Consider the following 72,089-nt stretch of genomic DNA (forward strand, 5'->3'; position numbering starts at 1 on the left):
CATCAGTCGGTGCTTGCTCAAGATCAAGCCTCCGCTTGATGGACTCCGCCTCAGGAGTTTTGGTGGTACCCAACTGGCCTACACAGCCATGGTTCCCTCTCATTTCGGACATAATAACTCAGCCTTTTATGGCAGTCCCAAAACGTAATGACCTATTGGTGCACCCTGTGACTGGGGATCAACACCCGTTGTATGATCGTATTAATCTGTTAATTTGCAGATTCTGAGGAGGCCATACCTGGGTCTGGGACTATCCAACCGTACCATGGATGTCATCACATCGTCCTGGAGGGATAGTACCAAAAAGCAGTACATCTCTCATGTCAGGAAATGGGAGGAGTTTTGATTACATGGGAACATTACATACCACACAGCATGCATCTCAGATGTGCTAGAATTTCTGTCCAAGCTATATTTTGATGAAGGGTTGAGCTGGAGTGCCATCAGTAGTGCCAGGCGTGCCCGGTCATCTTACTTATGGCTGGGTTCGGAACTACAGTCTGTAGGATCTCATCCGTTAATATCCCGGTTTATGAAGGGTGTTTTTAATTCCAATCCTGCCCAGGCCCAGATATTCTGAAATCTGTGATGTAAGCGTGGTACTCACACTGCTTCGTCAGTGGGGTCCAGCCACATCCTTGACTTTGGTCAAGATTACCCTGAAGTTGGTCATGCTCATGGCGCTGGTTTCAGCGCAAAGGGTTCAGACTTTGCAGAAGCTGCGACTGGACAGGATGGTGTCATCTGGGAATGACGTTATGTTTTACATCTATGATCTAATTAAACAGAGCAGACCAGGGGTGTCAGGATTCAAGCTTGTACTGTCAGCATATCCCACGGATTTACGACTGTGTGTTGTGGCGCACTTGCGATATTATACCGAAGTCACCAAGAGCCTCAGAGGTTTGGAAGCAGCATTGTTTATTAGCCACAAAAAGCCACATATGAAAGTGGCGGTTCAGACCATTTCAAGATGGTTGAAACAAGTATTGTTTTTTGCAGGAGTTAATACTGACAATTTTAAATCTCACTCCATCAGGCGGCATCAACGTCAGCAATGAGGGCAATGGACGTCCCTCTAGACCATATTCTCGTGGCCGCAGGATGGTCAAATGAACGGACTTTTCAGAGGTTTTATAATAAACCACTTATCGAACCTAGGGTGTTCGCCCATTCCATTTTAAGTTCTGTTTCATAGCTTCCCCCTTGGAGAGAGGGGTCGCTATTGTGTTTTCTTTCTATCTTTTTGTGAATTAAAGCATCAACATGTTCATCTGTACCATGTTTCAATGTATTGCTCATTATTCACTCCTCCTGAGTCAACTGATGCAGTGTGAGACGCCTGGATTCGTATCTACGGCATGAAATCACAGAGCTTTGAAATCTTCACGGAATCACTCATGTGACTCCGAAGTAAAATAGTAAGATTAAATGAGAACTTACCAGTTTGAAGTTTGTTCTTTATTTTATGAAGAGTTACGATGAGCGAATACGTGCCCACCGCCCCCGGTACTCATATCATAAAGGTCATCTGGTAGGTCTAGTTCTATAATCTTACTATGTTACTTCAATTACTGTTATCTGTGATTTCACACTGCTGCTTTGAAGATTGACGCACATGTGGACTGGCGGGGTTCTTCACGTAATCGCTCATCGTAACTCCTCATAAAATAACGATCAAACTTCAAACTGGTAAGTTCTCGTTTAATCTTACTATTCTTTATCGTTGTCACTACAAGGTTGTCGTCTGGTGGGACCAGAGCATACCAGTAGCATTGTTTATCGGTAAGGGATAGTTCCAGATAATCACAGTGTATGACAGAGGATCAGTTCCTAAAGGATGGATAAAGTTGTACATCTTATAGTTAATTTATTGCTCATTTCTATTTGCCCTGTAGCTTATGTGATCCATCTTCATTTTCAATTCTCTAGTATTTCCAGTGAAGCTTCGGAGCTATTGCATATGAATCAATGGATGGTAGAGATTAGGGTTTGGGAGATTCTGTCAATGTGGTGTTAATCAGTAACTGATTTGTAGGAAACCCCTCTGCAGCTGTGGTGCACCAGAGTGAGAAGCAGTAAATATTTATACAGCAGTCAGGAGGAATACTAATCAAGTAGCTGCTTTGTGCCAGATGGTTTTGAGCTTCTTCAGCATTCCTGGATCTGCACTTGTCCAGGGTGGAGAAGTATTCCATCATTCTCCTGGCTTGAGTTTTGTGGATGGTGGGGAGGATTTGGAGAGTAAAGAGGAAATAATTTACCGAAGCTTACTAAATTTCAATGCTTCTCTTGTGGCCTCAGTGTTTCTGTGGACGGGCTGTTAGGTTTGGGTCAATGGTGGCTATTTCCAAATTATTTTTCCTCCTCACTCCCACGCATTGATGATGTGGACTCAACACTAATTCCAAAATCTGACCCAAAAGAACCATTGAACTATACAGCAGGGAAACAGGTTATTTGGTCCAATTTATCCACGCCGAACAGTGGCCGCCCTTCCTTATTAACTCCGTCACCCAGCACTTGGTTCATAGTCTTCTATTTCTAAACAATTCAAATGTTTGTTTATCACATCTATATGCTGTCAGCGATCTCAGCTTCAACTACTCTCTTCGGCAGTGCATCCCTGGTATTTAGCACTGTCCAGGTGAAAGAGATTACCCTCATATCCCCTCTGAATGACTTACCCCTTAACCTTAATTTGTGTCCTCGAATTTTATGATATGGGAATAAAGTTCCTCAATTCTAGTCTACTCAACCTCTCATAATTTTATATACTTCAATCATGTCCCTTCTTAACCTCCTCCTTTCCAGGAAGAAAAGACCCAACTGAACTGCTCTCTCCCAGGCATCATTCTAGTGAATCTCTTGATGACCAGAACTGCCCTCAGTTCTCCAGTGGAGGTCCAACTAATGTTTTATAAGGTTAGCACATAACCTGCCAATATCTGCATTCAATGCAGTGAGTAATGAAGGCCAGAATTCTATATAGATACAAGGCGTTACAGATGCTGATTTACAAATTAACACACAAAGTTCTCGAGTAACTCAGCGGGTCAGGTGGAATGTTACCTATCCATGTTCTCCAGAGATGCCGCCTGACCCACTGAGTTACTCCAGAACTTTGTGAGTTAACTTGTAAATCAGCATCTGTAACGCCTTGTATCTTGCACTTTGTGTCTATTTTTACCAGTATTCCATATGCCTTTCTAACCAAGTTATCTACTTCATTGCCGCCTATAAGGATCCATAGATTTGAACCCCAGAGTCCCACTATTCCTCAATATTCACTTTCTACCATTTTTCAGCCCATTTCACCAAAACATCGATATCTTAACTTTGCAGCCTAATGCTACCATCCACATTATCCATAACTCCAACATTTTTTGTGTCATCTGTGAACTTATTTATTTTGCCATACCACATCCACAACCAAGTCATTTGTGTATATTACAAATAACAAGGGTCGCAGCACTGATCTTTGTGAAACACAACAAGTTCACCATCAACCTCTGTCTTCTGTTGCCAGCCAATTTTTGAACCCAGATTGCCAACTTGCCCTGGATCCCATTGACTTTAATCTTTTGAACCAACCTCCCATGTGGGATCTTCTTAAAGGTTTTAATCATCTATGTAAATCACATATACTGCCTGATACACCTTGATACACCTTGCTACCACTTCAATGAATTCAATCAAAAATTGGACAAACGAATTACGGAAAATTGCTATACCTGCATTTTGTAGGAATGTAATCCGCAACTCTCTCTATACCTCCCCTTCATGTATGAAGACTTACACTAAACGCTCACCAACCTCTTGACTGAATTCTGCAACTACAAGGTCTGTTTCCTTTTGGAATACTGATGAAAAGTATTTATTTTGGACCTGACATATACCTTCTGGCTCCATGCACAGATTGCCCTGTTGTCCCTAGTGGGTCATATTTTGCACGAGCCCACCAACAATTGTCTTAAAATGTACTTCAGCATTTAAACCACCCCTTTACATGAACTATTCTTTCTATTTGTTCATGGAAACGTTGTTGCCTCTTGCCTACCACATCTGGAGGCACGTATTTGCATACTTGACATGCTGTTTGCTCCGGCTCTTCTGGAATCAGGATTCAAATGGCAAGTGGGAATGTTCAGATTGATGGCCAGAAGTTTCCTTGGAGTCAGGACTGGCAGTGGGAAACAAACAGTAATGAGTGGAGCACAGTGAATTCCTTCTTGGATCTCTTGGACACAAATCAGCTGTTTCAATATGAGATTGTATTTCAACACCAGCTGGGACATAAATCATACTTGCACATGGGCTGCACCACAGTACAGAAATCAAACCACAAATAGTTGCATTTACCTGAATGACAAAGCATTGAGGAAGTGAATCCATGCATGAAACTTTTGTGGAAAGTGACTGAAGTACAATTTTACCGTTTAAAAAAAAAAGTTTTCTAAAATGGAAGCATTAAGTATTTTTTCCATCTGCTATGGCTTAGAACAAATGATTTAATTAGCAAAATATTAATTTTGCTTTCTAATATATTATTTAATGAGAATCTAAATTATTAAACAGTCATGAAAATACTTGCTGCCCTCACAAACCAACAATCTTGACCACATCAAAGGACATAGGGAGGAGGCAGATGGAAATGTCACATGCAGGTTCCTCCAAGTTCTCCACATATGGAGAAACAAAGAACTGCAGGTGATGGTTTACACAAAAGGACACAAAATGCTGGAGTAACTCAGTGGGTCAGGCAGCATCTCTGCAGAACATGGATATGTGACATTTCGGGTCGGGAACCTTCTTCGGACATGAAACAATATCTATCCATGTTCTCCAGAAATGCTGCCTAACTCCAGCACATGGGATCCACATATGGAACTTTATCACTACAGGTATTTCGTTTTCTCCACCCTGGAGCTCCCTGCCCAAGGTAGGAAGTGGGTCAATATCTTCTTCTCATAAACAAGCGGAATAGGTGATAAATGTTGGTTTTACCAGGACAAGTTGAAAACAAAATGTTGCTAATGCTAGAACATTGAAATATAAATACAAAGTAGTGGAAATGTTCTACAAGTAATTTCTCATCTAAGTCGGGAGAAACAAAGTTGATGTTTTCATTCCAACAAGTTCTTATCAGGCTAGAACAGAGAAATAATACTACTACATAGATTTCAACCATGTAGAAAGGTAGAGAAGGGGGTAAAGGTGGAAGAAATAAAGGGGAAGGTCCATGATGGATATTGCAAATGGCATGCAGAAGAGATTAAATTTCAAAATTATGATGTATAATGGATGACAAAATGGTTATCAGAAAATTAATTGAACAAATTATTTAAATAGTCATCAGTCAGAGTATTGAGTATAGAAGTTGGGAGGTCATGTTACAGTTGTATAAGACGTTGGTGAGGCCGCATTTAGAGTATTGTGTTCAGTTCTGGGCACCATGTTATAGGAAAGATGTTGTCAAGCTTTAAAAGGTACAGAGAAGATTTACGAGGATGTTGCCTGGACTATAGAGTCTGAGCTATAGGGAGAGGTTGAGTAGGCTGGGTCTCTATTCCATGGAGTGCAGGAGGATGAGGGGTGATCTTATAGAGGTGTATAAAATCATGAGAGAAATAGAACGGGTTGATGCACAGAGTCTCTTGCTCAGAGTAGGTGAATCGATGACCAGAGGACATAGGTTTAAGGTGAAGGGGAAAAGATTTAACAGGAATCTGAGGAGAATCTGGGTGTATGGAACTAGCTGCCAGAGGAGGTAGTTGAGTCGGGGACTATCCCAACGTTTAAGAATTAGTTAAACAGGTACATGGATAGGATAGGTTTGGAGTGATATGGACCAAACATGGGCAAGTGGGACTAGTGTAGCTGGGACGTGTTGGCCGGTGTGGGCAAGTTGGGCCAGGGGGCCTGTTCCCACACTGTATCACTCTATGACTCTAAATAGGAATCCCTTTTTGTTACTTAATTGCTATTGACTTAATGGAAACATGCACATAAAAATCTCATGGTTCTTTTTAAGTGCATTTCACCTGACTTGATGTCAGATATAGGGGATCTTTGGAACCTAACAACATTACGTTTGCCAATCGTCCTGAATATCTGGAAGAAACAAATATTCCTGAAAACCACAAGAAGATGTGGAGCGTGGCTGAGTATATCCACACATTAAATGGAGTGATCTCGTATGATGTAGGAGGAGGTCATTCTGCCCATTAAATCTATGCTGCTTGTCAGAATATTCTCATCAGTCCCTATTCATCAATTCTCTCCTGATATTCCTGCCTATCACCTAGTCTTGGGCAAATTTACAGTGGCCATGTAGCTAAAATGTAGAACATCTTTGGGATGCAGGAGAAAACCAGAGCACCTAGGAGAATGTAAGAAGTTCATACAGGTAGCACTGGAAGTCAGGGATGACAACCAGGTCACTGGAGCTGTGCAGCAGCTGCACCAACTTCTGCATTACCATAACTTTGTGGTATCTTCATCCAGCTCACCCTGATGACCTGGAAGATACTGTAAAGGCTACGGCTGAGGTTTCTAACTAAGAACTCAATTCCTTTGCAATCTGTCCATTCCTAAACCCTGGCCGTTGTGGGATCTGGCTCACCTACGCACCAGATATGATTGGGTATCAAGGATCAACCTAGGCAGTGAAATTCAACCTGGGTTTGGGCACCAGGGATCAGTCAGGGCAGCAAATGCTGAACACCAGGGAGTTATCATGGCTTCAGCATCAGGACTAAGGGAGTGCAGGTCCAGCCTGCATATCAAGGAACAGCCTGGGCTCCAGAAACCAGGCAATTCCAACCAGCAAGTTCTGTAAAGTTCCTTTGCTGGTGCTAACTACAATTTTAAAGAATTCGGAACTGTCAAGATGAACTGTAAGATTCCTTGAGCAATCATCCCTGACCTGATCTCCTTCCTAGATTTTAATCTTTTTAGATGTTGTTAAGCTGGAAAGGGTGCAGAGAAGATTTAGGAGAATATTGCCATGACTCGAGAGCCTGAGCTATAGGGAGAGGTTGAGCAGACTAGAACGTTATTCCTTGGAGCACAGGAGGATGAGGGGTGATCTTATAGAGGTGTATAAGATCTTGAGGGGAATAGATAGGGTAAATGCATAGAGTCATTTAACCAGAGTAAGGTAATCAAGAACCAGAGGACATAGGTTTAAGGAAAGAGGAAAAAGATTTAAAAGAACCTGGGGGGGAATTTTTTCTCCACAAAGGGTGGTGAATATATGGAATGAGCTGCTAGAGGAGGTACTTGAGGCAAGTACTATCATGACATTTAAAATATATTTGGACAGGTACATGGATAGGATAGGTTGAGAGAAATTGGGGCCAAGCGAGGTAGGTGGGATTAGTGTGGATGGTGAATATATATTGGTTGGTGTTGGTAGGTTGAATAGAAGGGCCTGTTTCTGTGCTGGATGGATCGAAGACGAGATGCAAGCTTGAGGAGTTCTGAGAAAAATAGTCGATGCTGTAAGGAGGTCATTTTTGAGGATTGACAGGAGGAAATGTTTCCACCTTTTTGATTTATATGAGTGGCGAACATAATGCCATTTGAGTTTAATGAGCAAGTAGCTGGCTTTTGCAAAAAAAACACTAACTGTTCTGCATTTTTTTACGAAACTGCCTGGAGTGATGCCTGGAAGTTAATGGCACTAAGCAAAAGTGATAATTTAAAACAGGGCCAAGCAAGTTGAAGAATTTTGACAGCAAATGGAAACACTGTCTCTGTCTTTACCGGATATAAAACCAATTTTACTTCGGAGTCACGTGAGTGACTACGTGAAGAGCCCGCTCAGCACGCATGCGCGGCCTGAAATTTACCTGGATGGGGCAACTATGGCAGTTTAAAGCATTACCCAATGGGTTAACATCAGCCCCAAGATTATTCACCAAGATACTAAAACCAGCTTTGGCAATATTAAGAAGACAAAAACATATTGTCATGGCATATCTTGATGATATCTTCATAGTAGGCAAGACCATGGAATTGACTATGTCAGCTGTATCAGCTACCAAACAGTTGTTCGAAACCCTGGGATTTGTCTTACATCCAGATAAACCTAAGTTGAAGCCATCCACAACCATGGACTGCTTGGGCTTCACAATTAATTCAGTCCACATGACTGTAACTTTGCCAAGAGACAAAACAGTTGCATTGGCACAATCATGCAACAATATAATGGTCAACAAACGACCAACTATTCGACAAGGAACAAGAGTAATTGGGAAAATGGTAGCAGCATTTCCGGGTACACAATTCGGACCTTTGCACTATCAAAACTTACAAAGAGCAAAGGTACAGGCACTAAAACGACATGCAGGTCATTATGATCGTGTCATGAAGTTACCCACTGAAGCAATATCAGAACTACAGTGGTGGGCAAAAAACGTTTGGCATAGTTTCAGCCCTATTATCATCACTAACCCTATGTTAGTTATCCAAACAAATGCCAGTGCTCAAGGCTGGGGAGCAACTAACTCCATATCCAGCACAGGTGGTAGATGGACTAACCCAGAGTCATCATTACTACTTACACTAGGCATTAATTATCTAGAGATGTTGGGTGCCTTTTATGATTTAAAAGCATATGCATCAAATGTGCATCACTTGCATGTACGGTTACAAATAGATAATACTACGGTGGTGGCCTACATTAACCATATGGGCGGCATAAAATCGTTATCATGCGACAAGTTGGTCAACACAATTTGGCAATGGTGTGTCGAAAGACATATTTGGCTATCAGCAACTTACCTGCCAGGTAAGCTAAATACAGTGGCAGACACCAGGTCACGTAAATTTAATGACAACATCGAATGTATGTTAAACCCCAAAATATTTGGAAAAATTATCAAGCAATATGGCACGCCAGATATCGATTTATTCGCATCAAGACTAAATCACCAGGTGCCTATGTATGTCGCTTGGGAACCAGACCCTGAGGCAGCAGCGGTAGATGCGTTCATGCTGGATTGGGGAAATTTCTTCTTCTATGCATTTCCTCCCTTCTGCCTCATCAGTCGGGGACTACGCAAAATACAAATGGACTCTGCTTCAGGTATTTTGATAGTACCCGACTGGCCTACGCAGCCATGGTTCCCGATACTCCTTGACATGGTTGTTGAAACTCCGATGGTATTTCCCAGTGACCCAGAGTTATTAACACACCCAGTGTCAGGCATAAGCCACCCGTGCCATGAAAAAATCAAACTCCTGGGTTGCAGATTCTGAACAGACCACTTCTAGGACTGGGATTATCAGAACAAACCGTCGACATCATGTCAGCATCCCTCCGAACATCCACTAAAAAACAGTACTTTACCAGTGTTAAAAAATGGGAAAAGTACTGCCTGGATACAGGGACCACCTACACAACTGCATCAATCACCAACATACTGGAATTCCTGGCCAAACTGCCATCAACACAGCAAGAAGTGCCCTGTCTGCCTATTTAAAACTAGCACCAGGACAACAGGCCATGGGATCTCACCCGCTGGTGGTCGAATTAATGAAGGGCATTTACAATACCAACCCCCCTAGACCAAGGTACACCCATATATGGGATGTCAGTGTGGTCCTGACTTACCTCAGGGGATGGCCACCAGCCAGATCCCTCAGCCTGGAACAATCAACACTCAAAACGCTCATGTTAATGGCACTTGTATCCGCACAGAGGGTCCAGTCACTACATCGATTGCGACTGGACAACATGATTACAGCTCCAGACCAGATCTCTTTTATGATCCAGGGACTGATCAAACAGAGCAGGCCAGGAACACCAAATCCAGTCGTGGAATTCCGGGCTTACCCGCCAGAACCACGGTTATGTGTCATGACCCACCTACTGTCCTATATAGACACAACTAATAATATTCGAGGGAGTGAAAAAGCCTTGTGGGTCAGTCATAAAAAACCTCATGGTCGTGTGACGAGCCAAACCATTTTGAGATGGCTCAAGCAGGTAATAAAAGCTGCTGGGATTGATACTAACTTGTACAAATCTCACTCCACCAGGGCAGCATCCACATCAACGGCTGAAAGAATGAACGTGCCGATGGACCACATCCTGGCTACAGCAGGATGGGCGAGGGAAACCACGTTCAGAACTTTTTATAACAAGCCGTTGGCAAAACCTGTTTTATTTGCAGAAAAGATTTTACAGACTGCAAATATTTAATTTAAGCCTAGGGGAGCGATTTATTTTTGTTGTTATTGTTAATAAATACCGTTTTGTTTTCTACAAACAGATTCATTGGTTGATTACGATAACACACTTCCTTCCTAAAGGACTTCGGCAGTGAGTGAAGTAATAACTGTTACATGCTTTGAAATCACAGAGCTTTGAAATCTTCACGTAGTCACTCACATGACTCCGAAGTAAAATAGTAAGATTAAACGAGAACTTACCAGTTTGAAGTTTGATCTGCATTTTATGAGGAGTTACGATGAGGGATTACGTGCCCTCCGCTCCCACCCTCAATAATATGGGTCAAACTGATAAACTGATGTCTCCTTTTCTTTACTATGTTTACTTGAATAACTGTGTCTATCTGTGATTCCACACCGCTGCTTTGAAGTATGCCGCGCATGCGTGCTGAGCGGGCTCTTCACGTAATCCCTCATCGTAACTCCTCATAAAATACAGATCAAACTTCAAACTGGTAAGTTCTCGTTTAATCTTACTATTTATTATAGCAGTAACTGATGAAAGTTAGTATAAAAGTGACAAGGTAGAACGTTTATAGTTCCATGAATGTTCATTTTATGGTTAATACCACCACAGTTACTATTGCTTAAAGAGATAAAATACCTTATATAATTTTCTAACGATATGAGATTAGAAGGTGGGTCAAAGTAACACTGGGAAGATGGAACAAACCTAAATAAGGAACATAAGACATAAGATGCTGGTGTAATTCAAAGGGTGAGGCAGCATCACGGGAGAACATGGATAGCTGACGTTTCGGGTTGGGACCCTTCTTCAGACTGACTATAGGGGAAGAAAGAAAGGCGGGACATACAAAGACTGGTGGGTAGTGGATTTAAGTGAGATGGAAGTCTATTAAATTTCTCTGTTCAGCTCCACATTTATACTTCAGAAATTACTGTTAGATTACCTCCACTATTTGAGGACAAATAGCCTCAATGTTATTCTCATAGCAAATGTCATACTAAATTCCATGAATGCCTTGATTTTGTCCTTTATTTCTTGGAGGGAATCAGGGTTTTTAATGTCACCTTTCCCATAACATAATTTATAGCAATGGAATCCGCTGCAAATTGTCATGCTGTAGTTTCACCCTGCTACCACTGGTGGCACCAGGCCACTCGGTTTTACATCTTGCTGGACTCCAGCCTGCAATAAAGAAACATTCTCTATTCCGATCCTCTCTGCCACTCTGCTTTCAGGTTTTCAACTCCCTCTGTGGAACATCAAGCCTGTTTCTGAAAGTTCAATTCTAAAGTGTAAAGTTAACATCTGCCAGTAAGGAGAAAAAGAAAATCACGTGCAAAAGTAACCCAAATGTTCTTGGAAAATAGGAAGAGCAATTTGTTGATTTGACTCACCGAGTTCAACTCAGAGCAAGTTGTGCAATTCTGCAACTTAATTAGCTTACACAGTAACAAGGCAACTGAGGAGTCACAGAGTCACAGAGTCATGGAATCATGGAGCATGGGAACAGGCCATTTGGCCCAGCACATCCACACTGACCAGTGGGCACCATCCACATTAGTCCCTTCTTCCAGCCCTTGCCCTGTAGCTATCTATGCCAAAGTGATTTAAGTGCTCGTCTAGATTCTACTGAAAGGCTTCTACAGTGACAAATACAGATCAATTACTTTTTGCACTTTAATCAAAAAGACAAAACCTTTATTTTAGGCAACTGGAATATGAAATCCCATTGCTTTGAGCCTCAGTCAGATCTCAGTGAAATGCACTGCTATATGATTTCCTCAAGTTTGGGGAATGATAAAATTAGTTGATACATAACATTGTTTTCCTATTTTCTTGGTAATGAAATCAAGAGAAAAGCAACATATCAAAATGAAAGCTATGCCATTTGGGAGTGAAATTCAGAAGCAGTTTTCCCCACTCAAAATATGGTAAAGACATTGAACTCCTAAAAGAAAATGTTATGCACATTAGTCTAATTAGAAAAAAGATAAAAATGATGTTTATCATGATTTAATTTAATAGGGGAGCAAATAGGAGAGCTTGAATTGCTGACCTGTGCCCAATAATAATATTTGGTTATGCACAAGGCTCCCAAACATTTTAGTTATGCTGTGCCTTGGGCTGCAGTGCTTTTGGAAAGTTCCAAAGGCATCAATGAAGAGCGATGGGAAAACAACACTTGTCCTATTTGAGCTCCCATGTCTCATATGGTGTACGCACTGCAATGGAACTTAGTAGCTGTTAAGAACTGTTAAGGCATACTTCACACTCTCAAATGGGACAGGATGGTGAAGAATCACAGCCATTGAAAGTGACAGCCATTGATTACATGACTGCATTGGCAGGGTGGATGTCAAGAACTAACGACTTGTCATGACAAATCTCAGGCACAAAATAACGAAAGACAATGCCTGTCAAATGTGTTGCAGGTAAAAGGGAAGGCCCACTAACTATTCAGGTAGGAAACTGCATAAGATGACAGGACTAAAACACTTGTCAATTTGTTTGAAATATACTGGAATGACTGCTATGCTTTGTCTCTGCAAATGATATTTGCATTGTAATGAGGCTTGGACAGTAATGCCCAAGGCTTGGTACGATGGAAATATTGGTAGGAAAGACAACGCACAGCAGTCCTTCTGTTATATTCCAAACAAATTGACAAGTGTTAGTGCAAGTAACAGGGTCAAAGTAAAGGGCAGAACTGGAAGTACTTGGAATGAATCCATATGTGAACAAAAGAAGCCACTCCCATCGGTAGTAGTGCCTGATTCGAACATAATGCTGGCAGATTATCAATGTCCTATTGAACAATGTGATATGAAACCTGATTTTTAACCCTGAGATAGCAAAGTGATAGAGTAACACACATGGAAACAGACTCATTGGCCCGCTGAGTCTATAATGATCATTAACCACTAATTTTCATTAATTCTACACTGACTGCTTTAAAAAAAATCACACATATTCTCATTAATCACCCTGTACCCAAGACTCCATTTCTGGGGGCAATTCACAGCATCTGATTAACCACAGGGATCAACAGCATATGCAATCTCACTGGCTCTCCACTCTGCATTGGTCCACATGGAAGTCTAGCTTCGGGTCTGAAGAATGGTTTTGTCCCGAAACGTCACCCATGGCGATTCCTTCTCTCCAGAGATGCTGCCTGTCCCACTGAGTTACTCCAGATTTTCGTGTCTATCTTCAGTTTAAACCAGCATCTGCAGTTCATTTTCTTAAACACTTAAGTCTAGTTGTCAGCTTAGGAGTATCTCAGGACTGTGTGCTCAGTCCTCTGCTCTATTCTCTCTATACCCACGACTGTGTAGCTAGTAACAGCTCCAACGCCATCTTTAAATTTGTTGACAGTAACACCTTGGTATCAGGCAACTGAACGGCCCTTTTATCGGCTAGAGTGCGGTCCTGACCTCCTATCTACTTCATTGGAGACCTCTGAACTGTCATTAATCAGACATTAATCAGAAGGGTTTCGGCCCGAAACGTTGCCTATCTCCTTCGCTCCATAGATGCTGCGGCACCTGCTGAGTTTCTCCAACATTTTTGCGTACCTATTAATCAGACATTACTAGACTTCAATGTTATACCTTTGCACTAAATGTTGGAGCCTTTATCTGTTATCTGTGCACAGCTTCATTATATTCATATATAGTCTTTTTTTGACTGGATGGCATGCAAACAAAAGCTTTACACTGTACCTCGGTACACGTGACAATAATAAACTAAACTAAACGTTGATGAATAACGGGTAATGATGAGTCAGAGTAGTGGAAGGAGACTGATAATCTGATTGAATGATGACAAAACAACAACCTTACTCAGAACATTAGATTAAACAAAGAGCTGCTTGTTGACTTTGGGAAGGGAGCGTCGAGGAACCATGCATCTGTCTTCATCGACATAATGGGATGGGAAGGCAGTACAGAGTGTTGACAACTTTAGGTTCTTGGATGTGCATATCTCTAAGGATCTGTGCTAAGCCCAGCTGTGCCTCAGGGTTTGGTGCTGGGCCCGTTACTGCTTGTCATCTACATCAACGATTTGGATGAGAACATACAGGGTAAGATTAGCAAGTTTGCTGATGATACAAAAGTGAGTGGTTATGCAGATAGTGAAGATGGTTGTGAAAGATTGCAGCAGGATCTGGATCGATTGGTCAGGTGGGCAGAGGAATGGTTGATGGAATTTAGCACAGAGAAGTGTGAGGTGTTGCATTTTGGGACGTCGAATAAGGGCAGGCCATACACAATAAATGGTAGTGCCTCTGGGTAGTGTTGTAGAGCAGAGGGATCTAGGAGTATAGGTGCATGGTTCCTTGAAGGTCGAGTCACAGGTAGATAAGGTGGTCAAAAAGGCTTTTGGCACTTTGGCTTTCATCAGTCAGAGTATTGAGTATAGAAGTCGGGAGATCATGTTGCAGTTGTATAAGACATTGTGAGACTGCATTTAGAATATTGTGTTCAGTTCTGGGCACCATGTTATAGGAAAGATATTGTCAAGCTTGAAAGGGTTCAGGAAAGATTTACGAGGATGTTGCCAGGACGAGAGGGTGTGAGCTATAGGGAGAGGTTGAGTAGGCTGGGTCGCTATTCCATGGAGCACAGGAGGAAGAGGTGTACAAAATCATGAGAGGAGAGATCGCATAGATGCAGAGTCTCTTGCTCAGAGTAGGCGAATCAAGGACCAGAGGACATATGTTCAAGGTGAAGGGGAAAAGATTTAATAGGAATCCGATGTGTAATGTTTTCACACAAAGGGTGGTGGTGTATGGAACAAGCTGCCAGAAGAGATGGTTGAGGCTGGGACTATCCCATCATTTAAGAAACAGTTAGACAGGTACATGGATAGGACAGGTTTGGAGGGATTTGGACCAAGCACAGGCAAGTGGGACTAGTGTAGCCGATGTGGGCAAGTTGGGTCGAAGGGCCTGTTTCCACACTGTATCACTCTATGACTATGACTATGACATTGATGCAAACACAAAAAAATGTTCCAGTGCTTCTACTTCCTTCGAAAATTGAGGAGATTCAGTATATCGCCTGATATACTTCTTCAGGTAATGGGTAGAAAGCACACTGATTAGTTGCATCACAGCCAGGTTCGGTAACTCGAAGGCTGCAGATAGTGTTAGACACTGCCCAGTCCATTCTGTGTGCTGACCTCCCAACCCTTGAAGGGGTCTACAGGAGGTGCTGCCTCAAAATAATAGCTAATATCAAAGAGTGACACAAAATGCTGGAATAACTCAGCGGGTCAGGCAGCATTTCTGGAGTAAAGGAATAGGTGATGTTTTGTGTCGAGACCCTTCTTCAGACCCGCACCCTAATATCAAAGGCCTGCACCAACTTGGCCGCATTCTTATCTTGTTACCATCAGGAAGGAGGTACATGAGCCTGAGATCCCTGACCTCCAGGTTCAAGAACAGCTATTTCCCACAATCATTACACTCTTGAACCACAGTGCACAAGCCCAACCACAGCCCAACTTGATCATTGATCTACAAGGAACTATTTTGGTTGCACTACATAATTACATTTTGCAATATGATAGTCTGGTTACCAATTATTACCAGAACATAGAACAGTACAGCACAGGAACTGGCTCTTCGGCCCATAATGTTCATGCCGAACATGATGCCAAGTTAAACTACTGCTTGTATGTGATCCGAATCCCTCCATTCCCAGCATATCCATTTACCTATCTAAAAGCTCTTAGAAGTTCTTATTGTATCTGCCTCCACCACCGTCTCTGTAAACCAGCACCTGCAGTTCTTTCCTACACAAAGGTTGTCCAACCACTCCTTATAGGTAATACTCACTTATCCAGACAGCATTCTGCTAAACGTCCTCTGCACCCTCTCGTAAGCCTCCACATAATTCCTGCAATGGAGAAACCAGAACTGCACAAACTACTCAGAATGCGGCTGGCCCAAAGTCCTATAAAGCTTTCTGACTCTTACACTCAATGCTCCGACCAATGAAAGCAAGCATGCCATATGCCTTCTGTACCAATCAATCTACTTATGTTGCCACTTTCAGGGAGTTATGGACCTTTAACCGAAAATCCTCTGTAGATCAATGCTGTTATGGGTTCCTGTTTATTAATTTATTGTATTATTAATTATTACATATATATTTATAGACAATAGGCAATAGACAATAGGTTCAGGAATAGGTCATTCGGCACTTTCGAGCCAGCACCGCCATTCAATGTGATCATGGCTGATCATCCCCAATCAGTACCCTATTCCTGCCTTCTCCCCATATCCCCTGACTCCACTATCTTTAAGAGCCCTATCAAGCTCTCTCTTGAAAGTATCCAGAGAACCGGCCCCCACCGCCCTCTGAGGCAGAGAATTTCACAGACTCACAACTCTTTGTGTGAAAAAGTGTTTCCTCATCTCTGTTCTAAATGCCTTACCCCTTATTCTTAAACTGTGGCCCCTAGTTCTGGACTCCCCCAACATCGGGAACATGTTTCCTGCCTCTAGTGTGCCCACACCCTTAATAATCTTATATGTTTCAATAAGATCCCCTCTAATCCTTCTAAATTCCAGAGTATACAAGCCCAGCTGCTCCATTCCCTCAGCATATGACAGTCCTGCCATCCCAGGAATTAACCTTGTGAACCTACGCTGCTCTCCCTCAATAGCAAGAATGTGCTTCCTCAAATTATGGGACCAAAACTGCTCCCAATACACCAGTTGTGGTCTCACTAGGGCCCTACAACTGTACAACTGCAGAAGGACTTCTTTGCTCCTATACTCAACTCCTCTTGGTATGAAGGCCAACATGCCATTCGCTTTCTTCACTGCCTGCTGTACCTGCATGTTTACTTTCATTGACTGATGAACAAAGACCCCCAGATCCTGTTGTACTTCCCTTTTTCCCCAACTTGACACGATTTAGATAATAATCAGCCTTCGTTTTTGTTACCAAAGTGGAAAACCTCACATTCATCCACATTAAACTGCATCTGCCATGCATCTGCCCACTCACCCAACATGTAATAATAATAATAATAATAATAATATATTTTATTGTCATTGCACATAAGTGCAACGAGATTTGGTATGCAGCTTCCATCCGATGTCATAACATAAATAACTAATAAAATTTAGATTTAGATACCCCGAAAACATGGTTTGTAAAAAGAACATTAAAACAGTAAAACCGTCAAAACAGTTCAAACAATGCAGGATGTCCTAGTCATGCTGCATTCTCGCAGCATCCTCCTCACAGTTCACACTGCCACCCAGCTTTGTGTCATCTGCAAATTTGCTAATGTTACATAATCCCTTCATCTAAATCATTAATTTATATTGTAAATAGCAGTGGTCCCAGCACCGAGCGGTACCCCACTAGTCACTGCCTGCCATTCTGAAAGGGACCCATTAATCCCTACTCTTTGTTTCCTGTCTGCCACCCAATTTTCTATCCATTTCAGCACTCTACCCCCAATACCATGTGCCCTAATTTTGCCCACTAATCTCCTATGTGGGACCTTATCAAATGCTTTCTGAAAGTCCAGGTACACTACATCCACTGACACTCCCTTGTCCATTTTCCTAGTTACATCTTCAAAAAATTCCAGAAGATTAGTTAAGCATGATTTCCCCTTCGTAAATCCATGCTGACTCGGACCAATCCTGTTACTGCTATCCAAATGTGCCGCTATTTCATCTTATTTTATTACATTTTATTACATAGCCTGTAAAGCTGCAGCAAGCAATAATGTTTGTTGTTCTGTCCCTGATAGATATGACAATTAACCACTCTTGATTCTTGACCTACCAACCTGTATATCTTTAGGATTTGGGAGAAAACTGGAGCACCTGGAACAAACTCATGTAGTCACAGAGAGAATGGACAAATTCCACGCACTCAGCTGGGCTCAGAGTTGAACCTGCAGTTGAGAGACAGCAGCTCTATTAGTTGTGCCACTGTGCGGTATATTGGAGAGTTCTAAGTTTGCAATCCTAATCAAGTTAAACCATTAGCAAGTGTTGGTATAAAAAATATCCATTGCACCTTTGGTGTGTCTGTGAATGGCATGTTGTGAGATACATTTGTTTGTGGGCTAAATTGTGAACATATTCTGTCCAAGTTAACAAGTTTACTAGATCAAATATGTATGCAAAATAGCAATATATATGGAAATAACCTGTATAAGTGTAAGGAATCCCAGCTGTTGGTGTACATACAATGGCCATACTAACAGCAGAAGCAATGGGAAGAATTCCTGCTTTGAGCCAGAATCACATGAGTGTCGCAAAAGGCAGATCTGGCAGAAAAGCCTGTTATTGTTGTAGTATGAATCATTCAGCTGAAATGTGACCCTTTGGAGCAGCAGGATGTTATAGCTGTAGTCAGCAAGGGCACACAGCATCTGTATGCAGGACTAAACGTAATTATGGAACCCAAAGTAGTGGCGCTCAATGGATGGGATTGCAATTACAGTGGAAGACCATTGTATGTGGTTTAGATAACATTGAAAAAGATGAGCAATGTCAGGTGTTTCCAACTGGATACTGTTTTTCTGAAGAAGAAGAATGTTTCCAAAATTCTACCTGCTCTACCAGTTGTGCCACTGTGCTGCCCTAATGAATATGTACCCCTCCCAGACAACACAGTGACATAGAAACATAGAAATTAGGTGCAGGAGTAGGCCATTCGGCCCTTCGAGCCTGCACCGCCATTTAATATGATCATGGCTGATCATCCAACTCAGTATCCCGTACCTGCCTTTTCTCCATACCCCCTGATCCCCTTGGCCATAAGGGCCACATCTAACTCCCTCTTAAATATAGCCAATGAACTGGCCTCAACTACCCGCTGTGGCAGAGAGTTCCAGAGATTCACCACTCTCTGTGTGAAAAAAGTTCTCCTCATCTCGGTTTTAAAGGATTTCCCCCTTATCCTTAAGCTGTGATTCTTGTCCTGGACTTCCCCAACATCGGAAACAATCTTCCTGCATCTAGCCTGTCCAACCCCTTAAGAATTTTGTAAGTTTCTATAAAACAGACTATAGAAGCAGATTATGATAACAGGCTGATTCTGATAGGGATTCTTTTGGGCAGCAAATGGCAGCTCATGGAACTGCTGCCTCATGAGGCTAGTGGCCTGGATTTGACCCTGACCGCCAGTCCTGTCAGTGTCAAGTTCTCCGGTGACCTTGTGGTTTTCCCCAGGGTATTCCCACATCCCACATACCCGCGGGTTAAACAGCTAAGCTAAGTTGATCCTAGATTGTAGGTAGAATCTTAGGGGAGTGATGCATATGTGGGGAATTCTACATTACAGAGAAAATTAGTGATGGAATGCAATTACAGTGTGAGCCAGCACAGACCAAAGGGCCAAATGGCCTATGTCATCAGGAAATAAGGAAACAAGAAGAGTTTGCTGAGAGAGTTAAGTGTGGATTAGAAAAACACAATTAGCGTGACTCCAAATATGCTTCTAAAGCAAAATGGAGATAAACTTAAGGATTCATAAATGGAAATGAATATGCTGCAAAATCATAAATGTATCAAACTTCTGCAATACTGGTCCCATGCCGTATGCACTGAAAACTCGCGTAGAAGAAGAGTTAAACAAACTGGAGTGAAAGTGGTGACAGTACTGCTATTGGTATGGTATAATAGACTGACTCCTCTTCCCCCTCCCCAATCTTTGCACATCCCCAATCTTTTCCACTTGTCACTGTAATTTCATGTTTCATGTATCTTTGTGTTTTATGACTGTTGGCAGTTCAAATTCCCTCCGGAGATTAATAAAGTTCTATTGTATCATATTGTATTGTCCTGTGTTCCGGGGTGGGAGATTGCAGCCTTCACGTGGTCCGCCCTGTTTTGACGAATGCAATCGACCCGGCATGCACAATCAAATAAGATCAAATAGAACAAGTTGTCCTGCAACTTTAGGCTTGCACGCCATACGCAAGAAGAAGTCCTGTATAACTTTTTCAGGCATGGATTTCAATGAAAATACGATGTTGTTTCATTGCAGATGCTCTGAATTGTCCATCAACCAGATTTACAGATAGTGAGATTGTGGGTTTGTGCTGCCAAAATAACTGCAAGCAAAGACACAGAGTGCTGGAGTATCTCAGAAGGTCAGGCAGGATCTGGAGAACGTGAATAGGTGACGCTTCGTGTTAGGACCTTTCTTCACACTGATTGTAAAGGGGAAAGAAAGCTGGAAAAGAGGGACAGGACAATGGCTGACAGAAGGTTTTTGATAGGCGGATGGTGGATAAAGGCCGGAGATGAAAAGACTGCAAGGCTGCCAGAGTTATAGATGTAGCCCAGTCCTTCTACTATTGACTCCATCTACACTTCACGCTGCCTCAGAAAAGCAGCCAACAGAATCAAAGACTTGTCCCATCCCAGCCATTCGTTCTTCTCCCTGCTCCCATCGGGCAAAAATCTACATCTAAACCTGGAGAAAGCTCACACGGTTACAGGGAGAACATGCACCCTCCACAGAGGCAGAACCTGTGGTGGGGATTGAACTCGGGCTACTGGATCACTGTACTCAGTGAGGTGCTCAACTAAGGGACCATCTCTCTCCTCAGGGAGACGGGAACAATTGTGGAACACTATTTGAAAGAAGATCAGACGTTTTATGTCTGTTATTCTGGTCAATATTCCTTAATCACTGGCATAAAAATTGATTTTCCAGTCCGTAGCTCTTTGTCAGAGCTTGCTGTGGCAAATTGGCTCCCATATCTACTACAATTTTACAGCAACTCTTCAAAACACCACACTTTCTGCAAGGTGATTTGCAATGTCCTGAACAAGATTACTACAGTTAACTGTGCTACAGAAATCGTGGTAAGCAAGCATTATAGGTTGAATGAAATAAATTGTTTTTAAATTGTTTCTGAAATATGACCCATACAGTATTCAGGGTGTGCTGATAAAAATAATTTTATTTAAAATGGCATCATGTTCTAAAAGATTTGTTATCCATCACAAATATGAATTGATGTTTTCAAGAGTGAGTAAGATTTAGCTTTTAAGGCTAACGGAATCAAGGACTATAGGGGAAAAAGCAGGATACTGATTTTGGAAGATCAGCCATAATCATATTGAATGCCGATGTGGGCTTGAAGGGCCGAATGGACTACTCCTGCACTTACCTTCTATGTTTCTATGAAGTGAAATGGGGAAAAATCATACCATGATTGTGTTAACACAGAAACATAGTTCATGACAATAGTTAAAAGTAGAGCATTCTTTTAAACACCAAGTATTCAGAACACAATGAACCCACGTTGCATGCTGAATCATGCGTCCCCCGCCCTTGCCTGAGTTAAGATTTTTTTTCTTGTTTTGATATTCTGAACGTTGACAGAGTGCCCAGAGTTGAATTGCTGCCACGCTGTGGAGTTCACATGGGGACAGCGTTGCTCCAGCGCAAGTTGAATGCTGATGAATGTGGTATTTATTACACAGAGAAAAAAAATCTTGGAATTGGTTTTAATGACTGCATTCCTGACAGCATATTGACGAAAATCATTTTAATTATGTCTCTCTCTCACACACACATACACAAAATCACTGGTACTTAAATATTTGGAATTTACCGCAATCCTGATCTGAAATGCATCTGTTGTACTATTCAACAACAGTGAATAAAATGTGTTAAAATGGGGAACTGTTACAAATGGGTACTATATTGAAACAGACATAATAAAAACACACCATGCATGGAACACGTACAAACTTTTTTCGAAACTAAAAAAAACCTCAGTTGTTTAAACTCATATTTGTTTTTTAATATGATCACCCAACCAAAAGCTCTTTAATGTCATCATCTATAAGTAAACGGAATAAGTAAATGCCATTTAAACCAATGTGTGTGCCATTAACCGTTAAACTTTCACCGATTTCTCTGTCAGACGTCCATCTGACCAGCATGGAAACTCCAGCAGAAGAAAGTGAATCTTTCTTACCAAGCAAAGCTCTGAGAATTCCAGTCGGAATCTCTGCCGCCGCCGAGATACTTGCCCGTCCCTTCACTTCAGACTTCACTTCACACGAAAGTCATTCATCTGAAGGTTACCTGAGGCCATGTGGTACTTATTCCGGCGAATTCCCTCTCATTCGAAGAGCTTTGATGTGTTTCTTAAAACCCGACACAAACTTCCAATACACGCAGCGAGAATCAGAGTGCCTGGAGGCGAAGAAATGTAAAGCTTCCCAAACACAGGAAGTAAGTGCATTTACTCCGCTTTACTTTCTGGGCACAAAGTAACAACATAGATGTGCAACGTGTCGGGAAATAATGTCAATCTAAAGCGCTTCGGATATTATAGAGCGTATACCGCCAAGTTAACATAACACTTTGCGTTGAATTTTTCACTAGAGGGACCGACTGCCATTATTGGGGTGACAAGAATGCGGGTGCTCTTGAGGTAAGCATCTTCCCTTTGTGGACAACGGATTGATGACACTTGAACAAGAGGGCTGTTATCATATTCCACCCGGTGAGCTTGAACTATCTCAAGAAGCCGTTTCCAGGTCGATTTCAGTTTTCATTGCACTGAAATGCATTTGTTTAGTCGGGCTTATGTTGGCAGATTCAGATTTTCTGTTACTTTGAAATTGTGTTTCTTTAACATACAAAGAATGCTGATCAAGAATGAAGCGCCACCAAAAGAGTTCTGGAATACCGTACCGTAATGCCCCCCCTAGACTAAATTCAGCCAGTGAAACTCTGGCTATATTATGTTCAAGAAGGAACTGCAGATGCTGGAAAATCGAAGGTAGACAAAAATGCTGGAGAAACTCAGTGGGTGCAGCAGCATCTATGGAGCGAAACGTTGCCTATTTACTTCGCTCCATGGATGCTGCTGCACCCGCTGAGTTTCTCCAGCATTTTTGTCTGGCTATATTATGTTCATTTCCTCTTTTCAATGCATTGATGGCATTCAGATACTTTGCGTTGGAATGCAACCCCTGTCCATTCCAGTCATTGGAATGACATCTAATGGGATGGATATCTGATGTGATTGCTTCCTCCTGCAGTATGTGTCCTAGAGGTCTATAAAGAAAAATATCGGCCCTATATAACGATTGAATTGATTGAGGTAAAGTTGGACCTGGAGAACCAGTTGATCATTAACCTTGCTACCCTGTTATATGTGCCTGCCCCTGAATGCATCTGGGTGGGGTAAAGCTAGCCAACCTTCCAGAGCAGCACAACTCAGATCCTCATTAAACGTTTATTGAAACTGTGCAACACCTCTACTAATAAAATGGGATTACAAGAAAATACAAAAAATTATATAATATAGGATTATATATGAAGTGTTATGAACAATAATAAAGCAAAATGCATTCATGTAAAATTCTACTATAACTGGCTTTGAACTAAATAATTGTGGCCCCAATTCCTGTATAGTTAGATGTAGTAACTCTGATTCTGAACACAGCCCACGACAGTGCTTGGCCTTATGTTGATTAGACCTGTATGTAGTTTATCTGCAAAACTGCTGCCTATTTGCTTTAAACCCCCCTCCTCACCCCTTCCACAATGTAAAAGTATTATGCCTGTAACAGAGAACCGCCCTATGTGATTGCCCCTCCCGTCCATTTATTAATTTATTATTTATAGCAACGCAAAAGGCTATACATCTTAACAAAATTAGGTAGACACAGAATGCTGGAGTAACTCAGAGGGACAGGCAGAATCTCTGGAGAGAAGTAATGGGTAACGTTTCGGGTCGAGTCCCTTCTTCAGTCTGAATGAGGGTCTCAATCCGAAATGTCACCCATTCCTTCTCTCCAGAGATGCTGCCTGTCAATAAAACAATAAACTATTCCGTCATAAAATGGTTATTACAGATCAAGTTAATATAATCAAAATAATGCCTAAGATATAGTGTGTAAATGCATTTCTCATTAATACAATAATAGAGTGATACATTGTGGAAACAGGCCCTTCGATCCAACTTGCCCACACCGGACAACATGTCCCAGCCACACTAGTCCCACCTGCCAGCATTTGGTCCAAATCCCTCCAAAACTGTCCTATCCATGTACTTGCCTAACGGTTTCTTAAATGTTGGGATAGTCCCTGCCTCAACTACCTCTTCTGGCAGCTTGTTCCATACATCCACCACCCTTTGTATGAAAAATTGACCCCTCAGATTCCTATTAAATCGTTACGCCTTCACCTTAAACCTATGTCCTCTGGTCCTCGATTCACCTACTCTGGGCAACGGACTCTGTGCATCTACCCGATCTATTCCTCTCATGATTTTATACACCTCTATAAATCTTGGAGCTGCTTCCCTCTAGGTGACAGGTTAATTCTCCAATGAGACTGGGTAGTGTGGCCCACCTCTCTCCCCCCTTCACTTACATCTGCCGCAGCTTCAGGCATTCAATCAGCCCGAATTTTGCGGGCTGCGGATTTTATGTGCATCTACCCAATCTATGCCTCTCATGATCTTATACACCTCTGTATGATCACTCCTCATCCTCCTGCCCTCCAATGAATCATCCCAGCATACTCGACATCTGCCTATAGCTCAGACCCTCAAGTCCTGGCAACATCCTCGTAAATCTTCTCTGTACCCTTTCCAGCTTGTCAACATCTTTCCTATAGCTCGGTGCCCAGAACTAAACACAATACTCTAAATGTGGCCTCACCAACATCTTATATAACTGCAGCATGACCTCCCAACTTCTGTACTCTATACTCCGGCTGATGAAGGCCAAAAGGTGCCAAAAGCCTTTTTGACCCCCCCAATCTACCTGTGACTCCACCTTCAGGGAACTATGCACCTAGATCCCTCTGCTCTACACTACCGAGAGCCGTACCATTCACGGTGTAGGTCCTGCCCATGTTGGACGTCCCAAATTGCAGCACCTCACATTTTTCTGCATTAAATTCCATCAACATTCCTCAGCCCACTTGGCCAATTGATCAAGATCCTGCTGACATTTTTCACAACCATCTTCACTATCTGCAAAACCACCCACTTTTGTATCATCTGCAAACTTGCTAATCTTGCCTTGGATGTCCTCATCCAAATCATTGATATAGATGACAAACAGCAACAGGCCCAGCACTGAACTCTGAGGCACACCAATAGTCACAGGCTTCCAGTCCGAGAAGCAACCTTCCACCATGCTTCCTTCCATGAGACCAATTTTCTATCCATTCAGCTATCTCTCCTTGGATCCCATGCGATCTAATGTTCCAGAGCAGCCTACCATGAGGAACCTTGTTGAATGCTTTACTGAAGTCCACATATACAACATCTACAACTCTGCCCTCATCGACATTTTGGTCACGTCTTCAAAAAACTCAATCAGATTTGAGACACGAGCTCCCACAAAGAAAATCATGCTGACTATCCCTAATCAGCCCTTGTCCGCCTCAATGCCTGGATATCCTATCTTTCAGAATAGCCTCTAGTAACTTTCCAACTGCAGATGTTAAGCTCAAAGGCACTACATTTGCCACCTTCTAGTCTTCCGGCACATCTCCTGCATTTAAAGATGACTCATAAATTTCAACCAGGACTCCTGTAATTTCCTCTCTGGTTTCCCACAATGTCCTCGGATATATCTGATCAGGCCCTGGAGATTTGTCTACCTTCATATACGATAGTACCTTCAACCGTAATATACTTCTCAAGATACTTCCATTGACTGCCCCAAGTTCCTCCATCCTCGGTAAATACAGAGGAGAAATACTCATTGAGGACCTTGCCCATCTCCTGTGGCTCCACACAGAGGGTGTTACTATTGGCCAAATTAAAGACACCATAAAATGGAGGATCCCTGCACTTGTCAGAATTGCTTAACCCTTGTCAGCTAAACCTTACAGGCTTTGATTGGTGCCAGCCAGTCTAGGCTCAGGCTGATATGCAGGATGGTAAGGGGTCCAGGTGTTCTCTCTGTTTCTCTTAAATTGATAACATGTATAGTGGTTTTGCAATCTAACCTTAAATGCATCATTTCTATTGGATCGCTGCAAAAGCATTGTAAACAGTATACATGATGTTGCAAGACAGTCATCCTGTTAATTGATGATTGGTCGAACTGTTGAGCCTTGGAGAAATTGTTTGAATCTCAGGGCACATGTTGCAATGTTTGTTCTCTAGTTTGCTTCCTTCGAAAGCTTTATTTCTTATACAATGTATAAGCTGCTGTATTATTGGGTTAGGGAAATGTCTGTTGTGTATGCGGTTAATCAATATCTGTAATTGGATTATTAAGAGACCACCCCCATGTGGTACGGCCCCTCGAGGTCCCGGGACATATAAAAGTCCGCTACCACGAGGTTCCGCGTCAATCTTCTGGGAGAGTGCTTGGGACTGCGTGACCTTCTGGAGTGTCTCTGTCTGAGCGAGGCCTAAAGGGCTTGATCAGGCAGATACGAGGATTGAACCTGTGGTGGGATAGGTACAGTAGTTGAACTGTAATGCACTTTTGTTAAAATAAAGATTAGTTGTTTCAAGTGCTTAATTCAGTATTTTTACTGAAACTAGACTGGGGGGAAGCTTAGAAACAAGCAATTTACATTGGGGGCTTGTCCGGGATCTCAAAAGACCCCCAAACACAAGTTTGCGATCAAGGGTGTGGAGCTGCTTCGATCGCGAGTGCAGAAATAGGGCCTACGGTGCAGATTTCGCATCGATCATTCGCGGGCTTGGGAAAGGGTCTAATCGAGATCATAATAGTCAAGCAAGCACGGGGGAGTGGTTAGCACGCCTTTGGGTTAAGGCCCATAAAACCAGGGTGGGGTTAGAGGCCCTGCGGGGGTTGGATTAGAGTCCCTTTCCTGGGTTAGAGGCCCAAAACGTTGGTCGTAGTTGGCAGACTGCAGCTGCTTTAACGAGAGTCAAACGCACTTCATCGGGCGAGGAGTGGCCCAGGGTTAGACTTGGTATCCAAATTGGTGGGGTATTAAAATACAGATCTGAACTTCAATCGGATCTTTGGCGGGAGTGCAAATTGAAATGGTGCGTTCTGAAAATCGGTATAGAGAACTCACAGCACAAAGCGGCTATGTGCTGAATCCTCGGTGCCCAGTAGAAAGGAGTATCTGCGTGAAGGTATCGGACGAAGAACCTCGTAAAGATACTGGGCTGGGACGGACAGAATATAGATACGCCAGAATACTCCAGTCCGTTCAAGAATTCAACTGGAAAATTTTAGTTTGATTCGAGAGCCCGCGTACTAGAAGAGATACGCACTAAAATTAGGAGTTCGAGTTCAAATCTATATTTGCAAAGCCAAATGTTCAAATACTGAATTTCATATTGAAGTTCTGCCAGTAAGGTGGAATTTGAATTCCTGTCTATAGAACTTCGGAGTTGGTGCATATCCATGATCGATTCCGAATGGCGGCTGTGAACAGTGAATAGTAACCCTCTGGTTGATTGTTGACTAGTACCTGATAGTGAAGAGTACCTGAGAGACGGGAACCTGTATTACTTGATGAAAAGTAATCCGAATAGCGAATGGTACTCCTAATTCTGTCGAGTTTAGAGAGGAGGGATAGCGGTCCCCCTATAGAAGTCCAGGCTTAGCAGAGGGATAGTAACATTTGGGAGGAAAAGTAGTTATTTAAGGAGTAGTACCCCTCAGCAAAGAGTAAACTAGGAAGGGGAAAATTTTCGGTATCAGAGGGAGAGATTCACTGCGTGATAACGGCATGACGCGGTGTCTATATTGAGTGTTCGTGAACATTGCGCTAGTGCTTTAAATCATTTTGTATAGTTGTATTTGTAAAAATCTAGCTTTTCGTATTGTAATAGGATCCAAATTTTGTAAATATTCTGTGTATGTAAATAAACTTAGAGTATATTAAGAATTAAAAGTTAAGATTTAGATCGTGTTAAGTCCGCGATTTGTGTTGCTGCTTGTGCGAGTGTTTACGGATTTAGAAACTTGAAGTAAGAGTGGGTTTGAGTTAAATGTTTGTATTTGTTTAAGATCGTATTGTAAGAATTTGAATCAGGGTGGTTCGATCAGGGGTTGTACTCCTTCGATCGCTGCGTCGGGGAGGAGTCATCATGCTGATTGATTGCACCACGAGGAAGATTTCTTGGAGTGCGTGATTCGTAATAAGTGAATGTTTTTGATTTATGCAGGAGTGTGGTTAGGTATACTTCTGATAAGTGGACTAATTTATTTCTTGTGTTCAATTTTGCTCACGTGTTTAGAGTTCATTTGCATGCGTTCCGATTAAGATCGGGGATAGGAGACGGACTGCGAGAACGTGTGTGAGTGTGATTGGTTGTTTCCTGGAGCATTTTAATTTGAAAATTGTCTAAAACGACTTTGTTAATTTCAAAATTAGAAAGGGAAATTGCTAAGAGGTGCAAGTAGTTTACAGTTGCTTCCTTATCCAACAGAATGGGAAACCACGCAAATAAAGATATGACCGCTGACTCGGAAAGTCCTCTGCAAGAAATATGCAGTGAATTTCCACAAAAAGCTGATTGATTGTGAATCCTTTCCGGATCGTTAAATAGAGAATTAGGGAACACATTATGGCCCAGAGGGGGCATAGATACCGTAAAGGGATTAAAATACATTGAGCAGATTATATTGCAGTGCAGCGATAATACAGAGGCACATGAATTAATTGAATTGTGGAGAAATTATTACGAGGAACAGAAAGTGAGGAGAGCGGAGGAAAGAATAGCAAGTTGGAAGGAAGCAACTCTAAAACGGGGATAGTAGAATAAGATATTGAAGCATTTGAACCTCCAGGTAGCCTAAGGGAAGTCACTGAGGGTATTAAAGATAAAGGGAGAAGGAAATCTTTCACAGAAAGATTATCATCAATAAGTCTTAAGCGCGAGGACCCGATGGTTGGCGCTGGTTATGAGGGGAATGACGATGATTAATAGTAAGATTAAACGAGTACTTACCAGTATGAAGTTTGATCTGTATTTTATGAGGAGTTACGGTGAGGGATTACGTGAAGACCCCAGCCCAGTGCGCAGGTGCGGCATACTTCGAAGCAGCGGTGTGAAATCACAGGATAGACACAATATTTGAAGTAAGATAGTAAAGATCATGAGACATCAGTTTATTAGTTTGAACTATATATTAAGGGTGGGAGCGGAGGGCACGTAATCCCTCATCGTAACTCCTCATAAAATACAGATCAAACTTCATACTGGTAAGTACTCGTTTAATCTTACTATTTTACTTCGGAGTCACGTGAGTGATTCCGTGAAGACTTCAAAGGTCTGTGATTTCAAACCGTGTAACAGTTTTTATTTCACTCACTGCCGAAGTTTTTGAGGGAGGAAGTGTTATCGTAATCAACCAATGGATCTGCTTTCACAAGAAACAGAAACGTATTTGTTAACAATAACAACATAAAGAGCTCCCCTGAGCTTAAATTAATATTGCAGTTTGTAATATTCTTTCTGCAATTAAATCAGGCTTATCAACGGTTTACAATAAAAAATGTTCTGAACGTCGTTCCCTTGACCATTCTGCCGTATTGAGAATGTGGTCAACCGGGATGTCCATTCGTTCAGCCGCTGATATCAATGCTGCCCTAGTGGAATGGGATTAAAATGTATTATTATCTATTCCGGCAGCTTTCAGTACCTGTTTGAGCCACCTTGGAGTGGTTTGGCTCGTACCCCGTCTTGGGGTTTCTGTGGTTGACCCATAGGCTTTCCTCTCCCTCTAAGATTGTGGGTTGTGTCTATATATTGTAGTAGATGGGTCACCACACTCAACCTGGACTCTGGTGGGTAGGCCCGGAATCCCACCAGTGAATAGGGCGTTCCTGGTCCATATAACCATATAACAATTGCAGCACGGAAAACACAGGCCATCTCGACCCTACTAGTCCGTGCCGAACTCATAATCGCGCCTAGTCCCATATACCTGCGAGTTAGGTTTTTACCAGACCTAGAATGATGATCGTGATGCGTCTGGGGTAATCACCATGTTATCCAGTCTAGTTTTATGGAGTGACTGGACTCTGTGAGCGTATACAAGAGCCATAAGCATGAGCGTTTTTAACATAGATTGAGCAAGACTGAGGGACCTGGCTGGTGCCATTCTCTGAGATATGTCAATATCACACCGATATCCCATACATGGGTATACCTGGGTTTTTGGGGCTTATTATTATAGTTGCCCTTCATAAGTTTATCTTCAGTGGATGGGATCCCATGCTCTGCTGTCCTGCTGTTTTAGATAAGCAGACAAGGCGCTCCATGCTGTATTTACGGCACTGTAACTCACCTTTTAGTCATGGTGTAGATGTTCCAGGAACTCCAATACGTCAGTGGTTGAATAGTTTGGTATGTTGTCCCTGCGTCATGGCAGTATTTTACCCATGTTAGCTCTTGGTGACTGTTCGCAGGGATGCCGACATGGTGGTAAATGGTTCCTTTGGATAATCCTAGTCCCTGGTAAGGTCTATTCAAAACCTGCACCCAGGAGTTTGATGTTTTTTCTGGCATGGGTGGCTTATGCCTGATACTGGGTTGAGTCAGCAACCATGGTCCACTAGGGAAATCCATAGGTGACTCGCCCACCATGTCGTGATGAACTGGGAACCATGGCTGTGTAGGCCGGTCGGGCACGTTCAATATCTCGGAGACAGATTCCATCTGTATTGCGAAGTGCCCGACTGATGAGGCAGAAGGGAGGAAGGCAAAGCAGAAATTCCCCCTTCCAGCGTGTAGGCATCTATTGCTGCTGCCTCTGATCTGGTTCCTAAGTCACATACATAGGTTACTGGTGATTCCGTCTTGTGCAACCAAATTGATATCTGGCTTTCAAACTGCTTAATACCTTTAGCAGATATATTGGGTTTGACATCTATTCAATGTTATCATAAATTTTTACCCGTGACGTGGTGTCTCCCACTGTGTTCTAGCTTCCTAGGAAATAGGCAGCTGATAGTTAAAATGTCTTTTGACACACCATTGCCAGATCTGTTTGACCAATTTGTTGCACAATAATGATTTTATGCTCCCCATATGGTTGATATAAGCCACCACCATAGTATTATCAATCCGTAACCACATATGTACGTGCTGCATTTGAAATGCATATGCTTTTTAGCCCAATAGGCGATCACCAATCCCAAGTAGTTGATGCCCGGTGTGTGTAGTAACGATGTTTGTGAATTGGTCCATCTGTTACCTGTGCTGGATATGGAGTTTAGTTGCTCCCCAGCCTAAAGTACTGGCATCGGTTTTTAATAACCAAGTTCGGATTGGTGATGATAATAGGGCTGAAAACTATGCCAAATATATGTCTGCCCACCACTGTAATTGTGATATAGCTTCAGTGGGTACATTCATGATTTGATTATAGTGACCCAAGTACCTTGGCAAAGTAACAGTCATATGGATGGAATTGTTATTGAAGCCCAGATAATCCATGGTAGTTAACGGCTTCAATTCTGGTTTATCTGGGCGTGGGATGAACCTCAGAGCTTTAGGGAGCTGTTTCGTAGCTAGAACTGCTGCCACAGCTAATTCCTTTGTTTCCCCTAATATGAGGATATCATCCAATATATGCCATGATTATGCTTGTTTTCTTAATATTTTCAAAGCCATTTTTAATATTTATAATACTTTAGGGCTGAGGTTAGACCATTGGGAATGCTCTATACTCCCATAGTTGCCCTAACCGGGATATCCATTATCCAGGTAAAATTTTTTAGGTATCTATAATGATCCTAGTGTATGGGTATAAGATAGTTAGCATCTTCCATATCAATGCTCGCCATAGGTATCCTTTGGAGATCAGATGTCTGGCAGTGACAAAAAACCCGTCTCCATCTTAAAGTGTATATACTCAACAGATTTATTTAGTGATATTAGATCAATGATGATGCTACATTCACCATCTTTTGTAGTTTTGGTGAATATATTCGATACAAATTCCAATGGTTCATGTTTACTCCCATGATCCGTTTAGTAATGAGCCTTTCTAGTTCAGCTTGACCTTCTCACTTTCTTAGAGGGAGAAAATGCCCTTTGGGCGCATTGCTGAACTGGCGGTAATATGCCCAATTTGAATTCAAGTTTTTATCCACTAATACTGTTGAGTATATTTTAGTTATTTGTGACAGCACCCCATGCTTTATCAACAAGTGTAAATGCCCCCCCCCCCCCCCCGCAGTTAGTAGAACACCCTTGTTTAGTGTAAACTGGGAGGAACCAGACTACCTACCTCCATGTTTATTGTTTTTTCATGAAGGTTTAGTTTTGCTGGTATGCTGGTGCTGTCGGTGGGGCGGCGCATTTTCCCACGGCTCCGCTCTGGGCCCCTGTCTAAAAAGAACTTTGGGGGTAATGTGAAGCGGTCGCCAGGCTTTCACCAGTCCTTGTTCGATAATGCTGGTGGATGCCGAGGGGTGCTGCCAGCTGGGTGTTGGATGCGATGTCCTGCTCGTTCCATGGCCTGCCCTCATGAGGTGCACAGGTTTAGCTGCCTCTCTTCCCGCAGCAGCGGTTTGCATAGCCCCGTATATTTGGGGTTGCGGGCAGGTCTTATATGCACAAATGTCAGTCAAGTATCCCAAATTTGGGAACATCTTAGGCGTCAGCACACTCGTAGTGCAACGGGATAGTCTCATCCTGGGAGAACCACCTTGGTGATCATGGCGTCTCGCCTGCCAGGTGAGTATGATCCGTGGAAAAAACGAACAAAGGTGGTGACATCTTGACCCTCTGTTAGGAGCTTCAAAGTTCGCTGCTTTTAGCTCTTGTCTGCGAGTCTGCTGACCCAGCTGCCTGCGGTTTTGCCTCTAGAAAGGCCTACTCCTGCAGGGCTTTGTTTGGGAAGATGGTCGCGTAGAGGAGCCATGTAGTGGCCCACGACACCCAGTAGCTCTTCCTGATCCTGCTCCCCTGGCATACTGCTGTTCTCGTCCGCCTGCCCAGCGTTTAAGCCAGCCCAGCCCTGGCCTCCTTAGCTAGCCTCAAAAGAGGGAGCAAAAGGGTGTGCTATAAATTGGAGGAGGCATAGCTCAAACTCCGCTGTTGCATCAATCCCTCGACAAGGGAGATGGCTAGTGCAATAGCACTGGGGTAGGAGTGTCAGCTCCCTTGGCATTCAGCCAGTGCCCCTTTTTTCCTGGAGGTTTTGAACTCCATGACCTCCTCTGGCTTGGGGAGACAGACATACTTATTTTTGCTGTCTCCAGCCTGTTCCAGTGTTGGAGGAAGTTGATTCCTGTAGAACCTGTAATTTTGGTAAGATTTTTGTCTTACCTGTATTTAGAGGCTGCCTGCCGTTTTTCAGGCGGCATTGTAGCGGTTCCCGGGCGGCGATTCTCCTTGTCAGGAGTCTGCAGGGCTGCCGGTCGGGTTTTTAAACTTCCCGCCGGTCCGCTGCTGTTAACCAAACAGCTGTTCAGTGGACCGGCATCAGCGCAGCTCCCTGTCAGCAGTCCGCAGCGTGTGCGGTCCCGTTTGCGCCTATCCCCCTCCACTGTCGGCTCCTTCGCTGGAGTCGAACGGGGGCCGCTTCCTCTGCTGCTTTGCTCCCCCTGGAGCAAAAAACCACAAGGCCCGATTAAGGTAAGTACTTACCTCACGTTCCTTGGTTGCGGGAGCGCCTGACTCCCGCTGGCCGCGTTTGCACAGCTGTGCGATTATGCCACACCTGCGCACTGGGCTGGGGTCTTCACGGAATCACTCACGTGACTCCGAAGTAAAATTATAAGACTGGGAGTGTGTTAGAACTAGAAATTCAGGTCCACCACCTTATTCACGTAATGATCCCGATATCTCAAATGCACATTGCGGAGTTCGTAATAGGAATAGACAATTAAATCCCAGGGTACAAACTTCCTTAACCCCGATCACTCCATCCATTACAGACAGTCCTAGAGTTCACAGTACCAGAAGCCAAACTAGGAAAAAGACTAAATTAGTTATGGAAAAAGAAGAGCATACCCCCAGACAAATTGAATGAGCAGTTAAGGAAGGAAGGAAATCCTTTAGAAAGTACCATGAACCCAAGTACCAAGGGGAAGGTACATCTGGGTGTGAGACCATAATTGAAGAAGCTGAGGTAGATCCTGAAGCTAAACAAACAACTCTTCGACAGTTCCCTGTAAGGGAAATTCCTAATCCTTCTTTTAATCCAGCCAATGCTGTGATTGCAAATAATCCACGTACAATTAGAGTCTATTCAGATGCGATAAATGTTTGTTTCAAAACGCTAATATAACACATTCATTTGTAGGGTGTACAGTTGAATAAATTTTGGAGTGATATATTTGATATATTTACAAAGCCTTTTAAGTCCACAATAGAACCTAAAACGGAATGGATTATATTTGGAATAATAGTAGAAGATATCAATTTAAATAAAGACCAAAACGTTTTTTTTAATTATGGGTTAATAATTGGAAAGAAATTGATACTTAAATTTTGGAAAAATACAACCATACCAACTGTTAAAATGTGGATTAGGAATATGATGGACATAGCACGCCTTGAAGAAATGAAACTCCGACTAATAGATAAATATGACCAATTCTTAAGGAGTTGGTCTCCTTTCATCGACTTTTTGGAATCATGTGATGCAGCGGTACCGTAAAAGATTGCTGATTTCAGTTCATGCTATCATAGATCTACATCTCCGAATAAAGATTTGAAATTTTCTCTTTTAAGGGGCCCACTCTCCTATTTCTACTTTCTACTTTTTCTTTTTTTTATATACACACTTCACGTTTTCTATTCTCTACCAACTATTTTTCCTCTTTTTCCCCTTTCTATTGTTTTCTTTTTCTTGTCTTACTTCCCTTCTCAAAACATAAAAGTAGAGGTTGTACATAGAATGGATTACGGTATGACATAGTTGGCACCTAAAATTAGGTTCCACTGTACTGTTTTGTACTGTATTAACTTCTAATAAAATAAACAAAACATAAAAAAAACAATTAGAGTCTATTCCCCATGGAAGCCTAATGAGATGATGGCTATTTTAAATCAAATACCTGATCGTAGAAAATCACCCGCTTCTTTTGTGGATCACTTAAGAACTACAATGCACGTTTATCATAGAAACATATAAATTAGGTGCAGGAGTAGGCCATTCGGCCCTTCGAGCCTGCACCGCCATTCAATATGATCATGGCTGATCATCCAACTCAGTATCCCGTACCTGCCTTCTCTCCATACCCCCTGATCCCCTTAGCCACATCTAACTCCCTCTTAAATATAGCCAATGAACTGGCCTCAACTACCCTCTGTGGCAGAGAGTTCCAGAGATTCACCACTCTCTGTGTGAAAAAAGTTTTTCTCATCTCACTTTTAAAGGATTTCCCCCTTATCCTTAAGCTGTGACCCCTTGTCCTGGACGTCCCCAACATTGGGAACAATCTTCCTGCATCTAGCCTGTCCAACCCCTTAAGAATTTTGTAAGTTTCTATAAGATCCCCTCTCAATCTCCTAAATTCTAGATGTGATGGTGATTGCCGGGATTTATGGGCAGTGATCTAGCAAATAATTCCCCCAAATGAGCATGCCAGATTCCTAACGAATTTAGGACATCCGTCGCATGAAGCTCTTGCAAATATAATAGCGGACATTGGCGCAAGGGAAGAAGCTGTTTTAACAGCTCTTGCCAACACCCTTCAGAAACCAATCGATTTGGCCAGAATATTAGTTGTAAGACCAAAAAGGGGAGAAGGAGCGGATGAGTTTTTAGAGCGATTTTCTGAATTATATATAGAACAATCGGATGACTTAAATTACAGAAATTGAGTAAATTCCCCTCAATATTGTGGTATTCTACTGAATTGTCTCTCCACTAACGTAGCAGAAGCCATTAAGACGAATAACATGGACTGGACAGAAAATTGTGCCAGTCAAATGGCTAGGGCTGTAAGATATCACTGGAGGGACATAAAGAAGGATAGCCCGCCTGCAGTAAAACCAAGAACTGAATATGTGATCAGAAAATAAATACCAAACACAGAATCATGGATCCCTAGAGTACCGGCACCTAGTATTGACTGGATGCAAGTTTGATGAGGAACCTATGTTGTCTCTACAGGTTGAAGGTAAAATCTGCACCTTCCTAGTAGACATAGTCATCTCTTCAATCAATTTATAATTTACCAGAATCAAGAGAAGTTCAGAATCTGTCTGGATTTCAAGTAGAAATTTGCCAGTATCCCATCTCTGATCCAGTCAAAGAAGTATATGGAGGAAAGACAATCAGACATAGATTTGTGATAACCACCAGATTAGATTGCAACCTGATGGCGAGAGATTTACTCTGTGCTTTCCAACTAAAAATAGAATGTGGTGATAGAGGTACAGTAGTGACCCCCTGGGCCCCAGCACGACAATGTTACTCCATACTGACCCCTCAATGGTAATCCTTAGATCTGGACGAAGAACCCCTACTTCACATTACACTGGCTTATGATAGAAGTGGGAAGAATAGTGAGCTGGAAACATTCTTTAAATCATAAGAAGGACAGGAATGGGAAATAGAAGTATTGGCATTAGTGGAAAGGAAAGAGGGAGCTGCCGAACATGCTAAAATACCAGCACAGTTATGGAAAAGAACTGACGAGGCTGCTCGTCACATCACTCGAAAGTTGAATTTCCCGGCTAGAGCTAAAGACCTAGGGACGATGGTAAGAAAGGCAAACCCGAATAATTATCAAAAGCAAAATTTGCAATTTGTTGTTGAATTTTACATGGCCCCATGTAAAGGTTGTTACCCACTTACGTCATCATCTGGGGAGTGAGGTATACGAGTATGTGAACCCTCAAGTATGGGCGGAGGACACAGCTCAGGTAGGGTGTGTGAACAACAATCCCATCCGTGTAGGTCTCCAGAAAGTGGTAACACTTCTTTCAATCCAACAATATCTACTAAATCATCTAGCCGATCTAGGATATGTGGTTTCCCCATCAAAAGTACTGGTAGCTCAGGAGAAAGTAAAATTTCTAGGGATTATAATTTCGGCCACCGAAAGAAGTCTTGAGAAGAGCAGACTAGAACCTATCTGTGAATTTCCAGTCCCCAAAGAAGCCAAACAAATGAGCTAGTGGCTGGGCATGGTCAATTATTGCAGACTCTGGATTCCAAATATAGCTCTAGAAACAAAGGAACCCTATACCAGCAAGGAGGGTGAATTTAAACTAACAAAGGAGGCATAGGAAGCATTTGAGAACTTGAAAAGATCATTGATGCAAGCCCCGGCATTGGGAAGGCCATTATACGATCCTCCTTTCCAGCTGTATTGTACAATTCTATCCGCTTGTGCCACTTTGGTATTAATGCAAAAGCATGGGGATGGACATAGACCAGTTGCATGTTACTCCTCCAAATTAGATCCAGTAGCTAGGGGCCATCCTCTTTGCACTCAAATCTTAACTGCAATCTACAATAGTTTACAATCAGCTGCTAATTTAACACTGCAGCAGGATATTGTAGTGTACAGTTCACATTCGGTATCGCCATTGTTGGGGCAGCTCCAAACCCAGCATTTGACAATGGTCCGCCAAAATAAGTATGCGATCTACCTGTTGAACAATCCAAAATTGCAGTTTAAACACTGTACATTAATTTACCCAGCCTCTTTTCTTATTTCACCCCCAGAAGAGCAAGCAGAAGCAGGACACAACTGTTTATTTGTTATAGAGGAGGAAACATCAGTGAGAGAGGACTTGAGGGATGTACCCATGGAAGACCCTGACATCACATTATATGTGGACGGTAGTGCATCCATTGGACAGCGGGGTGAGAGGTTGTCTGGGTATACAATTATTAATCAAAAGACAGAGATTGTAGAAGCAGCTGCTTTTGAATCACCCTATTCAGCACAACAAGCTGAATTATTCGCTTTAAGTAGGGCTTGTATTATTGGGGAAGATTTAGAAGCAAACATTTACACTGATTCTCAATATGAATTGGGGTGGTGCATGATTTTGGGCAATTATGGAAAAATAGGGGATTTCTAACTTCTGCAGGAACCCAAATATCACACAAACAATTGCTACCCAGACAAATCTCTGTAATAAAATGTAGTGCCCATACTAAAGGACAGGCCCCAGTAGACATTGGAAATCGTAATGCCGATTTAGTAGCTAAAAAAGTATCATGGGGACGTAAGGTGGTGTACCTAGAATGATGAGGCAGACTAAAAGTGTAACTAACAAGTCCCCCTTGGAGAAACTGATGCCGACCATCCAAGAAATCATTTGATTACAAGAAGAGGCTACTGAAGGAGATAAGGAGAGGTGGAGACAACTGGATTGTATGACTGGGCTATGAACCACACCAGCAGGGCAAACCTGCATGACAGACTCATTGTTATCGAGTGTATGCATTATGCAACCCATTGTGGTGCTAGAGCAGTAGGGGACACTCTATTAGCTACTTGGTGGCATCCAAAATTACAATCTTTTGCTCAAAAGGTAAGCAGTAATTGCCTGGTCTTCCAGAAATACAATCCAGGGAAAGGAATAGGATGTGAAGGAGGGAAAATACCATTGCCTATAGGTCCTTTTGAGACATTACTAATGGAATATATTGAATTAGAAAGATGCCAAGGATACAAATACGTACTTGTTATAGTCAATGTATTCAGCCGGTGAATCAAAGCATACCCAACCCTTGACAATAAAGCGGCTACTGTTGTCAAGTTGCTAATGAGAGAAATTGTCCCTAGATTCGGCATTCCCATTCGACTTAGCTCAGATAACGGCCCACACTTTATTGGACAAATCAATAAAGAATTTTGTGAACAGCTAGGGATCTAGCAGCAATTACACTGTGCTTATTGACGACTGGCTGCCGGACTTGCAGAAAGGGCAAACCAGACCCTTAAACCCAAATTAGCCAAATTAAAGGCAGAGACTGGACTTGGAATTACTTCCAATAGCCCTATTTCAGATTAGAGTCACGCCTGCAGGAAAATCTAGATTAAACCCAGCTGAAATTATTTACGGTAGACCCCTGAAAACCCGTGGGAACCTGAATGCAATGAAAATAGTTAATTTCCACCATATGATTGCAGAGATGACTGACTATATCTTAGCCTTGACAAGAGTCTTAAGGGATTTACATTGTAGAGTGAGAGCAGCCTATGAGGGTATGCCTTCACCAGTAACTCCCATTAAAGTGAAACCTGGAGACTATGTCTTAGTGAAGAATTGGGTAAGGAAAGGATCAGAAGTTCGTTGGAAGGACTGTACCAAGTTACTTTAATGACTCCGACCACAGCAAAAGTAGAAGTAAGAAATGCCTGGGTGCATCTTCATCATTGTAAAAGTATTAGTGAAGATATCAGTAGTTAACTTGTTTTCTCCCAGGTTTTCTTAGGAATTCTAATCAAGAACCAATGGACTATCAAGATCGATCGATGGAAATTCGCGCCCACAAAAACTCGGGAGGTGAAGACTCATCAGACGGATATCATGGAGCTACGCCCACGAAAACTCGGGAAGCTCAATGGAATACTGAGAAGCTACATCAACATCTTCTTGTTAGAACATTGTTAAAGTATAGTGGTCATCATTGTATTCTGTAGTTATCATTTATGATGAGGGTTATAATGAATGATAAAACGGGGGAATGTTAATATTGGCTAAATTAAAGACACCATAAAATGGAGGATTCCTGCACTTGTCAGAATTGCTTAACCCATGTCAGCTGAACCTTACAGGCTTTGATTGGCGCCAGCCAGTCTAGGCTCAGACTGATAGGCAGGATGGTAAGGGGTCCAGGTGTTCTTCCTGTTTCTCTTAAATTGATAACATGTATAGCGGTTTTGCAAACTAACCTTAAATGCATCATTTCTATTGGGTCACTGCAAAAGCATTGTAAACAGTATACATAATGTTGCAAGATGGTCCTCCTGTTAATTGATGATTGGTCGAACTGTTGAGTCTTGGAGAAATTGTTTGAACCTCAGGGCACATGTTTCAATGTTTGTTCTTGTTTGCTTCCTTGGAGAGCTTTCTTTCTTATACAATGTATAAGCTGCTGTATTATTGGGTTAGGGAAATGTCTGTTACGTATGGGGTTAATCGATACCTGTAATTGGATTATTAAGAGAACACTCCCATGTGGTTCGGCCCCTTGAGGTCCCGGGACATATAAAACTCTGCTACCATGAGGTCCAGCGTCGATCTTCTGGGAGAGCGTTTGGGAATGCGTGACTTTCTGTAGTGCTCTGTTTGAGCGAGGCCTAGAGGGCTTGACCAGGCAGATACGAGGATTGAACCCGTGGTGGGATAGGTACAGTAGTTGAACTGTAATGCGGTTTTGTTAAAATAAAGATTAGTTGTTTCAAGTGCTTGATTCAGTGTTTTTACTGAAACTAGGGGGAAGCTTAGAAATGAGCAATTTACAAGGTGACCGCTTTGATTCCTGAGGGGTCCCACCTTCTCTCCAGTTACACTTTCCCCCCCTTATGTATTGATAAAATCTGTTGGGGTTGTCCTTAATTGAGTTCAGCAGTGCAGCCCACAACATTTGTTTTCATATTAGCCTCTTTAGGGTTCCGTTTACAGGATTTTATGTGATACTGGCATCTTGGAATAAACATGAAAAATCTAAGCATCATACATATAAACAAAAATAAATTCAAATACTTTACCTTTTTGGAATAAACTCCAATGTCTTCATCTCTTTCTGGTGTTACTTTTGACAAATAGCACATTTAAATACTAATTGGTTATTTAATCTTAACTTTTCAAAATATTAGTTTCTTTGTTAATGTCAAGTGTGCTGACTATATTTTCTTTGCCTATTCTAACTCTTGATTTTAGGTTACACTCAAATTATCATTTTGACTCATAACTAATCACCCAGGCTGAAAACAGGATAATAAATGTCCCTTTTCCCTGACATACAAGATCATTGATGTTCTGTTAATTGTGATTGGAAGCACTTTAACAGAGCTTCAAACACAATAACGTTTAAGAGAATTTACATTAAAAATTCTGCAAATAAAGCAATGGACTAAATATGACATGTACACTGTTTTAATATATTGTGTTTCTTGAGGTTATTTTGTTTTGAGATATATGGAATTTTAATGTATGAGTGTGTGCCAGGTCAACAGTTGCAAAAAAAAATGTTTCTATACTTTCTTGGGTTTTAAAAAAAGCATTCAAATTCCGATGAGTGTTACATTTGTGCCAACTGCTGTGGTGGGGCAGCTAAATTGAAATCCAGGAGCCAGAATGGGGTTGAAAATATGGGAAGTAATGTATTTATATTAAACATACATTTTTAAAGTTTTAAAATTTGAAGGAGATAAGGAACATGATACTTTCCAGGTTTGGGAAAAATAGTTTAGGTAAACTTCAATGACACGGGAATAGAAATTTAAGGAACAGAAGTTGTTTTACTTATTTTAAGTTCAATGAGGACAATAAGATCATAGCAGTCCTGGATGTGTCAAATAATGGAGCAGTCAGAAATATGAAGTGGCAGTTTTTGTTTTGAATCGGAAACAGGATTGGGCAGTTTTTCAAAATCATGTTTTCAATTTCCGTTATCAGATTGCCTTGTAGTCTTAAACACAGAGCGCTAGAGTAACTCAACGGGTCAGACAGCACCTCTTGAGAAAAAGGCTGGGTGACATTTCCAAAGAAGGGTCTCGACCCGAAACACCACCCAGCCTTTTTCTCCAGAGATTCTGCCTGACCTGCCGAGTTACTCGAGCACTTTGTGTCTATCTTTGGTATAAACCGGCATCTGCAGTTCCTTGTTTCCACTACTGCCTCGCAGTCTTCTCTGCTCCAGTCTAACACTGAACTAACGTCCCTCATATCTGGAGACATTTTAGCAGCTCTTTTCTGCACTCTATCCAAAGTCTTTACTGAGCATAGCACGAAGAACTGGAAACATACTCCAGTTGTAGACAATCTGTGTTTTATAAACATCCATCATGACATAGTTGCTCTTGTAATTCATGTTTCTATTTTCATGCCCACAATCGCATCTGCTTTTTAAATTTATTTCTCAATCTGCGTTACCACATATACCCTGGACTTTCCTATTCTACCTCCTTTAGAATCATGTCAATTTATGTTGCTGCTTCTCTTCTCCCTACAAAAATTGAACACTTGCCATTCTCACATTAAATTTAATCTGACGCCATTCCAGCATGTTTCTCTGTTCGTGAAATCCAATACTGCTGTTTCACTGTGTCTCCAAGTTTGTACTTTCTGCAGATGTCAACATTATATGGAAGTCCAAATTTTAATTGCGTCACAAGAGACTGCAGGTCCTGGAATCTGGAGCAACAAACAATCTACTGGAGGAACTCGTGAGGTTGAGCAGCATCTGTGGAGGAACAGTTGATATCATTAAAGAATAAAGAATAGAGAGAAGGTAGCTGGTAGGGTGTGAGGTGGGCCAAGGGCTGGCATGTGATAGGCGGATCCTGATGAGAAGGTGGTTAATTGGCAAGTAGAGTCAGGACGAGGAGGGAAGTGTAGAAATAGTGAGTGAAGCTGAAGGTAGTAGGTGGAGGTCAGTTTCTTTGTGCTCCCCCAGCCCACTCCTTCTGTCGATCATCCACACTCCTCACACTGTTCCCATCTGCCCATTTTACCCAATATATATGGTTCCACGCTGCACCTACCTTTCCTATCAGATTCCACCATATGCAGAACGTTATTATCTGCATCTCTAACCTCCCAGCCACTGTCACTATTTTCACCTTTCCCTGCCCCACCTGACTCCATTTGACAATCAACCTCCCCTCACCTGGATCCACCCATTGCTTGTCACCTCTGGCTCCACCCCTCCTCTTCATCTCTTTATACTGGTTATTTCTGCCCTACTCCTTCAGTTCACGTGACGAGTCCTGACCAAAATGTCAACTGCCCATCTCTCTCCACAGATGCTGCGCGATCCACTGAATTCCGCCAGCAGACTGTTTGTTGCTTCAAATTATTGATCTATATTATGCAAAACAGTGATCAAAATGCCAACCTTGTAGAACTCCTGCCTGAAAAAAAAATCTTTAAGACTGCTCACATATCAATATTTGAAATAGGATTACGAATAGTTTACCTGGCTTCTTGGACTCTTGAATCTGCTCTGCCACTAAATTCATGGGTGATCTGACAGTAAATTTCACATATAGGCACAAAGTGTTGGTGTAACTCAGCAGGTCAAGCAGTATCTCTTGAGAAAAAGGATGGATGACATTTCAGATCAGGACCCTTCTTCAGACTGAATGTGGGGGTGGGGGTTGAAGAGCTGGAGGCGTGAAAAGACCAGGACCAATCCTGACCGGCCACAAATGATCGCATGCTGTGTGGTGCATGATAGGTCCGTTGTTGGCTAAGGAAGTTGTGATCTCGATAGGGAACCAACGTGGAGTACTGTGGAGGAAGGGGGCAAGGGGAGAGGGGAGGGGGAAGTATGAATAGAAGCTATTTAAAATTAGAGAATTCAATGTCGCTGGGTTGTAAGCTACTCAAGCATGTTAATTGGCCATTGTAAATTGCCTCGATGTATAGATGAGTGGCAGAATCTGGGGGTAGTTGAGAAAAATGTGAGGGAATAAAATATAATATAAATTTAGGATGGGGTAAATGGATAGTCAGCACGCGTTTGTTAGGCTGAAGAGCCTGTTTCTGCGCTCACCTCTCTATGACTTTATGGTCCAAAGTTTAACTTTCTCAATTGCCTTTTCCCCAGATAATGCCTTACGAAATCGTATCACCTTTTATATTACATTATTTGTAAAAAAGCACATCAATCACTGAATGTAAAGTCACAATCACAGCTCCGTTTCCATGACATCTCCTAACATGCTTGTACTGTTTCGTGAGAGGAATTTGCCTTTTCAGGTTCAGCTTCCCACACATGAAAATGACACTGTTAATGTGATGATTTAGCGGAGCCACTCTCAACACAGAAAGGCAATTTCAAATAAATTGGGTAGGGTAAAGTGGGAACAAAGCACAACACTATGAATATTGTTCTTCAGGCTTGCGTTCTTTTAATATGTGGAAGATAAATTACATTTCAGCATAACAACTAAAGGGATCAGGGGGTATGGAGAAAAGGCAGGAACAGGATACTGAGTTGGATGATCAGCCATGATCATATTGAATGGCGGTGCAGGCTCGTAGGGCCGAATGGCCTACTCCTGCACCTATTTTCTATGTTTCTATTACTTTTACTGAATCTTCTTCAACTGTAGGTGTTGTGTGAAAAAAAACACTGCTTAAGGTTTGCAAACAGAAGCAGGTAATAAATATAACATTTGATAGTGTCTCTTGTTGGCCACAAATGGCTTAATTCAGATTCCAAAGGCCTCCATATAAGTGATCTGCTGTTGCTGAAGTGCCTGTGAGGAGTGAACTTTTAATTTCCCCATGTTAGAAAATATTATTAAAGGTTGAACCAGGGTGAACCTTCTGAAACTTTTGAATTTTGTAGTCGGCAAGGCAGTACTCTGCATATCGCCAACTTGGACAATTTAACATTTTATCAAGCCAATTAACCTGCAAACCTGTACGGAAACACATTTGATCCACATCTACTGTTTCCATATCTGCTGGTTGAAGGCACCCGTATTCCTTTTGACTTGGTCCTATGGCTTAAGAATGTTGCCCTAGTAATCTATTGCCATGGGCTCAGCTCATGGAAAAGTAGCGAGACCATTTCACAAATGACAAAGCCATTCTGCCAGCATTGCCACCTGTCAAAACTGTCCAGTTTCTGACATTCATAGATACTCAAAAACTATTAAAAATCAATTAGAACATATTAAAATGAAACAAAATGAATTGAACCACTTAAAAAATTTTATTTAACATATAAATACTTAAAAAATGTTGTCTATGGTATCTTTTCTTTCACATGTAAAGCCTCAATTCAAAGAAATAGCCTTGCAGATCCTCTAATGTGATTCAGGATTGATGAACAGGCTATACACAAAAAGCTGGAGTAGCTAAGCAGGTCAGGCAGCATCTCTGGAGAAAACGGCTGGGTGACGTATCGAGTCGGGACCCTTCTTCAGTCTATCTTTGGTATAAACCAGCATCTGCAGTTCTTTGTTCCTACTACTTGATGAACAGGTTGCCCGGTACAAATGCTGGGAATTTCCAGCAAGATTGTGTCCCACTGCTGGTGAAGTCCAGCAACGGAGTGTGGTTGGGCAATTGCCAGTGGAGCCCTGCCAGCAAGTTCAGGACTTCTGTGCTTGAATGGCAATCCCGAACTTGCTGGCACTTATGCTGAGAAAGGCACTGCCAGCCGTTCTCAGCAACCCTTTTCATCTGTATTACGGTGCACAATATGAGCTCCCAAAGTATCGTGTATCCTCAATACGTCATTTTGTTCAAGTACTTTTATACAATACCAGACAATATAAATATAGCAAAGCATTAGTCCCAGCGCCTAAGGAAACAAATGCAATTTAGATCTATGTCCCAAAGCAGTGCAGTGGATACTAACTGCACCCATTGTCCATGAACAATGTGAATACTGAAGCCACAAATTGGGCAGATTAATGTAAATTCTGGTGTGAACAACATAGAGCAGTGTAGCACAGGACTAGTACCTTTGACTCTCAAAATCCGCGGAGAATATGATGCAAAGTTAAACTAATCTCCTCGGCCTCCATTCCCTGCATATCTACAGTGCATTCAGAAAGTATTCAGGCCCCTTCACTTTTTCCACATTTTGTTACGTTACAGCCTTATTCTAAAATTGATTCAATTCATTTTTTTTAATCATCAATACCTCATAATAAAAAAGGGAAAACAGGTGTTTAGAAATTTTTGCAAAGTAATTAAAAATAAATAACTGAAATATCACATTTACATAAGTATTCAGGCCCTTTGCTATGACACTCAAAATTGAGCTTAGGTTCATCCTGTTTCCATTGATTATCCTTGAAATGTTTCTACAAATTGATTGGAGTCCACCAGACGTAAATCAAATTGATTGGACATGATTTGGAAAGGCACACACCTGTCTATATAAGGTCCCACAGTTGACAGTGCATGGCAGAGCAAAAACCAAGCCATGAAACCAAGCCAAGGATTTGTCCATAGACCTCCGAGACAGGATTGTGTTGAGACACAGATCTGGGGAAGGGAGGTCCCGAAGAGCACAATGGCCTCCGGCATTCCAAAATGGAAGAACTTTGAAACCACCAGGACTCTTCATAGAGCTGGCTGCCCGGCCAAACTGAGCAATCAGGGGAGAAGGGCCTTGGTCAGGGAGGTGACCAAGAACCCGATGTTCACTCTGACAGAGCTCTAGAGTTCCTCTGTAGATATGGGAGAAACTTCCAGAACGACAACTATATCTGCAGCACTCCACCAATCAAGCCTTTATGGCAGAGTGGCCAGACGGAAGCCACTCCTCTGTAAAAGGCACATGACAGCCCGCTTGGAGTTTTTTCCAAAAGGCATGAGAAACAAGACTCTCTGGTCTGATGAAACCAAGATTGAACTCTTTGGCCTGAATGCCAAGTGTCACGTCTGGCATTGCTCATCACCTGGCCAATACCATACCTACGGTGAAGCATGGTGGTGGCAGCATCATGCGGTGGGGATGTTTTTCAGCGGCTGGAACTGGGAGACTAGTCAGGATTGAGAGAAAGATGAACGGAGCAAAGTACAGAGAGGTCATTGATGAAAACCTGCTCCAGAGCGTTCTGGACCTCAGACTGGGGCAGAGGTTCACCTTCCAAAAGGACAACGACCCTAGGCACACAGCCAAGACAATGCAGGAGTGGCTTCGTGACAAGTCTGTGAATGTCCTTGAGTGGCCCAGCCAGGGCCCAGACTTGAACCCGATCATCTCTGGAGGGACCTGAAAATAGCTGTGCATCAACACTCCCCATCCAACCTGACAGAGCTTGAGAGGATCTGCAGAGAATGGGAGAAATTACCCAAATACAGGTGTGCCAAGCTTGTGGCATCATACCCAAGAAGACTTGAGGCTTTAATCACTGCTAAAGGTGCCTCAACAAAGTACTGAGTAAAGGGTCTGAATACTTATGTAAATGTGATATGAAAGTAGGCATGCAGGTACAGCAGGCAGTGAAGAAAGTGAATGGCATGTTGGCCTTTATAACAAGAGGAATCGAATATAGGAGCAAAGGTCCTTTTGCAGTTGTAGAGCCCTAGTGAGACCACACCTCGATTATTGTGTGCAGTTTTGGTCCCCTTTTTTGAGGAAGGACATTCTTGCTATTGAGTCAAGTCAAGTTTATTTGTCACATATTGAGGGAGTTCAGCGTAGGTTTACAAGGTTAATTCCCGGGATGGAGGGACTGTCTTATGCTGAGAGAATGGAGCAGCTGGGCTTGTACACTCTGGAGTTTAGAAGGATGAGAGGGTGAGAGGGCATCTTATTGAAACATATAAGATTGTTAAGGGTTTGGACACATTGGAGGCAGGAAACATGTTCCCGATGTTGGGGGAGTCCAGAACCAGGGGCCACAGTTTAAGAACAAGGAGTAAGCCATTTAGAATGGAGACGAGGAAACACTTTTTCTCACAGAGAATGGTGAGTCTGTGGAATTCTCTGCCTCAGAGGGCAGTGGAGGCAGGTTCTCTGGATGCTTTCAAGAGAGAGTTAGATAGGGCTCTTAAAAATAGCAGAGTCAGGGGATATGGGGAGAAGGCAGGAACGGGGTACGGATTTGGGATGATCAGCCATGATCACATTGAATGTCTGGGCTGGCTCGAAGGGCCAAATGGCCGACTCCTGCACCTATTGTCTATTGTCTATTGTGTTATTTCAGTTATTTCTTTTTAACTACTTTGCAAAAATTTATAAACACCTGTTTTCACTTTTTTTATTATGGGGTATTGTGTATAGATTGACGATAAAAAAATGAATTTAATCCATTTTAGAATAAGGCTGTAATGTAACAAAATGTTGAAAAAGTGATGAGGTCTGAGTACTTTCTGAATGCACTGTACATATTGAAAAGCTCTTAAATACCACTACCATATCTGCCTCCATCACTAACCCTAACATTGTGTTCCATAGAGAGCATCCTAACATGCTGTGTATGCGTGTGGTACACCAGCTGCACAGCGGCTAAGAGGAAAGCGCTCCAGAGGGCCATTGACACTGCCCAGAAGATTGTCGGCTGCCCTCTCCTTACCTTGGAGGACCTACACAGTTCCCACTGTCTCAAGAAATCCCAGAACATTATAAAGGACATTTCCCACCCCGGACACGCCCTGTTTGAACTATTGCCGTCAGGCAGACGGTACAGATCAATGAGGACAAGGACAAACAGACTCAAAAACAGTTTTTATCCCACAGTAATAACTACACTTAATATAGCCACCAAATGAGCGCAGGTGCGCTACATACCAAAGGGATTGTGCAATCGACAGAAGAATGTATGGTTGTGTGTTTATGCTTGTTTTTTTCATGTTATTTATTTTAGTTGTTTATTTCAGGTATTCTCTTTTACGTATCGTTAGCTTTTAGATAATGTGTGAATGGTTGGCATTTTTAATTTTGTTGTACATGTTTACATGTTAAAATGAGAATAAAGAACCTATCCTATCCTATCCAAGCACGCTCCGCTTTCTGTGTAAAAAATAATTGTCCCACAGATCCTTTAAATTTTCACCTTTCACCCTAAAGCTTCGCCCTCTAGTCTTTGACATTTTCACCCTGAGAAAGAAGCTCTGACTGTTTACCCTTTCGTGCCTTTCATAATTTTATATATCTCTATCAGGTCCTCCCTCAGATTTCAATGCTCCACAGAAATTAATCAAAGTTTGTCCAACTTCTCGTTACAGGTCGTACCTTCTAATCTAGGCAGCATTCTGATAAACCTCTTCTGCTCGAAGACCTGAGCATCCTTCCTGCAATGGGGAAACATGAACTGCACACAATACCTCAAATGCCGTCTAACCAAAGTCCTATAAAGTTACAAGAGATTCTTATACTTAATGTTCCAGCTGACGAAGTCAAGCATACCGCACATCTTCTTCATCGCTGAATCTTCTTGTGTTGTCACTTCAGGGCGATGTGCCCTTGGACCTCAAGATTCTTCTGTCCATCAATGTTGTTAAGAGTATTAACAGTAACTATACACTTTCTCCTTACATTCAACCTTCCAAAGTGCAACACCTCACACTTGCTTGCAATAAATTCCATCTATCATTTATTTACCATTTCTGTAGTTGATCTATATCCTGTTGTTCACTTTGACACCTTTCCTCAATGTCTGCTACCCCACCAGTCTTGATGTAATCTGAAAAGTTACAAACAGATTCAGATTCAGATTCAATTTTAATTGTCATTGTCAGTGTACAGTACAGAGACAACGAAATGCATTTAGCATCTCCCTTGAAGAGCGACATAGCAAACGATTTGAATAAAAAATAATAAGTGTCCGGGGGGGGGGGGGGGGGGGGGGATTGGCAGTCGCCGAGGTACGGCAACGGAGAGACCTGTAGCGCCTCCCGGATGGTAGGAGGGTAAACAGTCCATGGTTGGGGTGAGAGCAGTCCTTGGCGATGCTGAGCGCCCCCCGCAGACAGCGCTTGCTTTGGACAGACTCAATGGAGGGGAGCGTGGAACCGGTGATGGGTTGGGCAATTTTCACCACCCTCTGCAATGCCTTCCGGTCGGAGACAGAGCAGTTGCCATACCATACTGTGATGCAGTTGGTAAGGATGCTCTCGATGGTGCAGCGGTAGAAGTTCACCAGGATCTGAGGAGACAGATGGACCTTCTTCAGTCTCCTCAGGAAGAAGAGACGCTGATGAGCCCATCCACAAGCCCATCCACTGCCGTACCCTTACATTAACCTCCTTAAAAAAACTCAATCAAATTTGAGGATTATAATCATTTTAATATTACTATTAAGCAATGGTTGGTTCGCAGCTCATCCCACCGTGACTCTTTATTATTACTGTACATTATGAATTGTGCGCAGGTTCAGCTGGCAAACAGGCGGTTTTAGATCTTGTGCAGTGCAATGAGAAAGAGATGATGAATTGTCTTGTTGTGACGCAGCGAATTATCATAAAGTGATAGAATTTTGCAGTCATAAGTGACACAGTAGCTGAATCGGGAACCAGGCTTCAATCTATACAGTGGAAACTATGAAGTTCTGAGGGGTAGATTGGGAAACATCAGCAAAGGGTTTGACAAAGATAGATCAATACCATCATCTAAAAGAAACAATGTATGATGTGTATCAAGCATGTATTCCTTTAGAAAGGTCAAAAGAAATTTACAATATACAATATTTATTCATTGTCATTTGAACCTCAATGAGGCTCAAACAAAACTCTATTTCTACAGCCATACAAACAAAACAATTTCTACAAGACACACAAACAATTCAATTCACACAAACATCCACCACAGTGAATCTCCTCCTCACTGTGATGGACGGCAACGTCTTTGGTCCCACCATGGATATAGGTGAAAATTTAAATCTGGGTTTATAAAGTTGTCAGAGAAAGCAATAACCTTGAGGATTGGACATTTCAAATTAAACAAAGAAATTGATAAAGTAATGGAAAATAAAATATGAGAGTAAACAAAAACGCTCTTTCAGAGTGTCCCTGGGTATGTCAAAAGAAAAACATGTTCCTCGCAGACTGGAAAAAATTATGATGGAAAATATGAGAATGGCAGAGGAATGACACAATTATTTTATATATACAGGAAAGTAGACTATTACCTGAATAGTGGCCGATTAGGAAAAGGGGAGATGCACCGAGACCTGGGTGTCATGGTACACGAGTCGTACAGTCTCTTCTATATCAGAGACTGAGAAGCTACGTTTTTGACAAAAATTAGTTCCAGAGATTTTGCTGAGTCTGAAGGCTGATAAATCCCCAAAACTTGATGATCAATGTCCCAGATTTCTGAAAGGGTTCATGAATGTTTTATTTAATTTTCCTTGGTTTTGTGACTGTTCCTGTGGATAAGAGGTCAGTAAATGTGACCTCACTATTTAAGAATGGAGTAAGAGAGAAAAAAGGGAGTCTTCAACTTGTTAACCTAAAGCCACTGATAGAGAATGCTAGAATCTATATTGAACGTTGTTACAACAGAAAACCTTGGGAAGCATAATAGGATTGAGCAGAGTCAACCTTAATGAAGTGAAGAAAACTTTGAAGCTATTCAGCACATTCTATACTATTCCCTGCAGACTTCTGCAAATCACAGCAACAAATACGTAGAATTGTAGCAATGACATCTAACCTTTAAATAGCACAGATAAGAGCTTTTTCCATTTACTCTTTGCAAGGCAGTCAATAATTATTGCACTGTATAAAATTAGTGTTTCGGGGTGATTAGTGTCATGATCTGCTTGCTCTACACACTTCCTAAGTATCTTAATGGACTGTCCTCTTTAGATTCTGGAGTAGTTCCTGACGATTGGAGGGTAGCTAATGTAACCCCACTTTTTAAAAAGGGAGGGAGAGAGAAAACAGGGAATTACAGACCAGTTAGTCTAACATCGGTAGTGGGGAAACTGCTAGAGTCAGTTATTAAAGATGGGATAGCAGCACATTTGGAAAGTGGTGAAATCATTGGACAAAGTCAGCATGGATTTATGAAAGGTAAATCATGTCTGACGAATCTTATAGAATTTTTCGAGGAGGTAACTAGTAGAGTGGATAAGGGATAACCAGTGGACGTGTTATATCTGGACTTTCAGAGGCTTTCGACAAGGTCCCACATAAGAAATTAGTATACAAACTTAAAGCACACGGTATTGGGGGTTCAGTATTGATATGGATAGAGAACTGGCTGGCAGACAGGAAGCAAAGAGTAGGAGTTAACGGGTCCTTTTCAGAATGGCAGGCAGTGACTAGTGGGGTACCTCAAGGCTCAGTGCTGGGACTCCAGCTATTTACAATATATATTAATGATTTGGACAAGGGAATTGAATGCAACATCTCCAAGTTTGTGGATGACACGAAGCTGGGGGGCAGTGTTAGCTGTGAGGAGGATGCTAGGAGGCTGCAAGGTGAAATGGATAGGCTGGATGAGTGGGCAAATGCATGGCAGATGCAGTATAATGTGGATAAATGTGAGGTTATCCACTTTGGTGGCAAAAACAGGAAAGTAGACTATTATCTGAATAGTGGCCGATTAGGAAAAGGGGAGATGCACCGAGACCTGGGTGTCATGGTACACGTGTCATTGAAAGTAGGCATGCAGGTGCAGCAGGCAGTGAAGAAAGCGAATGGTATGTTAGCATTCATAGCAAAAGGATTTGAGTATAGGAGCAGGGAGGTTCTACTGCAGGTCTTGGTGAGACCACACCTGGAGTATTGCGTACAGTTTTGGTCTCCTAATCTGAGGAAGGTAATTTTTGCCATAGAGGGAGTACAGAGAAGGTTCACCAGACTGATTCCAGGGATGTCAGGAATTTCATATGAAGAACGACTGGATAGACTCGGCTTGTATTCGCTAGAATTTAGAAGATTGAGGGGGGCAAGACCATTAAGTTAATGGAACCCTGGTTGATGAGGGATGTCGAGGCTCTGGTCAGGAAAAAGAGGCATAGATCAAATTATGCAGGTGGCGATGAAGTGACTGCCTCTGCGAGTATAAGAAATGTAAGATTACACTTAAGAAGGCAATCCGGACTGCAAAAAGAAGACATGAAATGGAACTAGCAGTCAAGATAAAGAAAGATTCTGCCTGCAGGTATATTAAGAGTAAAAGAACAGGTCCTCTTAACGATCAGGTCTTTGTGTTGAATGAAAAGAGATGGGGGAAATATTAAATAAACACTTCTCATCCACTTTTACTGAGGAGAAGATCATAGAAGCTGAGGCAAAGGGCCTGATCAAGGGCATCCTCTGACTTAGTAGGAAACTAGGAAAGAAATTGCTGAGGCCTTTGCAGAGATATTGGCTTCATTGTCTTTCACCACAATGATAATCTTCCTGCGGAAGCTGGTGTTTATTGCAGTGTGTGTCCATGGGAACAGCTCACAGTGCACAGAATCCTGATTTCCACAGCTATTGAGGCTGTCTTTCCAGACATGCTTGGGAAATGCAGATTGCATACATAGATGGATGACAGCCTCCATCGCTATGTAACCACCTTGGAGGAGTGTGTGGTAGTGATTAAACTCCTCTAGCATGTGAAAGATCTGACAGAGTGGGCTCTTCTCATCACCAGGCCAGGAGAGTCTTGGTCCTTTTTTGAAAGTTCTGGTGGTGAGACATGTTTACGAATGACTTTGTCTATTTGTTGGGGAAACCATCTCCTTTTCCAGCTGGAACTCAAGAATATTCCACGCAGACCACTGCCTGATTGGTTGTCAAAGATTTTTTACAAGGTTCATACAGTACAGTTCAGATGAGAGGAATGTTTCATGGCAACATGGCCAGATCTATCCAACACAATAGGAATCGATGGAGCTTCAGTACATATTGACACTTGATGTTCACCCATCCAGCTTGATGCTGTCATACACAAAGGTAATCATCTTGTTGACCACATTGGTCAAGCCACACCTCGAATATTGTGTACAGTTCTGATGGCCACATTGTAGGTGACAGCACCGAGGAGACTCATCAGAATGTTGCCTGGATTGGAGCATTTTAGTTATAATGTAAAAAGGATTTGAGTATAGGAGCAGGGAGGTTCTACTGCAGGTGTACAGGGTCTTGGTGAGACCACACCTGGAGTATTGCGTACAGTTTTGGTCTCCTAATCCGAGGAAGGACATTCTTGCCATAGAGGGAGTACAGAGAAGGTTCACCAGACTGATTCCTGGGATGTCAGGACTTTCATATGAAGAAAGACTGGATAGACTCGGCTTGTACTCACTAGAATTCAGAAGATTGAGGGGGGATCTTATAGAAACTTACAAAATTCTTGAGGGGTTGGACAGGCTAGATGCAGGAAGATTGTTCCCGATGTTGGGGAAGTCCAGAACAAGGGGTCACAGTTGAAGGATAAAGGGGAAATATTTTAGGACTGAGATGAGAAAAACATTTTTTACACAGAGAGTGGTGAATCTCTGGAATTCTCTGCCACAGAATGTAGTTGAGGCCCGTTCATTGGCTATATTTAAGAGGGAGTTAGATGTGGCCCTTGTGGCTAAAGAGATCAGGGGGTATGGAGAGAAAGCAGGTGCAGGATACTGAGTTGGATGATCAGCCATGATCATATTGTATGGCGGTGCAGGCTCGAAGGGCCGAATGGCCTACTCCTGCACCTATTTTCTATGTTTCTATGTCCTTAGCAATACATTATTCAGATCAATTAATTCCTTAAACTGGATGTTCCTCACAAAAGCCATTTTGGGTCCCTAACATCTTTTATAAGAGCCAAAATAATTGGATGCTTCCCACTGTGCTTAAAGACCTAGTCCTATCAACTTGGCCAGAACAACAATGTGTTTTGGCATCTCCCCATCTTAGCATAATCTAGCACTTGATATGACACCCTGCAAAAGAGCTCACAAAGTTGTGTTTAATATATTTGTGGCAATGACTAAAGGACAGAAAGTAATGAGTTGGGGTAAAAACATGTTTTCAGACTGATAGACTGCTGCTGCTGGGGAGCTAGAGGGATGACTTTGGGATTGTTGTTCACTGTCTATATTATTGGCAAATGAATAAACTAAAAGAGATTCACCCAAGTTACAAAGCTAGGAAGGAGAGTGAGCCGTAGAGCACTGTCTGCACTTTTGCATGCGGTGCTGGGTAGATTCACTGGATTGGTGCTGGGAAACACTGGCAGGGTGGAGTGGGAAGCAATTAGGAGAAACTGAGTAGTACTGGACTATACTAATAGGAATTTAAAGAAAAAATGATGAAACCTGATTCTGAATTGGTTGACAGGGGACATGCTGAGGCTATTTCCTCAGTCTGGGAATCTAGAAGTTGGGGGTTGGCAATTTTGGCCTGTAATGAGGAGAAATTTATTTGCACAAACGGTGGTAAATTTTGGAATTCCTATCTTCAGGTGGTTGTAGATTTTAAGAAACTTGATATATTCAAGGGAAAAGTCTTTTGGATACTCAGGAATCGGAGGATGATGGGAACAGACAGGAAAGTGGATAAGACGGGATCAGCCATGATCTTATTGGATCATTTTCTACATGCAAGAAAAATGTTTTTGTACAGGAGTCTGTTGACCTGGCACCAGCATTATTTGGTTTAATGGGATAAAGCAGATGCATTGAATAAATTATAGCCAACCGTGCTCTCCAAAGGCCTGTGCTGGGAAGTTTTAATTCCTGGCTCTAGATTTAATGGGATTTCTATTTAGACTGAAGTAAATACTTCAGGCTACTAGGAATGGCAAATTATTTTATTTAACAATTATTTGATTTTTTGCAATGCCATTCTGCAATTTCAACCTCATCTGTGCTCTGTAATGCAGCAGGCAGTTATGTTTTGGCTGAGTGGGTGTGTGTTTTGTTTCACTCAATGGAGCTTCCAACATGTCAGTTGTTATGGCAGCTCTCATCTAATTAATTTTAGTTGCTATAAAAAACAATCTTTGCTTGCAAATTAAATTATATGAAATACTGTTAGGTAAACGTAAAATGTTTCTTAAGTTATTGCTTTTACAGATATTAAGCTGCTCTCTGAACTATGTTACTTGCAAGAGAATCATAGCCATTATTTGTTTATACAACATTTCCAGAAGTTGGGATGGAATGCCAGAATGACTAATCAGATTGAAGACAAATGCATTTTTAATACTGAAAGCTTTATTACATTGTAAAATGTACTGCTTGTGCCATAATTGCTTATTCAAACAGGACACTGTTTTGATTTATTAACAGTAGAATCTCAGTACTTTATGTCAATATAATCTGTTCCAAAAATGTTGAAGTCACTTTTGATATAATTTCTGTTGATTATCATAATAAAAAAACAGGGTAAATCAATCCTTATTTTTTATTTATTCATGAATGTAGGTGTTGTTAGCAAATCTATATCTATTTACCATAAGACCCCTGTATGACTGACTTGCCAAGTGATTTCAGTATGCATTTGATAGTCCACCATATCACTGTGGTCAGGACATACCAAATAAAGTGTCCCAGGTAGGGATGACAGATATTTTTCCCTGAACATGTGTTTTATGTTTAATTTAGTTTCCAGATTGATTCAGTCCGTATAATATCAAGAAAGTCTTAGGGCAACGGGATACAACAAAACGAAGGGCCAGAGATTCAGTATTCCTTTGATACAAGAAACAGGATGGTGAGTCGGAAATGGGAATGTTATCAATTTGTCCCCTTTCTAGGATGAAAAACAAAAGAAACTGCAGATTCTGGAAAGCTGAAACAAATAGAAAATACGAGAAATCACTCCACAATCTCTGAATTCATCTTGCGTACAGACCTTCCCTCCCTAATCTCCTACCTGTAGCTCCTATTCATGCAAAGTCCATGCCTACCTTCTCCTTAAGATCCATAAGTGGGACTTGCTTAAGAGACCAATCATTTCAGAGTATTGTAATCCCACAGAAATCAATATTTTCTGTCTTAACTCATTCTGAACTCACAGAATTCAAATTCTTAACTTTTCTCTTTGTCCATTTTTGGGATAGGTTACCAACCAGTGTTCACCACAAATTTTAGCTACCTTGACATTACGTGCCAACTTGCTTCTTGTAAGTACCCCATACTATTTGTTCAGTTTTCTTCTCATTCTGAAGAAGCTGTCTGTAACACAGACATTTCAAATGTGTCTTCCGTTTTTTCGTCTGTTTTAGGATCATACAACATAGGAGCATAATTAGGCCAATCAGCCCATCGAGTCTGCTCCACCATTCGATCATGGCTGATTCGTTTTTCACTCTTATCCCCATTCTCCTGTCTTCTACCTGTGACCTTTAACACTCTTACTAATCAAGAATCTATTAATCTTTGCTTCTAAATTACCCAATTACTTGGCCTCCACGGCTGACTGTGGCAACGAATTCCATGAATTTACACCTTTTTGATGCAATGTCAACAACTTTGTTGACTATGTTATTCCGTTTCTAATACTCCTGCTCTCTCCTCCACCTCTTCCTCTCCCTCAGAACTAGGAAAATATTTCATGTACAGCAGATTATTCTTTGCCATGTTTGATAGGTCAAAATGTTTCCACCACCATATATACATGCCTATCCTTCCTCCATTCAGTATTTGAAGGGGCTCTTTTCTCTTGGACAATCCAGTTCATTCCCCCATCTCCAACAATAGGCAAGATAACATAACATGTCACTGCAGATGTGGCCCTCTTCTACTGAGGGAACAAAAGCAAATCAGGTACCAATTTACAAACTGGGGGGGCGAGGCGGGATAATTTCAGGTCCTTGGTGGAGTTAAGGTGGGCCAGGAATCTTTGATTGAAGAGGTGGATCTTCCGGCGGATGAAATATAGTTGTGGTCCGTTGCAGGTCTGGGTGAGTGAGGCACGAAGTTTCAGGAGAGTCAATGCGAGGTCCTGCTGGTGCCGGCGCATCGCAGCCAGGGTGGATCTCAGTGCCCGGTTGGAGAATTGTTGAGTATGCCAGTAGATAGCCAGTCGGTACCGATAGTCTGAAGAAGGGTTTCGGCCCGAAACGTTGCCTATTTCCTTCGCTCCATAGATGCTGCTGCACCCGCTGAGTTTCTCCAGCATTTTTGTGTACCACCAATTTACAAACCATTTGTGTTCAGTCAGCAGGAATGACATTAACCTTCCATAGATCGACAAAAAATACTGGAATAACTCAGAGGGCCAGGCAGCATCTCAGGAGAGAGGGAATGGGTGACGTTTCAGGTCGAGATCCTTCTTCAGACTGAGAGTCAGGGGGAAGGAAACTAGAGATATGGAAGGGTACAGAGGAACTACAGTTTGAAAAGAGGAAGAAAGATTCCAGGATGAGAATAAAATGACCATGGTTGACAAGGGAGCTCAAGGACAACATAAAAGCAAAAGAGAAGGCATATAACATTGCAAACATTAGTGGGAAGCCAAAGGATTGGGTTGTTTTTAAAGAACAACAAAAAAGTAATTAAAAGGACAATACGGAGAGAAAAGATGAAGTACGAATGTAAGCAAACCAATAATATAAAAGAGGACAGCAAGAGTTTCTATAGATATATAAAGAGTAAAAAAGAGGCGAGTGGACATTAGGCTGCTGCAGAATTATGGGAAACCAAGAAATGGCAGAGGAATTGAATAACTTTTTTTGCATCAGTCTTCAGTGTGTAAGACACCAGCAGTGTGCCTGAAATCCTAGAGAGTCAGGGGATGGAAGTTAGTGTAGTGGCGATTACTAAGGAGAAGATACATGGAAAACTCAAAGGTCTGAGGGTGGACTGCAGAGGTGGCCTCAGAGATTGTGGATGCATTAGTTGTGATATTTGAAGAATCACTAGAGTTAGGAGTGGTTCCTGAAGATTAGATAATTGCAAATATCACCTCGCTGTACAAGAAAGGAGCAAAGCAGAAGAGCGGAAACTATAGGCCGGTTAGCCTGACTTCGACGGCTGGTAAGATTTTGGAGTAAATTATAAAGGATGAGGTGACACAGTACTTGGAAGTTCACGATAAAATAGGCCGAAGTCAGCATGTTTTTGTGAAGGGAAGATGTTGCCTGACGAAGCTGCTGGAGTTTTTTGAGGAAGTTAAAAGCACGACAGACAGAGGGGAGGTTATTTGATGTTATTTACCAAGATTTTCAGAAGGCCTTCGATAATGTGCCGCACATCAGGCTGCTAGGGAAGATAGTACTGAAGGGAAGATACTAGCATGGATAGCGAGTTGGCTGGATGGCAGAAGGCAAAGAGTTGCAATTAAAGGCGTTTTTTTCAGGTTGGCTGCCAATGACTAGTGGAGTTCCGCAAGGGTCGGTGCTGGGGGCCCTTCACTTCACATCTTGTATATCTTGTATATCAATGATTTGGACAAGAGGATTGAAGGCTTTGTGGCCAAGTTTGCAGATGATGCTAAGATAGGTGGAGGGGCAATAACTCTGTAAAGGAAGCAATAACTCTGTAGAAGAACTTGGACAGGTTAGGAGAGTGGGCAGAGAAGTGGCAGATGAAATGCAGTATAGCGAAGTGCAGAGTCATACATTTTGGTAATAACTATAAAGGCTTAGATTATTTTTTAAATGGAGAGAGAATCCAGAAATCGGAGTTTCAAAGGGACTTGGGAATGCTGGTGCAGAACTCCCAAAAAGTTAATTTGCAAGTCGAATCGGTAGTAAGGAAGGCAAATTAAATTATATCAAGAAGACTGGAATGCAAAAACAGAGATGTATTGCTGAGGCTCTATAAGGCGCTGGTCAGGCCGCATTTGGAGTACTGTGAGCAAATCTGTGGAAGGATGTGCTGGCTCTGGAGAGAGTCCAGAGGAGGTTTACAAGAATGATTACCTCATCCATCCAGTTAAATCAAAATTGACACCTAAAAGGGTAATTGATTACCTAGAATTTACTATCAAAAACAGTAAATATGTTGGTGACTTTGCCTAGGGGCAAACGTCTATATTAATCAAGCCTGCTATGACCTGATAGTCAAATACTAGCCATCTATCAGGCAAACAGCGAGTGTAATTGGCAAATAGTAGCTGCATTTCCAGCAGTACGTATAGGCCTTTGCATTACCAGAATTTACAGCGAGCAAAGGAACGAACACTCAGATTCCATGCAGGCCAAATTGGCAAAACTATGGATTGCCAGCAGAGGCCATTGTTGAATAACTATGGTGGATAACGAACGTGAGAAAGCTAAAGGTAAATTTTGCTTGAAAGCCATCAATGGTTCTTCAGACCTATGCAAGCGGCTAAGGATGGGGAGCCACAAACACAGTCTAGAGCTGTGGGGGCAGATGGAATGAGCAGGTGTCTGTAATTCCCCAACACATGGAATCAATTACCCAGAATTGTTGGGGGCACAATTTGGACTCAAGGTTTCTGTAGCAATATGCAACCGGTGCTTGTTCAAATTCAGATTGATAACACCACAGCGGTGGCACATATCCATTAACAAGGGTGGTGTAAAATCTGTATCTTACGACAGATTGTCGAACCTCATTTGGCACTAGTGTATCAAGAGGAATATTTGGGAAATATACGAGGTAGATATAACACGGTGACAGATGCTGGATCATGAATGTTTAATAACAACACAGAATGGATGTTGAATCAGACAGTATTTAACAAAATAACTACACGATTTGGCATACCAGATATTGATCTGTTTGCATCTAGACTAAACCATCAGTTACCCAGATATGCGTCCTGCAAGCAGGATCCAGGAGCAAAGGCAGTGGATGCTTTCTCCCTCAATTGGGGAGGATTGTTTATGTATACTTTCCGCAAATTTGTCTCACAAACCGATGCTTGACCAAAATCAAGCAAGACTAAGCCACAGGCATATTGGTAGTGCCAGATTGGCCTACTCAAGCCTGGTTCCCAAAAATTTTGGGAACTATAGTCCAGCCAGTTATGGCTGTGCCCAAGAGCAGGGACCTCCTAGTGAACCCAGTTACAGGAAGTAATCATCCACTACACGAACGTAATAACTTGTTGGTCTGCAGATTCTGAGGAGGCCATTTCAAGGCATAGGACTGTCCGAACAAATACAACACAGTTCGGATAACAGATGTCTTGGATTTCCTATCAACTCTGTACCATAACTATAAACAAAGTTATAGTGTAATCTATAGTGCCAGAGGCGCACTTTCCTCCTATCTGATGCTGGAAACAGGGCACGGGTCGATAGGAACGCACCACTTTACAACAAAATTCATGCAGGGAATTTACAATTTAATACCACTAAGGCCAAGGTACACGGACACATGGGATGTGAGCGTGGTACTAACCCTACTTTGACAGTGGGGACCGCCTATAACTAAACCTGAAGGTGGTATGCTGACAAAGAGTCCAGACACTGCAAAAGCTACGGTTGGACCACATGACCGCCAATATGAACAACATAACATTCGTAATCAGGAACCTGATAAAACATAGCAGGCCAGGAATGCCAGGGATGGAGATCCAGTTCTTGGCATATCCAGAGGACCCACGATTGTGTGTGTGGTAACATACTAACACCACTATCTGAGAGTTACGGAGAACCTCAGAGGCTCAGAACAATCGGTCCTCATCAGCCATAAAAAAATGTTTTAAAAAACCACACCAGAAGGTGTCAACTCAAACCATCTCCAGATGGTCAAAGGGGGTAATGGCGGTAACAGAGTGAACATTTATATGGTTAAACCTCACTCCACCAGGGCTGCATCTACGTCGGCAGCAAGAGCTATGGACGTGCCTCTTGACGACATCCTAGTGGCTGCAGGATGGACGAATGAAATAACGGTCCACCGGTTTTATAACAAACCTATAACCGGACTGGGGGTGTTTGCACGTACCATTTTAAGTTCTGTCCCTTAGTTTACCCCCAAGGTTGGGAGGGGTAACTAGTTTTTAAAAACTTTTCTTTCATTTAAAGCATCAGTGTCTTTACTTAACTACGTAATGTCTGAATGCTTTAATGATTACACGCATCCATGGTCAATCCATTCAGTGTGTGACGCCTGGATTCGTAACCGGCGTAAAATTACAGAGCTTTGAAATCTTCACGTAGTCACTCACGTGACTCCGAAGTAAAATAGTAAGATTAAACGAGAACTTACCAGTTTGAAGTTTGATCTTGATTTTATGAGGAGTTACGATGAGCGATTACGTGCCCACCGCTCCCACCCTCATATTATCAAGGTCACATGGAAGTTCTAGTTTTTTCACAATCTTACTATTCTGAGGTCTTCTTCGTTATCTGTGATTTAACACCGCTGCTTTGAAGATTGACGCACACGCAGACGGACGGCCCTTCTTCATGTAATCGCTCATCGTAACTCCACATAAAATCAAGATCAAACTTCAAACTGGTAAGTTCTCGTTTAATCTTACTATTTTATGTGCCTAAATCAGGCCACCTCTCAGGATCGAAACAATCCCAGCCTACCCCGTTTTTTCTTACAGAAACATAAAAAATAGGTGCAGGAGTAGGCCATTTGGCCCTTCGAGCCTGCAACGCCATTCAATATGATCATGGCTGATCATCCAACTCAGTACCCTGCACCTGCCTTCTCTCTGTACCCCCTGATCCCTTTAGCCACAAGGGCCACATCTAACTCCCTCTTAAATATAGCCAATGAACTGGCCTCAACTACATTCTGTGGCAGAGAATTCCAGAGATTCACCACTCTCTGTGTAAACATTTTTTTTCTAATCTCAGTCCTAAAAGATTTCCCCTTTATCCTTCAACTGTGACCCCTTGTTCTGGACTTCCCCAACATCGGGAACAATCTTCCTGCATCTAGCCTGTCCAACCCTTTAAGAATTATGTAAGTTTCTATAAGATCCCCCCTCAATCTTCTGAATTCTAGTGAGTACAAGCCGAGTCTATCCAGTCTTTCTTCATATGAAAGTCCTGACATGCCAGGAATCAGTCTGGTGAACCTTCTCTGTACTCCCTCTATGGCAAGAATGTCCTTCCTCAGATTAGGAGACCAAAACTGTACGCAATACTCCAGGTGTGGTCTCACCAAGACCCTGTACAACTGCAGTAGAACCTCCCTGCTCCTATACTCAAATCCTTTTTTACATTATAACTAAAATGCTCCAATCCAGGCAACATTCTGATGAGTCTCCTCGGTGCTGTCACCTACAATGTGGCCATCAGAACTGTACACAATATTCGAGGTGTGGCTTGACCAATGTGGTCAACAAGATGATTACCTTTGTGTATGACAGCATCAAGCTGGATGGGTGAATATCAAGTGTCAATATGTACTGAAGCTCCATCGATTCCTATTGTGTTGGATAGATCTGGCCATGTTGCCATGAAACATTCCTCTCATCTGAACTGTACTGTATGAACCTTGTAAAAAATCTTTGACAACCAATCAGGCAGTGGTCTGCGTGGAATATTCTTGAGTTCCAGCTGGAAAAGGAGATGGTTTCCCCAACAAATAGACAAAGTCATTCGTAAACATGTCTCACCACCAGAACTTTCAAAAAAGGACCAAGACTCTCCTGGCCTGGTGATGAGAAGAGCCCTCTCTGTCAGATCTTTCACATGCTAGAGGAGTTTAATCACTACCACACACTCTTCCAAGGTGGTTACATAGCGATGGAGGCTGTCATCCATCTATGTATGCAATCTGCATTTCCCAAGCATGTCTGGAAAGACAGCCTCAATAGCTGTGGAAATCAGGATTCTGTGCACTGTGAGCTGTTCCCATGGACACACACTGCAATAAACACCAGCTTCCGTAGGAAGATTATCATTGTGATGAAAGACAATTTTCCTGATCAGAGCCTCGACATCCCTCATCAACCAGGGTTCCATTAACTTAATGGTCTTGCCCTTCACCACACAGGAACATGCTGCCCCCTGCACTCTTTCTATCTCACTTTCAAAAGCCTCCCATTTGCCAGCCATCCTCTTACCTGCAAACAGACTCTCCCAATCAACTTCTGCAACATGTCCGTAACATGTCCAAAAGTGCTCCCTCATTGCCACCTGAGTCACTTGCCCTACATTGTTCGCTATGAGGAGGTCTAGTGTTGTGTTCTCATCTTTAGGGCTGTCTATATATTGATTAAGCAAGCTTTGTTGGGCACATTTAACACCTTCCAACCCATCCAAGACCTTTCCACCATGGGAAGACCCTGTCAATGTTCAGGATATTGAAATTTCCCACTGATACTAACCTATTATTTTTACAGCTATCTACAATCTCCTTACACATCTGCTCTTCCAATTCCCTTTGACTATTGGAGGCCTGTAATACAGTCCCATAGAAAGTGTTAATTCCCTTCGTATTTCTAAGTTCTACGCCTTTAGTCTTACTAGATGATCGCCAAAGAATATTCTCTCTGAGCAGTGTAGTCCTCCCTGATCAAAATGGCAACATCCCTCCTCTCCGACCTGCATCTCTATCACACCTGCCACATCTCTTCATGGGAAGATTGAACTGATAGTCTGCCATGTAATATTCTAGTCCGCTGAGCCAATCCACACCCCATGTTCAACTGTTAAGCTTCTAGCACTGAAATAGATACAGTTTGAAACATCAGTCTTTCCTTTCTCTTTGCTGTGCATCTGCCTATCCTGTCTGCAAGTCTTACTGTCTTTGACTACCTTATTTGTTACTAACTTGTCATCTGCCTCCTTCTGCTCTGGGGCACTTCCCCGACTCATGCAGCACAGAAATAGGCCCTTTAATAGAAAGATTAAATGAGAACTTACCGTTTAAAGTTTGATCTTTATTTTATGAGAAGTTGAAGTGAGGGACTATGTGAAGAGCCTGCCAGCCGCATGCGCATCAATCTTCAGAGCAGCTGTATGAAACCACAAACTAGTTGCTGAACTTAAGCTATAGAAAGATTAACGACCTTAGAACTACCGAATGATCTTTATGAGAAGTAGGGTTGGGAGCGGAGGGCACGTATCCCCTCACTTCAACTTTTCATAAAATAAAGATCAAACTTCAAACGGTAAGTTCTCGTTTAATCTTTTTATTGTATATCAAAGTCACGTGAGTGACTATGTGAAGCCTTCAAAGCTTTGTGGTTTCATGCAGTAATCTAATCTGTGTGTGAAACACTTAAACAGGCAAACCATGGTAGAAAAAACATGGGTTATTAATACCATGATGCTAACTTTCATACATGGCCATGGTTCTTAACTGGATCATAGTCCCGACTGACTTTGAGTTAGACAATAACTCATGCAACACTGTGCAGACTTCTATCTGCAAATATCCAGACATATTCAGCCAAATTTTTATAACTTATTAACACGTACTATGTAAGCCTCTTGCTGTATGATGAAAGGGAACTATCCATTCTTTTGGCTGCTAATGAGCCATCAGTAATAACTTGAGACTATTGAATAACAATCAAGAAACTATTTTTCATCTCATAGTTACTAGCAAGCTCAGTGTACTTGTATACTTAATTACACCCCCAATCTCTGCTTTGTTGGGTATGCTGTCACTCCAAATGTACGCAATCATGCCCATTTTGCTTATGAGATCATTCCCATAACAAGCTACCCTAATGTCAGTTATGACTCACAGACCGAGCCAGAGATTGAGTACAGACTGGGTTCTTTGTGCTGAAATCAGTTGCTGAAAGCATAATCAACTTAAAAATACTGCTCCCATTAGAAATACAGTAGAAGAATATTTGCATAATAATTTACTGATTTTCATCGCACACTACAATGAGTGTAGGCTTTTAGAGTGGTCATATAAAAGACACCCTGCACAACATTAGTGAACAGCGGGTGAATAACCACTCATTTATTGTCTCACTTATGGTACTATAGAGAATGACAAAGCAGCACAAGCAGTGTCAATTGTGCTATCACATAAACGCTTCTCTAGGCTCAAACTGAAAGACACACAAACCTCTGTTACTTCCGTTTAAAAGTAACTCATATATTTAGTTCACAAAATTCCCATATCATCATGCAGAGCTAGCTGCCCAAGAAGTCAGGCTGCCCCAGCCATCACTCGTGACCGAGTAAATAGGAATTGCTTCAGCCACCTTACCAAGGCCTGAATGCATAGGCAAAGTTGGCACTATTAAAATTCATGTTGCCTCATCCTCAATATCGCAAGAGGTATCTACTGATAAACCCCTATGTTTTATCAGCTGCAAATTTTGCATATTATCTAAAACTCGATGACACAGTGCCCTTTGATCTGAGTAGGGCAGCATTAACGTCCACCACTGGCTTTGTTATCAAACAGCAGATAATCTGTGCCTCGTGTATAGATATGGCAAAGTATGCATCTTGAAGATCGATACTCTGAATCAGTTAAATTGCTGAAAGCCAATCATCCATCTTAAACTGGGTAACTAAACACATGATCAGATTAGCCAAATCCTAACCTGATTCGGCATGCTCCATGTTGCTGTGATCTTGAAAAGTATCAGAAATATACCCCTCTTGTTCTTGGACAGACCACTCATCTTCCGTGAGATGACATTGATTCCACTTGGAACCACCGTTCCTCTATAGACAATGCAGACGGAGCATTTTTGGCTTATTTTGCCACAGAAGATGCATTATCTAGTTATTCATACATTTTTCTGATAATATATAATCAGAACCTTATGACTAGACCTGAAAACACAGTCTCCCCTTGATGTGGGAATACGAGTTCCCTGTCAACTCTTGATCATAAAAGTCACCACGAATTCTCAGCGTTCTTCCTCAGAGTGGAATTTAGCATAATGCAAGCCTGATCAGGAATTGCTTTGCAGTCCTCTGACTGAAACCACTTGTCTGAATCGCCAGAGTGCGCAACACAATCTCTTTGACCCGCCATTCAATCAGGAATACTGGTATTGAGAGCCTACAGATTATTATAATTACATTTTTGATTCACAACATGAACCTGCAGGTCAGATAAAAATATTATATGCCAGACCAGCTTCCTGCTGGTAGCTGCCTATCCCAGAGAGGATGGCAATGATGTTTCCAATGAACTGGCAACTCTACTAACTGAGCAGAAATTTAAACATGTGTTGAGAGAGACTTCAACTACTTCATTCTCCTGAGCAGCCTGATAACCTCAATCACAGATGTTGAGGCAGTGCTTCCCTGGTCAATATGACCCATATGGCCAGCCAGTTCCATGATAGTCAACCCTGAACCAGGGTAACCAAACTGTTCCTACTTGGAACTTACAGAGGTTACTGTGCAAGGCACTCTGCCAATGTCTCTGCATCAACCTGATCTTTCCCAGAGATAGTGAAAACATACTAAACAGTCCATGCTGCCAGTAAACCCAAACATGTGCCGACAGACTGCTCCATTTCGGAGTTTTACGGAGGTTAATAAAGAGACCTTACCTGCCATCGTCTCTGAACTCGGGTCGATTTGCTTGTTGGAGCTTCAGCGAAGTTCCATTTGCAGACCCTGTCTGCCATGCTTGCCATTCTTTCAGCTGGTGTGATGTTAGGTAGCTGATGCCGCTGGCCAACTCCTCGTGTAGTGGCTAGCCCGTCCCCGAGGGAACAGCGTATTTAGAGGCAAGAGCAGGCAGCTCTTCCTTATGCGACTCTCGTACATCATGCATTAAGGCATGCGATTCAGGCACATACTCATGTTCGGAGTCAGCTCCATACTGATCTCTGACACTCCCCTAGATTGGGTAAACTCAAACTGCCTGTGCATGCCTCCGTAACACGGAACATATTTTATGGCACCATCTCCAACACTCCTTCATCCGAGTGGGAGGAATATTGCAACCCTGAAACAGGGGTTGCCACAGGTGTATGACTCAAACTGCCTGTACATGCCTCCGTCACACAGAACATATTTCTTCCTCAGAACATAGTTCAAGTTCAAGTTCGCATTTATTGTCACTTAACCAACTAAGGTACAGTGAAATTTGAGTTACCATACAGCCATGATCATGGTGGGATCACAGAGATACGACATGGAAACAGGCCCTTCAACCACCATGCCCATGCCATCCATGAACCATCCACAAACGACAAACCTACATTAATCCCATTTATTATACATTCGATGAACTCCCCACAGATCCTGCCACTCACTGAGGGAAAATTAGCAGTAGCCATTTTATTGGGATGTGAGAGGAAACCAGAGCATTTGGAAAAAGCACACAAGGTGCAAACTGCCCACAGACAGCATCAAAGTTGAAAATGAACGAGTCTGTGGTGCAGTAAGGCAGCAGCTCTACTCATACCTGATGAAATGAACACAGTGAAATCACTTCTTAAATCTAAGAAAATGACAATTGGATCACCCCATCCAGCAATTTAATAGTTTTAAAGCACTATTGAAGAATTGTGAGACATCCTCCTTTTTTTCTCAGTTCATGCTATTTGTTCTAAGAACACAGAAAATGTAGGATGCAACCAGGCCCCATGTAATGCTGATTTGAATGCCAGCTGAGTTACCCTATAATTTTCAGCCCCCCTGTTCAATTATCAAAATCACATTTCTATATTCCTTTCTTTAGGGTTCTTGTGTTACCTGAAAACATTTATCTTTGCAATTTACCCCGATTCTTATTAAATGTTTGACGTCACCATTTATAGTTCATCTTGCAAATGACAGATAGCTCACTGTGGGAATGGGAAGGGGTTAAAATGGATAGCAACCAGGAGCTACAGAAGGCCTTGGTGGACTGAGTTGTAAGTGTTTGGCAAAACGGTCGCTTAGTCTAAACTTAGTCTCATGAATGTAGCAACACCACATCTGAAACATTGAATACAATAGACGAGGTTGGAAGAGGAGCAAGTGAACCTGTCTCACATGGATGGGGTCTCTTGGCGGAAGTGAGAGAGGATGAGTAGGGACAGGTATTCCCATACTGACCTTTCTGCCCTGGGTCTTCTCCAGGGTGAGGCCACATGCAAACTGGAAGAACAGCACCTCGTGTTATGTCCAGGTAACCTAAATCCTAAGGGTATGAACATTGAATTCTCCAATTTCAAACCCCCACACATTCCCCACCCAGCCCATGCTTACACATTTCTCCCACCATCTTCCATCGGTCACCCTGCCCCTTTCCCCTCCTCGGTACACTCACATCTGACCCGCTCATCCTCCTGTCCCATCTCCTTGTTCCCCCATCCCACTCCCACCCATATGCTCCTCCTGGTTTTACACTTCACTCCTCCACTTCACTCCTTATATGACATCCTTTTGGCTCCATTTTACCATGACATCTTTGAGTCAGTGGACTGGTCCATATTCATGGATTCCGCAGCTAACCTGAATGAGTAGGCCACTGCCGTGACTGACTTCATCAGCCATTGCGTGGAAGACTGTGTGCCGACGAAGTCAATCCGAGTGTTCCAAAACCGGAAACCATGGATGAACCATGAGGTACATTCACACATTAAGGCCAGGTCTGCTTATCATGGATCTATACCCTGTAAATGGATCGATTTTAATCATGTATTGGCTTTCTGCTGACTGGTTAGCACCCAACAAAAAAGCTTTTCACTGTACCTCGGTACAAGTGACAACAAACTAAACCTTTATCCTTTGTCACTGACTCCACTTATCTGCCAATCAAGCCCCCTCTCACCTGTATCCACTTATCCCTTGCCAGGCTTTATCCCAACCCACCTCTCATTGCCACCTTTCACTCAACTATTTCAATTAATCTGAAGAAGGGTCCCGGCCCAAAATGTCATCTGTCTATTCCCTTCACTGATGGTGTCTGACCCATTGAGTACCTGCTGCACTTTGTTGTATGCTCAAGAAGCCAGCATCTGCGATCTCTTGTGTCTCCACGATGTCAGCTTTGGTTAACTATCATTTCCAAATATCCGTGCCTCTCTTTTAATATATTCTTTATTATCGTATTTGGTTATGCTGGGTTTATCGGCCTTTGTGTTGAAGTGCAAATCAATTTAATTCAAACCAACGGTTCCATCACTATATGATGTTCCTTTATATAATAAAGTCATCTGTTTCATTATTAACAAATATAATAGCAGAGACTCAATTTGTAGTTAGCAAGTACAAAAAGCAAATATTCTTGGTTTCCAGTTCCTGATGGGAACAGCATTCCAGTAATTCATCCAGTGGGAATTAAAAATAAGCAATTGTGTTAAAAATAAAATGAGAACTCCATGATCAAACCAAAATTGATACTTGAGCACAAATGACTGACGTTCAGGAAGCAGAAAGGACAGAACAACTATTATTAGGTTTAAATTTAAACCACATTATTCAGTGCGGCAGAAAATGTGTTCTGCAATGATGTAAGACACTGTTTTGTTCCGGGAATCTGGGAAGTGTTACGAAAGAATAGTTTCACCAAGTAAACATTTAAGGCTACACTGAAGAACAAAACAAGATTCTTATTGAAGCATTTAAAAAAATAACAAAGGCCCTTGTGAAGCTTATGGTGAATTAGTACAGCCAAGAACAAAAAGCATTTCAAAATGTGAACAAGTTGATGTCCTTGAGAAAGAAAGGTCAATTCTCTCCACTGCTCTCCTTCCAAAGCCATGGTTCATTGACGGGGAACGATCTTATAACTATCCCCCACCTCTCCTCTCTTCATTGCATGCTCAAGTATTTATTCATCTTGTGTGCTTTGAACTTGCTAATTACTTTTTATGGACTTGAAACTACAAATGGACTCAAAATGTGGGGAGATATTTGAGGTTAAGTATTTGAGGTGTGAGTGATATCATGAATGACAGTTGAAACTAAATCCTGTGTAATCAGTGAATCAAACTTCAGTGACTTTAATCTATGGTGAAAATTTTGTGAAGAATCAATAAATGCGATAATGCTTAAGTCTTGCTTTCTGAAGCCTTTCCACCATCTTATGAAACAATAACTCTCCATTCAGTTTGACATAGAGGAGCAGCAGAGAAGTTCTTCTGGCCAACATTTATCCTTCACACAACACAAAAGCAGCGTTTTAATTTCATTTCTGTTGTTGAAATCTTGTAGCATGCAAATTAGCCACACAGCTACTTTACATTTTAACTCTGTTGGTTGTGAGTTATGTGAGCCATTCTGCAGTGATAAATGATACTAACTAAATGCCAGTTCTTTCTTTCTTCATATGTTACAACATTTAGATGATTCTAATCCTGATAGATGTTGGAAGAGTGGAGGATAGCCTATCCGAGTAGTCTGCCAGGAATTGCATCTGCACTGATGCCCTCAGTAACATCCTGTCCTCTCAATACGAACTTATGCAAAACATCAAACATCTTGTTCTTTCTGAAACATAATCAGAAGCCTCATATTCTGGTTTCTTTTGAATGTTGGTCATTATTCAACATATACGTGTACAAAATTAATAATATACTACAGCTGCTGGGAATCTTAAGAAACAATAGAAATAATGGAAGCACTCAGCAGGACAGGTAGCATGTGTAAAGAAGAAAACAAAATTAATGATTCCGGTTGATGACCTTTCATTGGAACTGGAGATATTAGAAATGTAACAACTTTTATGCAAATTAAATGATAGAAATATGGGGAGAAGATGAGATAACAAGATGGAAGTTCTTGATAAAAGGATTAAATGACAGAAGGGGTGTTGGCGTAAAGCAAAAAGAGACGGTGAACAAAAGATGGAGTAAACTGGAATAGTGTAATGATAGGAATATATGGAGAAATGGTTATGAAGGAAAATTAGTGGTGAATGGGATCAATCTGTGAGTCGACACAGACTCAAGGGGGCGAAATAGACTCCTTCTATGTTATGAGAAAATAGAGAATCTTTACGAACAGATTCTGCCTGATCACCCATTTCAGGCATTTTCTGTTTTCACAGTTTCAGATGATTTTCCTGCCAACATTTTAAAATGAAACAAGTTTATTACCAGTAATGACAGAAAATTAGCTATTTAAATGTGTCTGGAATTACAGACATGACACCAATGTGGCTAAAAACCTCTTTGACTTGTTTTAAAAGATGAATATTTTGTTATGTCACTGGAGAGTTGTACAAAAATGCAGTATACACATATGGATTAAAGAGCATGCTTCATAATTCTTTTTTTATCAAAGAGTCACTCTGCATTTGAATAGGGAGTGCTTTCAAGTTTTTGACTCTGAAAATCAAATGAATTTTAATATCATTTATTTGCGTTCTTGGTTTCATACATGAATATATGACATATTTCCTGGCAGACTACTGGGACGGCTATTATCAATGCTTCAATTATATTTTCCTGAAATGGAGCAGTTCCTCAGTGGAGGATGATGCCAAAATACTAAAGGAACAACACTTTTGCTTGCAGCTGCTGTACCATTGAGAGCCACTAATTATCCTCACCTACTGTTAGTCCTCATTCTTTGCAACCTGCCTTTATGGGAAAAGGATTAGATGTGCAATATACACAGTTGTGACTGCAACTG

General features: G+C 42.0%; 1 long non-coding RNA gene across 1 annotated transcript; it reads left to right on the forward strand.

Annotated features, from left to right (window-relative positions):
- Positions 1 to 21,357: 21,357 nt before the first annotated feature.
- LOC129700548 (uncharacterized) lies at positions 21,358 to 40,518 on the forward strand. Its single transcript, XR_008724075.1, has 3 exons — positions 21,358 to 22,452; positions 22,606 to 22,654; positions 39,548 to 40,518. It is a non-coding gene; the product is annotated as an uncharacterized LOC129700548 (long non-coding RNA).
- The last annotated feature ends 31,571 nt before the right edge of the window (positions 40,519 to 72,089 follow it).

Source organism: Leucoraja erinacea, chromosome 9 (assembly GCF_028641065.1).
Source record: "Leucoraja erinacea ecotype New England chromosome 9, Leri_hhj_1, whole genome shotgun sequence".
In the NCBI taxonomy this organism is placed as follows: domain Eukaryota; kingdom Metazoa; phylum Chordata; class Chondrichthyes; order Rajiformes; family Rajidae; genus Leucoraja; species Leucoraja erinaceus.